The sequence below is a fragment of the Oryzias latipes genome, chromosome 19 (genome assembly GCF_053564925.1).
Source record: "Oryzias latipes strain Hd-rR chromosome 19, Olatipes_Hd-rR_3.1".
NCBI classification, from domain to species: Eukaryota; Metazoa; Chordata; class Actinopteri; order Beloniformes; family Adrianichthyidae; genus Oryzias; species Oryzias latipes.
In genome coordinates, this window is record NC_136255.1 from 15128458 (window position 1) to 15200546 (window position 72089).

Consider the following 72089-nt stretch of genomic DNA (forward strand, 5'->3'; position numbering starts at 1 on the left):
CTGATCTGCTGGGAGCACCTGACAGCATGGCTGCAACTGAGCGGACAGAACAGAGGACTTTTTTTTTTGTTTTTGCCTGCGGCACCAAATGAAGGCTGGGCTGTGACTGAAAGCAAGAAAAGGAGATCATCAAGGGGTGCAGCTACCAAAGCAGAAATCGTCACATGCAGAAAATGTGGAGATCTGAACAAAATGAGCGACTTCAACTACCTTGAGATTCTAAATACTGTTTCAGGTGATTTTCTCTTTTGATTGTATGATCCCTAACAGAATGACTGACTTATATAATGATTTTTTTCAAATAGAAATATCCACTTTAATCAGAAAGGGTATTATTTTGGTGTTATCCAGTAGTTTTAGAGGCACTTCTGGGGTCAAGGACAGCAAAGCACCAATTTGTTTCAGTCTAACGCAAAGCTTTCGTAAGCACAGACTGTTAACTGAAGACGAAACTAAAGGTAAATAAAAAACAAATGAGGAAGGAAAAGATAGCAAAACAGGAGGAGTATTTATTTGAAAAAGCAACCCTCACCTGAGGATGCAGGCTCAGTCCTGCAGTCTCAGGAATCCTTCATCCAGAAAACAATAAGTCTGTGGAGACTTATAACATTTGCAGCACTGACTCACACTTCAAAGCCCTGCTTTCCAGGGATTATTTATACATCGACAGTCCCAGTTAGACAGATCATAGCTGCAAAAAAATGAGAAATAAAAAAATAATGGCGAAGCCTTTTCATATTTTCATGACACAAAAGGTGTAAAGGGAAATCTGCAACCTATTTACAGGTGCAGACATTTCCGAAGCAGCTGCTTGCAGACAAACAACAGATGAGGGGATGGCGGTTAAAAACTCCTTTACATCCTCAGAGAAATTTTTTTTTTCCATTTCTAACTGCAAAACATTTCATCATGAACTTCCGAAGTTGAATGTGATGTCTTTAGTCGTCTTGTTTTGTCTTATTCCCACCCTGAAACCCAAGCTTGTGATATCATAGTTAAACCACAGCTATGAAAGATCCCCATTCCTGGATTAAAAATGAAATAGATAGTAGTTTTATTGCTTCCCTGAATTTAAACTGACAACAACACAAAGAAGATAATCAAATTGCAAGTGTTTTCTTCTTGATACAAACTTTGCTTCCTGTCCCCTAAGGAACACGTTTGCCTTCAGTTTTTATTTTTAAATACACTCCAGAAAAAATGCAAATTAGTATTCGATTCAAGAGTTTTTCTGCTCCTGCAGCCGGGAATAATTGGATGACAGACACCACGCTGATAACTACAGGCAGACGGGAGCAAGAACCAACACACAGACGCACTGCAGGCTCACTTGGGTAATATTTTATTTACTCATTAATCTTCAAAACTATTTTTCATAATAAATTCTCACTTTATGTTCATCAAAGAACAGTAACAATAAAAATAAAAGAAAATACTGTAGAAAAAGTGTACATATAGAAAATAAACATGGTTAATGGAATCCCATTGGTTGACACGGCTCTTCTTTTTTTTTGTTTAGGATGGCAATACAACAGATAGAGGGAAAAGAAAGCTGAAGACATGGAGGAACAGAGAGGAGGCAGAAGTAGATTTGGATTGAGAGAAAAAGAGAAAAAGACACCAACAAGACCAGTTAGAAAGGACAGAATGTGGAAAGTTAATTTTAACTGAAGTCTCACAGTCCTTTTCATGCCTCTCCTTACACTGGTTCATACTGCACGGATCCGCCTGTTCGCTTACATTGCTGGAAGAACTGTAGGGGCTTGTCATGGCACTCTTTGTGTTATTAATTTATGGGGGAACACGTAGTATCATGAGGTTTAGAGGACTCACACGCTCGCAGGAGTTTGCCAAGAAAGAAAACACACAACCCTGTCATGACAGAAAAATTGAGCAATCAGTCACCCATCGTGGACAGCATGGCTGCTAAGAGAAAAAGGGAAGAGCTGTTACAATTAAAGCAACTCAAATTGTAATATAGGCCATGGCATCCATAGTTATCAGTAACACATTTACTTCTCTGCTTTTGATTCATTGCCTCAACTGTTTTATTATTTTTTAATTTCTTTTACTATAAAACGGGGTTGTTAGAGCAGGTACAGTGGGAGTGGCGTTAAAGACATCAGGGTAGAAAACAGGACTTGGCAGTCCTGTGGGGTAGTGGAACCCATCCAGGTGTCACATTTCAACATGCAACACCGTCCGCCCGCCCCCCCCACAGACAAACAGATCTGGTCTGAGTGGAACACGCCACCACTCCACGGCACAGCTCGGACACGCAGGCATGCAGCACACTCCAGATGGTCACATTTTTGCCAAAAAAAAATAAAAAGAATTCTTTCATCCATTTAAATATTCCTTAAAAACCATTTGTAGTGGGAGAACTTCAAAGCCGACGTGGTCGTTTTATGATGGCGTGTCATGGTGTGACCTCAGGAGTTTTCAATGCGGTATAAATCACACGGAGTAAGATAAGTCACGTGCAATAAGACCCCTTCCCTCCCCCCATCCCTAGAGTCTATACTGCCCAAATGTTCTTCATAATTCATCAGCATCTTCATCGTAACGAGTATCATATTGAACATTTTCACCTTCTTGTACAGTCTTCAGAGTCAGTTATGAAGTTAGTGGGAGTCTGTAGCGTTACAGGTAAATCTTCATCTGCGTGTGGTGTCCATTTTGTATGCAAGTGTGACACTGCAGTCGTGCAAGACTGGTGTCTGTAGGTAGCATCTGAAGTCTCAAGTATCTTGTCCGGGAGAATATCTCTCAGGTTCCGTTGATTCCATCTTGTCATTTACATTTTGCCGTAAAAACATCGGCACTGCAGCATCAATCCACTATATGAATGGGCAATAGCCCTGCCTCTTCCTCTAAACTAGCTGTTTTTGTGGTTCCTCCTGAAGCTTGGTGGGGGGGTGGGGGGTTGGACGAACTGTGCTTGTTTCCTCCGCATCTGCTGTGCTTCATTGAGTCCCGTCTGCTAACAAGGATAAAGGCCAAGAAGCTTGGAAGAGACACTTAAGTGCTTGTCTTAGTGCTTTTACATCATCTTTCTTCTGGTACACTGCTTCACTCCAAACACAGTCTGCCATGTGCTTTCCTTAAAGTCCTACATGGCCTTCTCTCCGTCCGAGCAGAGGTCCTGCTTCGGAAGAGAAGTGTCTGGCGGTTTTTGTTGTTGTTTTGTTTTGATTTGGCTGGCCCCAAGTTGGTGGGAAGTGATCTGGTGCTTTCTAAGTCATTGGGAATGGTGTTGCTTGTAAAACGAGGCTCTCTTGAGAGGCTCTGCTCATTGGTAAATACTGTACAGTGAGGGGTTGTGCCCCCAGACCAGTTTTTCTGTATGTTTGTGCTTAAATGAAGATCTGTGGGCATGATTGTGTGTGTCTATTCTCGCCAGAATGTGTGCAGGTATGATATTTCAAGAGTAAACATTAATAGTAGTATGTCTGTGTGTGTGTAAGTGTAGTTTTGCTTTTTGATTTTTTTGAGAATATATCTATTTATGTACATATATGGGTATATAGAAAAGTGTATGTGTCTTGAAAGTCTTCCAGCTCAGACATAATATTCCTTGTCTTTGTTCTTCTTGTTCTTAGAGATCTTGGTGATGCCCAAAGGCTTGTCCTTAGCACTGCCGTTGGGCTGTGTGGCTGAGTTGCTGATGTAGTTGCGGCTCTCGTCCACGCGGTAGGAGCCTTCGTCGCGGTTGCGATACTTGTACATGGCGTAGAGGAGGATGAGGATGCAGAGGGCGGCTGCTGCAACAATGCCCACCACCATCCCTGTGGTGCTGCTGCTCTCCCGCACCCCTGGAGATGGATCTCCAAATATAGGAACCTCTGGCAGAGGAGAGCGTGCTATGAAAAAGTATGGGTGAGAACAATGCAAAGTATTATGAACTGTAATCCAAATACAGGCAGCAACAAGGTCCATTCATAGTGCTTTCTTATTTTGTTTTTCAAAAAAGTGCAGCTTAAGCCATGTATTTAACGGGTATGTTCACGAAGGCCCTGAACGTGGGTTCTTCAAAGCACTTTTAGCATATGGTGTTGACACTGGACTGTCGCTACTCAATATTAGCGCATGTGCAAAATGTTGAAGCCTGCAAATCTTTCTCCAGCCTTTTTCTTGAACAGCTCTACTCTGATATATGAAAGACTTATAAAATTATAAAATTCCAGCCGGGCAGAGCGTGCATTCAATGGCTGCGTGTTTTGTACAAAGGGCCTTAAAACTGACTTAAAAACTTGCGTAGTGAGACGTTAATGCAAGAGTTTTAAATGGGAAAGTCAAAAACGCCAACATACCAGCGTTTACAAAGACTTTTCATTGGAAGTGGTCGCTCGAATGCACGTTTCCGAGCCCGGAGAAGGTTTAAAATTATTTCATAATATCCTATTTGATTAACGTGATAAAAGGAATATTCTTTTCAATGGTTTGACATGACATACAAGGAATTCACATCTTAATTCCAGTAAAGCAAGGAGGAGGTCAGTGGAATGAAAGGATTTGAAGTGTTACCATCAGATATGAGTGAGGAAAGCAGATAAAAGAAAAGGAGCAGGTGGGGGGAGGGAAGAAGCAGAGAAAGAAGATGGAGATGGGAGGTGGTTTCTGGAGGCAGAGAGCACAGTGAAAATAAAAAATTCATAGCGGTGAGTGACCAAACGGTAAAAAAAGAAACCTGAGTGACAGTGAGCACAGAGAGGACTTCAGAAATAAGCAGAAGAGAAGGGCAAATTCACCTGAACTGGGATCACAGGGGTCAATGTCTTCATCGTCGCTTGGACACTCGGCTGACGCCACCAGCAGGTCGTCCGCAGACTATGAACAGAGCAAATTAGGATAAATAAATCATGTGAGTGCTCGTGTTAACACAGGCGCTACCTGCATTTCACAGTTCTTCATTTTTTAACAGTTTTTTAACAGAAGATGCACAGTTGTCACCCACTTGTTTTTTTGTTTTTTTACTTTCCCGCAAACACTTAGGCCCCCCAGCATTTGTCAGGTGGCCAATAACAAGAAAAGATGGAAGGGGGGAGAGAAAGAGAGAGACAATGAATCCGTTTAAATCCGCAGGGGACCACCAGTTATCATCTTCCATTCTTTTAACCCTCCCCCCTTTGTTTCTCCTTATGGCTGTTCGGTTTGTCTACTTCCTTTGCTTTTCCTGTGTAGTCCTCCTCATTTGAAAGTATTTGAAACCCAGGGATGCACCTGACCAGGTTGAAACTAACTTCATTTAAAAAAACATACCGGGTGAGGATGCACAAACTGAACAAAACCGTCACTCATCAGACATTCGTGTTGAACCTGAAAAGCTGCTTTCCCAAATACATCAACCAACTTATACCTGAACAACAGCTCTATCTCTGTGCCTGGCTTCCTCTCAATGGAACAGGAGCCCTTTTTCCTCTCCATCCTTGCTCCTCCTGTTGCCATGGTAACTCTAAGTTCAGGCTTTTAAAAAATGATGGGGAATAAAAAAAAGGGAGTGTTCAGCCTCAGTGGGGACCTGTGTATTGATTTGCTGTTCTAGCCAGAGTGTGGAGAGAGAATAGGGAGTTGGTGAAAGATAGATGGATGGATAAAAGGAATTTTGAGGAGTCAGTTGGGAAGACAGAGAGAGAAAAGAAGACAAGACGAGAGGAAGACTTCAAAGAGCTGCTGTCTTTACTTAACACCACACAAATGTGCGCGCATATTCATGAACTACTGTTAAACATCTATGTTCCTGAGGTTGTGGCCATGAGAGATTTGAATGAGTGCACATGAGCGCAGGTTTGGGCGCTCAGTGCTGGCACTAAATTAAAAATTGGATTGTGATGCATTGTAGTGGATGAAAGTAACTCATTGAATAAAGGAGAACAGAAGGCAGCTGCAGAGCTACCAAAACAGGAGATCTCCAAAGGAAGATTACACACAAACTGGAGACACGAAGATTGAATCCAATCATATCACTAAGTGGCTGGTGGGGCTTGTGGTTAGCAATTACAGAAACATAAAAATCAATCAAAAACTGCTTCCTTGACATGTGCGTTTCCTGTTACATGAACTGAACAGGGGAAAAGGAAGTAGTTTATTCAGCTGTTCATCAAAGCCTTCACCAGCCTTGTAAGGTGTGGCACTGGTCCTGACAAGTCTTCTGTGGTTTAGGTTGTGAAACATATTTTAGGTCATCGATGCTTGACTCTGCAGCTCCTTTCCAATCAGTTCTGCCCACTGGGCTGTCAAATGCTGCTAGGCTGAACTCAGTCTCTGGAATCTAGCCAGCCAATAAAACCTGTGTGCCTTTGCCAGGACCTGAATAGCACATGAACCAATCACCAGCCAGAAACTCATCACCCATGACATCTGTCACTGATCAACGTCCAGCCGCCGTGCTCAACCCGTTCAGGAAACACACCCATTTAAATATCTATTTGGTGAAAATAAAAGCAGAAGAATGGATTATAGAAGGTCCCTCCTCTGGTTTGTGACATCACTTCATCAGCTGACCTCCCAATTCAAAGTGGAAGCACAAGTATTGATTTGGCTATTATGCAGGACACGGTGAAGTTTAACTAGAGGCATGCAATAGCGGAAAACTTGATAAACGAGCCGCCTAGGAGCAAAAACATGAATTCTTACTTCAACTAAGCCTCCTTTTCTTATTCTCTTTTTGTCTTATCCTTTCATTGTCTGTCACAGAACACGCTGACATAACAACGGAGGTGGCAGGATGAGAACAGTAAAGGAAGAGAGGGATGCGAAACAAATAAGACAGAAAGAAAAGAGGACAGTATCTGCATGCTAAAAGAGCAAAATCTCTACCTGAGCAGCCGAACAGTGCCAACGACCATCCAAGCCTCCCTGACTGCCTACTTCACACATAGTACCTGCTCTAGGTGCTCACACACTCTCCTGCAGAAGATTCAGTAGTTTTCCCGCTGTTTTACACAGCTGAAAATGACACACAAACTCTGGAGGAGTTAAGAACGCTCCATTGATCTATTCAACAAATCTGCAGACACATCGCCGATTCAGGTTCAAGTTGGAAGGCTGATGAAGAGATCCTGCCGAGAGAGAAGAGGAGCTAGCTCCACTACTGCAGATGGTGAGATAGACTCATACAACGCCTGCATTAACAGCCTATCACTGGAGCTCAACCATAGACAGAGAGGAAGGGAGGGCCTGAGGATGGGAGGAGGGGGGCAATGAGTAAATATGGAAAGATATGGAGGCAGAGGGAGACAGGGAAAGTGAGAGGAGAGGAGAAATGAAATTACATTAAAAAAAAGGAAGCATGAAGGGAGAGGATCTCTGCAAGATGGATAGAAAAACGCAAGGTGGAGACAAAGAGGGCAAAGCAGGTTGAAAGAAAATAAAATGAGGGAGGGGATAAAAAGTGTTGTGTTTTTGTGAAAGTGTGTCTGTGATAGCCGATTGGGCACTTCTCAGAGATTTGTTTTTTTTTCCCATCAGTCTTTGCGTCAAACAAAGAAGACACAAACACGGACGAAGATGTGCACAAAGGCGCACAGACAGACACCGAACATCAAATCCAAACTCGCTCTCTGTGACTCAGAGCGCCCCTCTAGCATAAACACGCTGCCTCTCTTCTCCTAGCTGGTGCTCAGCTGACATGCATTATTAATCCCTTCCACTTTTTCAGCACAATGCACAAATCAACTCACTGTGGACTTCAGAAGGCAGCGCTCAAAAATTGTTCTCTGTACAAAGCGCTCATGGTACAGGTAAACCCAAGGGGTGACTTAGGCAGATCCCCCTTTCTCCCCCCTCAAAGCTCGAGGTGTTTTGCTTTCAACCGCGCGATTATTTTGGCTTGTAACACATTTTCTGCCCCGCCTGTGATGCAATGTGCCGCAAAGCTGTTGTGCTAAAGCCACCTGAGTCTTTGTATGTGCGATCTGTACGTTTCTTTACACTTTACGTGTGTCCTGGTTAAGGCCATGTTGGTTGCCAGGCAACCCAAGGCACCCTCGGCGGAGAAGCAATGGATTCTTTTTTAAACAAGTACAACACAGAGATGCAGAGTTCTGGAGGTAAAAAAAACCGAGTGACTTAAACACAAGTACCAACACACTTTTCAATATTCTGAGCATGCAGCCAGTCTGACCCAGATTTCATACAGTGGTACTGATGCACATATACTTGTCAGACTTCAGCATCTGTACATCAATTTAGTTGAGCGTTTCATCCAACCCCCGCAGACATGGACAGGAAGAAAAAGAAAGGTGAGGTGTGAAATCTGCCTCTTTGACAGTCATTTCAATCTGCAGTGCAATCCATCTAGCTCATATATCCATTATTGATGCCTGAGGGGGATCTCACAGCCATCCGTGTTTCATAATTTATGTCTAAAACAGCTGGTGGTTTTATACACAGAGGAAACAAGCCTCTGTGGGAGCCTGGACAAGTGAGAGAAAGTAAGCTGCAGGTTGTGGGGTTCACTATTTCCATGGCAATTCTTATCATGAAGAACACAAATATATATATATATGTATGTTCACAAAAAAAACTGCAGCACACCCTGACACCCACAAAGAGCCTGTCATCGTTTCTTCAGTCATCTGAATGGATCAAAAAAGTCTGTGCTGTACCTGCTGAACATGCCCTACTGAAAATAAAATCAACTCAAAGTCCCCATAAATAACAATTATGTGTTTCACTTGTCCCTTCTGCCGCTATTGTTCCATTTGCATCTGTTTACTGAACCCATAATACAGAAAAGCTATTACATCCTCCATTAGCACACGCATTTATCGTCTTGCAATTCTGCAGGGAGGGACCACTTACTTGAGATTTTTTGCCATCTAATCCGTTTAAGTAAATGTGGTGTAACAGAAAGCGACGAGAGCCCTCCATCCATTAAATATCCATACTGTTTTCTTTTATTAAAAAGCTCCAACATTCAAACCTATGGAGACCTTGTTGCAAAAATACATAAAAGAAGAAAACGTTGCTTTCATTCCTGAGAGTAAACGCTAAGCCTTGCTTGCAAACACATGCTGGAGTTTATTTTACAGCTGCAAATTATTTATCCATACTTTTTGTTTTCTTATATGCTTTGATTTTTAAAATGTTTTAAAATATTTGTATGGAAATATGTTGAGACATGAAAAACAACACATTTTTTGTAACGTTTACATGACTTTTGTGTTACTAAAATGCTCATTCTCTTGTTATTTACCTTTACTACTTGTTTAGCTGTTATAGGCAAAACATTTTCCACTTATTCGTGGTTGTTTCATCCATAACGGGAGAGGTTCTATATCATTTTGTGTTAAGTTAAGATTACCAGTAGCCTTTCAGAAAGCACAGGTTGATCAAATAAAAAAACACACACATGGGTTAAACTCCGTGTAAATCCCTCCAACTGATTCTGGCAGGTCCTCACTTGGGAAAACACTTAGGCTATTTTCGAATTCCCTCCCTATTCCCTAGATATTAAAACACAATATAGTGTGGGACTAGAATTTTAAAAGCCATTCAGACACCATGCTCACTACTTTTTTTATACTGCAAATATGACATCACCCATTTGCACACTCCTCAGTGCACTCTGTAGAGAGTAGTGAAGGAATTTGGAAGCCATCTTAGTTAGTGATCTGTGTTCAGACTCTTTCTCTTAATCAGCCCATTCTGATTGGTAATCTAGAGGAAAATAACGCAGTGATTGTACACATTTTTATGGTTTCAACACTTAAAGGAAGTCCCACAAAAAGGTTGTGACTTGACTCTGACCTGTGGTGTGGCACCCTGCTTCTTGTTGGTGGCTGTCGTGGTTGTGATGTCACTTATCGAGGGGGCGGAGTCAGATCTGTTGCCTCCAGCTGCAGCGCTCGACTGCGGGGTAATGGAGGAGGAAGGAATGTCGCCGACCAGTCGCAAACTACCCTCCACTTTGATGTGTGGGTGTCCCTCAGCGGCCATTTTGAGGATACGGAGGCCGTTGTAATAAAGACCAGACATCTGTCCCTGGAACATGGATATGCCTCTCTCATCTCCACCAACGCGCACCGTCGTCTGGCTGTTGAAGATGGTCAGCTGCCGACCTACCAACACGCAAGCCAAAACCCACCGCAACATGTCGAGGAGAAAATTTGACAGACGACACACACACACACACACAAACCGGCAATCACATACGTGTGTACGTCCACACATAATAATTCTTGAGTGTTACACAATCCATCATCCCCCAAGGCATGGTGAGAGGATAGGATAGATTAAGCATGGCAGAGCGAGTCGAAACTGTGGAGAAACGTGGAGGAGATTGAGAGAGATAAGGGGTGAGGACAGTATAGAGGAGAGTGGGGGAAGATTTTGAAGAAGTCAAGAAGGAGGATGATGAGCCACAGAACAGAAGGAGGAGAAAAGGAAGCGGATAAGAAGAGTCATAAGGCCCCGAGAAGACAGGGCTGACAGATGGTTGCTATGGTGATGGCTGTGCGGCACAACATTGTATTTGAAAGAGCAACAGACAGGCAGACAGAGATCTAAAGAACTGTTGTCACAGCCCTATAAAGCATGCACAGTTTATAAGCTCTTGCACTGTTAAAGGGACTAGAGGCTAATTTATGTCTTTCAGCTGTAGTTTATGAGGAAATCTTTTACTTTTTTTTTCAAAAGGCATTATTCTAATAATTAATTTCAAATTTATATAATTCTTACATGTCATCATACTTTGCATGTACTTTAATTTGATAACAAATCTTATTTTCATCATATAATCTTTAGTAAATGCTTAACTGTTTACAATTTGACAATTATTTTCCAGTCTTAGTAAAAGCATCTTTTATCAGTAATTCTTTGCTATTTACTGACTTATTCACATTTAAATTTCTCCATCGTCCCTTTAACCTGATATTATAAAATACACACTAACAAGATACGTTCACAGGCACTACAGTTTACACAGTATTACACACTACAGCTGCCCAACTTTTAAATACTTAGTTATGGATTTAGATTTTTAGATGTTAGTTGATGGTGCACAAGAGTATAATCAACTGCCTTGAAATTGTAATTTTAAGCTGAAAGTTTTAAGGAATTTTAATCAGGGTTTTTACCTTTGTCGAGTAGCCATTCGTCAACTACTCGACCAAGCCGATAGGGGATTCGCTGTCTGGCGATGGCCAGGCGCTCGTTATCATTGTTGCCTTTAATTTAGAGATGAAAACACAGTAGTAATTACGCACATACAGGAGCTGGATACAAAAAGAAAAAGCAATGAAAAGAAAGTAATGGTCCATTCAATATTTGCAAGGAACTGGGTCAGCTTGAACTTCCCTGGAAAACAGAGCTGAGATCACTAAGTCTCCAGTGAGCGGACTCTTACTCTCTGTTCATTGGCTTTAATTTAAAGAAACATTTCAGGGGTTAACATTTGAAAGAGCACAGTAATGTTACAGCTGCCACATAAAGCCTATATAACTGGCTAAGTTTAGAGCTACATACAGGAAGAACCCTCACACACACCTCACAACAGCTAGCATTTAGCATTTTAGCTACCTAAAATCTCACTGTTAAAGGCTGGCACCTAATATTTACCACTTTAAAGATAAAAAAAGCAAACAATTATAAAATCCAAAACTATATTCAACAACATACAATTTTTCTTATTTTTTTCTCTCTAGTTAAGCATTTATCTCAAAATATGACAAGTTTTTTAAAATTATTATTTGTCCAAAATGCACCAGCTGTTATTATTTCTTTTATGAGGAGAAAACAAACACTGACACCTAAAGTTACTATTTACATAAGTTACCTTTAACACTATTTAAAAGGCCTATCATGACACAGCTGTCTAGTACACATGCTATTGCAGTGGCTATCTTATTTTATTTATTTAAAAGCCATGTTTCTTGTCAGATCACACATATTTCATTTCAAACACATCAACATGAAACAAAGCTTCAACTCTATATTTCAGTCTGGAAAATAGACATTTAAAGGAAGACTGATGTGGCTCATCAATTAGTAGGAAGAGGTGGGTTGCTTTGAACTGGGGTGCAGTTAAATCTGCTAAGGGGACAAGCAGTGCTCTGCTGGGGCAGTGGGCGGGGCAGGGCCTACCTGAGGGGAAACGCTCTATGACCTGCAGGTCATCCAGCTGGAGGGTTGCATTGCCACCACTGCGGGTGAAACGAACTATGTGGTATCTCCCGTCGTTGACAAACCTGGAGCTCTCTTCTATGTTGATATCATCAGTTCCAACATTAAACACCACTCTAATGTTGCCATTATCCTGAAGAGAAGATAACAGAAGTGTTTTGTCAGATTTTGAGTTAAAAAGGTATGTTTGAGGTCCTTTAGGATAATTACAATGAGCACGAGTTTTTATGGAAAGTCTTCGCTGGGAATACTTGAATGTTTTTCTCAAAACATAAAATGCTGCTTAACCAATGAAGTTTAGGCTCAAGGTTTACCTTTATCTATTTAATTCTTCACAGCACCTTTAACCCTTGTGCTATCTTAGATGACCCCACCCTTACATTGACGTGTTCTCCCTACCATGACAAAGGTGGATAAAGGTGGAAAGATTTCAGGTAATCCATGGACACCAGTGAATATCACAAATCATTAAAGAAAAAAAGTTCAGCGCACTGTCTAGTGGGTCTAGATGACCCAACTCCCAACATTAAAGTGCCTAGGATAGCACAAGGGCTACAGACCCACCCCATTGAAAATGCTGTTTTTGGTGTTTTTAACATGTTCCTGTGGCTTTTTTTGATGATCAAGGACAAATACAAAGAAAACTATGCTCTGAATTGCATTTTGGAATATTTCTTTATTTAAATTGTGAGTCAGGAGCAGGTACAAAAATGTTGTTGGCAAAAGATTGTGGCATTGATGTAGAAGCTTCCACGGCTCCATTCTAATTAATTAAACAACTAGATCCATATATGGCTTTGTTTCCTTGTCCGGGCTGATATCTGGCTCAAATCTGTATGAATACCTCCAATATTGCTAGCCATTTTTTGCACATAAACAAGGGGATGAGGGTAACTACAGAAACCATATCCTAGAAAATGACACACGTTTTTAGATTTAGGCTAACAGTGGGAAAATCCCAATTAAAAGACTACTGGGAATGCTTTTATAATAGATCTAAGGATGATTGGAGTGGGTCTTTAAGTTTTAAATAACGCCATTTGACACATGTACGTATTTTTGTCTTACTGTTCTTGGTTAGGATCTAATCATCCTATATATTCAGGAAAGTACTTAAAATTACCCCCCCCCCCCAAAAAAAAAATAACAACAATTAACTATAAAACGAATATAATATTTTGAATTTGAATCCCGAAAAAAAATCAGGAACGAGGATGATAATTACCTGACAGAATAATTGCAAATTATTCTGGCCCAACGGCCATTGCCTGCTAATAATCCGAGAGTGTCTGCGTCATGTATGACTGCAAACACATTAAGGGTTTATGGGAGCCCTTTAGGAAGCTGTGGATTAATAAGGAAAGCAATCACCCAGAAAATACAAATGCACCACTGAGTAGAGTTTGGTTATGTTTCAACATAATGGCCTCATGAGTAAAATAAACCACTCGACACTGCTGCCAAAGTAAAGGGCTGAGAGAGAACTGCAATGAGGGCTTGATATTAACTGATATATTTGTGGGGCAACAGTATTTTGGGGCAATTGAACCTTGTTGTGTGATGCACTTGGTGAAATTGTTTATCTGAAGAAGTAATGACTAATGATTTAGCAATATTTGTAATAAATAATGTCTGCAGACTTGTATTTGTGTACTCAAGGGGCAGCACACAAAGAAATTCTTTGTCTTATTGTCTAGATGTGACTGTCTACTTACTATCTGCAGCTGTAGGTAGTCTCCCAGACCAGAAGAACTATCTACTCGCAGCAGAATGGCATGTTTCTGTTGGGTGCTGAAGCCCAGAGCCAGCCGGTCTGCTCTGGTGCTGGGACGTTCATTAGGGGGCCATGTGTAAATCACCAGTCCTCCGCCACGGCCAAAGATGTAGGTAGTACCACCTTGGTCACGCAGATTATAACAAAGGCAAAATCATAAGCTTAAAAACACATTCAAGATCACAATTTTACCTCAGAAAAAACAAAACATTAGAATAAGCTTAATTATAGTGTCCTATAATTCAGATTGTTCCTTGTATACGTCTTTTAAAATCCAGTTTGGCACATATCACTTCAGTAGGTGGCTGAAGTTACTCATATCATGAAAAACTCACATGGCTCTCTATCATTTGGTTACATTAACCCATTGAAGCCTGAATTTATTTCCAAATCATTTATGTTTTTCCTTTCATGTATATGCTAAATTTAGGTAATTTTGGAGCCAAAGTGGTCTGATGCATATTTGCATCAATAGGTGTCAAGAGCTTGAGACAATTTGTATGTGACTTTAACCTGAGGTAAAATTGAAATGATTGTATAGCAGAGACTTCAACAGCCTATTGGGATGGTAGTGTTGTTTTATTTCAGAAATAGTTGACAGTGCCCCCGAGTGGTGGATAATTACACACAATAAAGGTTATGATGCTTAAAACCAAACGTCCAAGAAACATGTTCAAAAATCTGTCTGTGATTTAAACAGATCGCAGAATTTTCCAAATAAAAAATTACCAGGCAGAACTTTAAAAACATCTCTTTTAATTTCATTTAGTTGGGAGAACTCACCGTAATTGCATAGAGGTCCAGCATAAGAGGTCATGCTGCAGTCGCAGGTGAAGCCCTCCCATTGTTGCAAACAAACTCCCCGATTTGCGCAGGAGTCTTCCTGACATGTGGTGCTGGGACCTGCAGTAACAGACACGATGAGGTGATGAAAGGTGGCAAAAGTTGAAAGAAAAGAAAAACAGTGTCCTCTCTTTCTTTTTGGTTTTTGGTTTTGTCGACAGCCTATTTTGTTGACAACATTCACGCAGGAAAGTGAGGCAGTCTTAGAACCAGATTTTCTTGAAACACCTTCAAGTTTAAAAGCTACAGAGATGCTGCACTATCTATAGTAGAAACTGAAACTAACTTATTTGAGTGAAAATAGCTAAATGTGGAGAGCATGCAGGCGTTGAGGTTAAATAAATCCGCCAAGGACAGGAGGAACAGCTTTACATAAGAGGTAAAGTTTTGTTTAAAGGCCTTTAACCCAATACTCTCTCTATTGGTCTGGCACCTTTTTCCGCCTCGTGCTAAAACCAGACAGGAGAACGTCAAAGATCTAAACTTAGTTCTCCTTGGCTGTGCCTGTAACATGAGGCATGGAAGAAAAGGTGTAAAATGATTCAGCAGTGGAGTATTGAAGTTTAGTTTGGGAGTCAGTGGGAAGGGTTGGAGAGCATGCAGCTAAGCATGCTGGGTGGTGGGATGGTGGTCAGTTCAAGTCAGTTGTAGCTACTGCGCCATCTCACACCAGCTAAATCCAATCTGGCCTTTGATTCTGGATCACTGGGATCCACACAACACTGGACACCACTGGGTAGTTTCAATACAGCTGCTCAGACACACACTCACTCCCACACATTTCTGCACCTTCAAGCATGTGTCTCACATGCTCACATATAATGATATACCTTTCAAGTCAGCTTTCATCAATGTAACTTTTGTCAGCAAACAAAAAAACAAACAAGCAAATTAAGTTAGATGGTTAGTTAATGCACACAGTTGCCTGTGAAGTGAGTAAAAAACAGTGTGGGGAATGCCTTAGGACAGGATGCTTAGAAAGAGTGTAAAATTGACACATAACAAACCAAGAGCTAGGTTAGTCAGGTATTAAACAGGGTGCGTGAGCTTTAAAACAAAAACTGGGAGAAAAAGGCAGCAGGGATTGTGGGATACAGAGGCGGAGGCAGGTGGGGACCACAAGTTTCGGGTATGTTTGCGCTTTACCTTCACATCCTCTTTCCACTTGCCCCACGGTTGCCAGGGCATCGGCCAAAAGGTCCGGCAGCCGACCGTTCAGATCAACCGTTGCTAGGCAACCCTGAAATCCCTCACGGGAGTGGACCAGCTTAGGCAAGTCTCGGAACATCTCTTTAGAAACACCCCCAATGTACAGATCACCTGTCAAATGAATAACACTCAATAACTGATCCAGTTTAGGACAAATCTTACATTTACATCAGTACAATGCAAAAACTGAATCTTAATGAAGTAAAAAAAAAAAACTTGTTTTAAGAAAAACTTTATTTTCTGTCTTGCAAGAAAATAATCCTAATTAAGTTTTTTTTTTATTTTTTTTTAGCAAAAATAATCTTAGTCTAAGACAACACATCTTAGTGACTAGAATTGTTTTCTTAAAATAGAAAAAAACACTTTTTTCCTAACCCATTGGTAGAATTTATTTTGCCTTTTCAAAGAAAAATGTTCAATTATTGAACATGTTGACTTCTTTCTAGAGGGCTTGTGTTTGCAGTGTAGCAGCCCAATATTAGTATATTTTAACTGGCTTGTGTTGCCACCTGTTATTTGCAAATGAACTGCCAGCCTTTTTTTGATAAATATGAAAAGAAAAGTAATTACTTTTATTGCAACCTATGAATGTGGACATTTTATTGTTTTATTCTTGTGAGTAACTATAAAATGGACATCACTCTCCATGCTTGTAATTGCTGATAGCACTGCAAGACAGTAAATTAAGCTGTGTGCAAAGAGTGTAATTACTGAGATTACAAGACCCTGGCTCTATCCAAATGCAGTAAAAGCTTCTTTTCATTTGCTGCCTGAGAAAAAACCTGGCATGGAATGCAAAACCAAAAATAGAACTTTTGTTTTTAGACACCTTTTTTCTTAAAAATAGCAGGTGTTAATGTGGAATTTTAAACACAAGTTATGATACGCCTTCCCTTTTAGGGTGATGAAACATTGATAAAAAACTAAAATAGCATTAGCAAAGAAGCATTTAAAAAAAATAAATTCAAATTAAATGTTAGCACTAATGCTCTGTGCTATGAAAGAGCAGAATATAAATACCACAAAAAAGTAAAAAAAAGTTATCCTTGGACACAGAGGATTTTGGTTTAAGAAATGTTTTTGAAGGTAAAGATGTTTTTTTTTTAATATTAATATACAGTGCAAGACGGAGCAATGCAACTTCAATTAACCTCAGGAACGAAGGGAGGAATCGGAGTACCAGAGGTAAATTGCTTGAAAGACGTTCAGGAGAGAAGAAGGTAACAACTTAAAAGAAGCCGGTCTCTTGAGGGATTTTTAAAAACTCTTTTAACTGATACTGAGTTCTTTATTTTCTTTTTACTATAGCTTAGCCTACAGATGCAGAATCAGAGAGCTGTTGGTCTACATTAAAAATCATTGAAATCACTAACTGAGCTATTAAACATGGAAACCTTTTCTTTATTTAAGCAAAATGGGTAAAGAAATGTATATATTATTGATAAATAATGTCAAAATTGTGTGTACCCTTTAGGTCAAGGTTCTTAGCACCCGTCGTAGTCTGTGTGGTGACTTTGGTGTCAATCTTGACTGTGTGAAGATTGTTGGTGTCCCGGGAAATGTGAACATTGTGCCAGTGGTTATCATTCAGAGGGCTGTTGGAGCTCCCTTTGATCAGATGTGCTCCATTTCCCAAGTCAGAAACGTAATGCAGGTAGCTGTGTCAAGGAAGAAGAAAAGAAGGGTGGAGGCAGTTAAATAGGCAAGAAATGGAAAAGCAAATTAATTAAGTACATTCTCAAGTACATCACAGGGTCACACTTCGGGACTTTATTTTCCTTCTTTCACTAGCTTGATAACAAGAGCAAATAAACAGCCAGTTGCCTGCAGAAATGCAATTTTTAAGGCCAACCTTTAGGTCAAAACTGTTTCTTTTTGCTGTTTAAATCCCATTACAGTGAAAAAACTGAGAAAGCATAGCGAGCACTTTCATTTTAATGAAATTTGGCTTCATTTGTATGTTATTTGTAGATACTGGTAAGATGTCGGAATGTCATAAACAGTCTAGGCAGAGAATTAAGCTGCTCACCCTTTAACCAGCTCTACAACTATGAAGTCATTTCCATCTCCCCTGTTGAAAAGAATGAGTCCGTCGGGAGATGTCGTTTTGAACTGTATGAAGAGATGCATGGAGTAGTAGGCCTGGAGCGTGGACAGCGTGACAAAGCTGGAGCGGGAGCGGAACGTGACAGGGTCGGACACAATGGTCTTATAACCAATGACGGCGTTGAGCTCGCAGTAGTCGATGTCGCCGTTCTTGCATAGGTCAATGTACGGCATGCCGTTGAGCGTCAGGCCTTGAAGGTGGCCAATGAAATTGGAGGGCACAGCGGGCATGAAGCGCTTCTCCGTCACGATTCCCGTCTCCACATTATGGAACTCCAGCTGGGTGTGGTCCCCTGCCATCTGACCTGGTGGTGTGGGTAAACCTCAGAGGTAAGAACTGAGGAAAGATTGTTTTGAGGTGCAGCTGTTGCTCAGGAAGCAAATTCTAATCAATTTTGTAAAAAAAAAAAAAAAAAAGCTTATTAAAAAAAAAATATATATATATATGGCTTTTTGTCACTTACATATATAGATGTCCTCCAAATAGAAAATGTTTTCAAAAATTAAAGTCAAATAATGTATTTGTCGTTTGATTAGCAAAAAAAGTTGTTTTGGTTACCTTCAACAGGCTGAAGATCGTCCACGGTGAGTTTGAGGTTCTTGCCACGCCGGACAACCCTCACTGTGTGCCACTCATTATCATTGAGGCCTGACCCAGCAAAGATGGTCTCAGGGCCTTTACCTACACATAGCCCAGATCACCATTAACATAGTGCAAAGAAGGGAAAAAAGACAGAGTTGCTGAGAGAAGACAAGAAAGCCTAAAGAAGAAGGTGAAGAAGAGGAAGGCGAGGATGAATCAAACTCCAAGGACAGAGAGAAAATGGAAGTTGGAGGCTGAAGGGAGAGGAAGCATCCATACACCTCTGTGTCAACTCACACAGATGGAGAAGTCTCTTTTTAGATATTCCAGATTGATATGTGATGTGACACAGACAGACACAAAAATTAACATAAATGAATGCCTAAAATGAGTCACAACAGGCCCACTCTGAGACGGTCCATCTGTGGGCTGATCACGTCAACATGTCGAGCACCTACCCACACTACCTACTAGGGTGCAAACTCCCGACTACTAAACTTTCCCTTAAAACCTTTAAACTCCACATATGTAATGTTGTAATGTTTTTCCGCTGACTGCAGTGCTGCAGGGATCCTCACGGTGGCAGTAGACACACAAAAGAGCGCTGTAATGCTGTCCAAGGTGCTGATATGCAGCAGAATGAGGAGCGGCGATGTCTTTGCATGATGCCTCCCTCTTTGCCCATCTACTACTTTATATCTTCCCATACTTGACTGCACACATTTGACAGACTGACAGTCTCCTTGCTCTTACTCCTTACAAGCTCCACTCCAACCTTGAACGTGACATTCAACACCACCTCCCAGCACACGTCCGCACAAACAAACATCAACTCTTTTCCGTCTCCAAAGTGCTTTCGATGTGAGGAGTGTGACTGTGTCTGCTTACAGTGACCTATAGGAGGTAATGAGTGGGGGAGGTGAGAAGTAAACTGACCCGAGGAGATTCTGCAGCGGAAAATGTCAAGCGTGTCCACATCAATCACAGAAGCACACAGGCAGGATCGCACCGAAACACACACACGCAGGTAAAGAGGTAGAAGGAAGATGCTGTGGCGCAAGATTAATTTAGCAAAGATGAGAAGTCAATCAAACTGGACATGGCAGAACGGAATGACCTGCAAAGCTGAAAGAGCGTTGTGTGTTAAGAGAGAACAAGCTTCCCCTGAGGAGACTCAGCTGTGCTCTGGGCATGAGCATCTCATCCTGTTACCATGGATCACTGCTTAGCACCAAAAAGGGAGGGAATATGTGCATGCATCAATGTGTGTCCGTTTGCACACGTAACTGAATACTCAAAGAATGTGAAAATCAGATGCTGATCTGTCTCAGCCTTGCAGACGGACAAAGGAGCACCTGTTTTGGGGGCTCAGACAGTAGCGAGTCAGGTTGCACACTCGTCTGGATACTGGGCCAAAGATAGAAGACATCTTAAACAAGAAGACACGAGGGGCCTGCTCGCTGCAGAGGAAACACAGATCAAACCAAATAACACAAGCTAGTGAGGATTACGAAAGCAAAATAATGAAAACAAAATCGCAAATGTGATTCATATTTAATTAGCTCCAAACAACAAATGGTTTTTCTGAGGAATAAGCCTCAAATCTCTGAAATGCCAAGGCTTTTATTCCACTGCTGAGTGGACTGTTTCTTTGGCGCCTGGCTGTTAAATAGACATTTTCCTCCCCTTTGAATACGATATGTATAATTTATTGTATACACAGTGCGCTAGAAAAGTGGCTGCCTACTGAAATGTTCATTGAGACAACTGGTCTAAAATTGGCCAGCAGACATGCGAAATAGCAATGGCGCTGTGTGGCTAGTAGGGTTTCTATGGCAACTGCAGTCGTCCATTTCACCACCTCTTCGTCGTCACGGAGTATTCACCTCTCTTTATCTCACTCTCTCCTGTTTTTCTGCCATCATGACAGAGCGAAACTCCCTGTGATGGAATTATACTTCACTCTCACCCAAACCAACCCAAAATGCCCCATATAAGACACCGCCTGAAAGTCTTTCATGCGGGGCTTAGACAAGAACAATGAGCAATCAACGAAAACAAGCCGGCTTGCTGGATGAGGGTGCGACAATGCGAGATAGAGGGATGACACGTCTTTTGTCTCTGCCATGAGAAAGTCATTTGCTTGCAGCTCCAAACTGCATTCATCTACCTGCTAACTTGCCTCGCCTCTTTATCTCTCCCTTCTCACACAGTTTCACTGGTACACCTCCTACTCAGATTCCCTCCTTCCTTTCCCTTTCTTTCATTTTCCCCTCCTTCAAGCTCCCCATCGTCGCCCTCTCTTCCCCTCCCTTCCTTCTTTGCTAAAATGGCTGGCTCGAAAAACCCTGGCCCTCAGCAAAAAACACCCTCGGCTCTCCTGCGGTGCAGCTCAGCACTCAAAGGTGAATCTCCCCCGTTCAGCACAAATATATATACATAGATCTGGTTGGAGATGCGGTGATAATTTGAATTAGCGACGAGGACAAGGCAGATGTGAACGTTGAAAACAGATGTTAAAAGCAATCACCATACATACAGAGAAAGAGGGGGGGGTAGTTTAGGTGAGATGGAGGATCACTTACTGGCGGTACAGTTTATCCTGATACAGTCTGGAGGGAGAGCAGAGCAGAGGGTTAATGCTGCACACACAAACATGCCCTCCACGCCCTGGGGACACACACATCGACACACCGCGCACATATTGCAAGGACACAAGCACTGCTGAGAAAACACACTGCTTTGTCAAAGCATAAGGCTCATGTGTTTTCTCATGACAGTGTGCAACAAATGTGATTTATTTCCAATTGGGGCATATCCAGGGGGGAAAAAAATGGAATTTTGTCCCAAAATGAGCAGTTTTGTTGCTGTGGCCTGAGCGACGCTTCCAGTCACCAGGTTAAAATATCTGGTGACTGAGATGTGTCAAGGTGTTTAATGACACCAAACACATTCTAGTCGCTCACCCAGCCCAATTGTTTGACCCACAATGCCTTGGTGTGTCGTGCGGCGTCAACCACGGAAAGAGCGTGGATGCAGACAACCAGAGACCAACACATGCACCCCTGTGTACAAACGTGTACTGTGAATGTAGTTGAACTCTAATGCAACTGGGTAGAAATATTTCACAGCTAAAAAAAAAACAAAAAAAAGGGCTGCAGCTACCTGAGTAATAAACCATCTGTGTGTTTTCACAAACTGTGAGTTTGTTACATTGATTCCTTAAAGATGTTGGGGATGCACCGGTCTGCTGGGAGTAAGCAAAGAATGCAGCTTGTTGCTTTACCCTCTGTTCAGTGGGAAAACTTCAGTTGTGTGCGTTTATGTGTTAATAAATGCGCTCTCAATACGCCACACAAACACTGAAAAGCAACTACTGAAGTCAGTAAAATGCTATAGACTGACTTTAAACTCAGAAGAATCACCTGAGGGATGAAATTTTTACTCATATTAACCTTAAATAGAAGGAGAGGTTATGAAAAAACACTTGAAATTGTTTTTTTTTCCACCTGATTCTTCCAACAGGCATTCAAAATATTGTTTGACATTCACAGCTTCGTGTGCATGAGCGTACCTAAGTTGACAGTGAGTCGAACGCGGGCACCATCCAGCTCCAGACGAAGGGTATCTGCCGAGTTACGGGATGTGGTTGCCATGAGAACGCCATAGGCCCGCTGGGAGCGAAAGCGTAGCGAGACGTCCTCCGCCTCAGTGTGCATCGCCACAGGCAGCTGCACCTTCATAAACTTGCTGCTGTCGTAAGAGAGGATGGTCGCGTCTGCACAAGAAGCGCAGGGAGAGACAGATGATAAGGAAATGCCAGCAGATAGGAGCATGCAGGAGAAAATGTTTAACAAAAGATACTTGACAGGGAGAAAAATCTATTATGGAAGAAGGAGAAAAGGTATTTTGACAATAGATGAATCAGATTTAGTCGACTGGAACCCTTGGTTTCTTGTTATGGCATGTTTAGACTCAATACATAAAAAAATGACTTTTCACTCCGGAATTTTTATCCAAGTTCGCCTTGAAGGAGCCAAAAAAAGCGAAAGCTGTTGGTTGGTTATTGGGCTAAATCAGGATGCCTGATGGTGAGTTTGTTAGCCACTGTCATTGACATCCTAGACCCTGAAGTCATAATGTAACAAGCCCAGGTGATTCCACTTTAATGCCTTTGCATATTCATTTACATATTCATAAACCTATTCTCTTCTTCCTGCTGGGGCCAATCTCTGACACCTAAACTGTTTACCTCAGAGAACTCTGCTTTTATTGGCCAATTACATACACAGCTTAACACTCTCTCCATGCCTTTGTGTCTTTTTTTCCCATTTCACCCCCCCCCCCCGCCCTTTTTTTCCCCTTATATCTCCGCACACAAGACATGCTTGATTTTTGCTCGCCCCTGTTTCTGTGGGAGACGGCTGAAGCCGAGGCAAATACAAGAGAACAGGAAGGGAGGAAGGCGTCATGAATACTGATGAGCTGAGGAGGAGGGAAAAAAGAGCGGTAGTGTGTTTGCGTGTGTGTGTGTGTGTGCTTGTCAGAATAAGTGAGTAAATTTAAGTGTGAACAGAGGAGGGTTTAGTAAAGTGAGACAGGGGAAGAGAAAATAAGGACAGAGTATGAACGGGAGACACAGTGAGGGGGGGTGAGACAGCAAAGCTCTTGGCTAAAATGCAAATGAACCCTCATTAATTTGAGGGAAAAAAAGAAAAAAAAGGTGGTTGGCCTGTTAAGTCACAGATAACACAACCAGCAGTCATGCATAGAAATGCTGAGGCGTACACATGTGATTTGAGATGAGAGAAAGCTGACTGCCTTTTCCCTAACCACAGCACCTGGCTCACCATCAGGCATCTATTCGATGTCGAGTTGGTGAGAGGAAAAGTATGCAGGCCTATTTATGTCAGGAAATGGAAAACGCAAATGGGGTTACGCTAGCTGTGTCACAAAATGTTAGAAGCCTGTAGCCTTCCCTAAACAGGTGATGAAACCAGAACAGGTTCTGTTTTTTTTTCTCCCTTTTAGTGAATGAATCCACAAAAGCCTCAGAAGCGATGCATTTAGCCTGTCTAGTTTGTAACAACATTTTTCTGGTAATTAGACTCAAGCTGAAAATACACACAACAGTCTGGAGGTAATTCAAAATTAGTTTCAAAGGTGACATAGAAATAGTCTTTATCCACCTTTACTAAGAGTGGAAACAGGGATCGAATTGGTAACAGCCATGACAGCCTGTTGCCAAGTATAAGGCAGCTCTTTTTTATTTATGCACTCATTCAACTCACAACCCAAGGGAAGTTTTTTAGTGCTGGAAATAAAGACGTTTTGCCTTCACTTGCTTTGAAAACAATCTAGGAATTCAGCTTCAAAATACTTTTAGCTGTTTTTCTGCTAAATTTCCACATAGACAGTCAAACAGATGCTCCTTTGTGTTCAGATGAGGTTGACTGAATACATTTTATGATTTCAATTAATTTGAATGGGATTGTGTCTATTGTAATTGATTATTTTTTTGCTTTTATATTTATTCCTGAATCAACATCCCACCTGCTCATTTTCCTATTGTGAAACACTTGATGATTTTAATCTGAAAAAAATGGTTTTTTTTCCTACATTTTTTTCTGTTTTGTTGCTGCATGCTGTTTTTTCAAAAATAGTCAAATAACTTTTAGATTTTAAAAGCCCAGAAGAAAATTTTTCTTGGGTTCTCCAGGGTTAAAATAAAAAATGGCCCCATTACTTACAACATGAATTCAGCAACAGTAATTTGAAGCATTTACTGCAAAAATACTGTAGCTCACAAATTTCTACTGGAAATTCATTTTACAAAAAATGAATCACACATCAAATGATTTTTTCACGCACAACCTAAAAAGTTGGACAAAAGGTTTTCACTCAACTAGAGATTAAAACCAAAGACTTTTCATTTTTTTAAAACAAGGAAGTTTTACATCAAAATCAAACTGTTTCTTTTTCACTTTAAAATAAAAATGAGTTAATTGATGACTCATATTCTTAGCAACGACTAGCTTTTTTAAACCTAACATTTAACTCAAGCACAAATGTTAAATACTAAACACATAGCTGACATTAAAATGTTGCTCAACAAACTGACTGCAATGTCCAGAATCCTTCTGGTCTCATTTACTGTTTATTCAAACAGTTTAAGAACAAATAATTAGATCGTAGAAACTAATGCCTCATAATTGACACGAAGAGTTAAATTCTAAACTCTAAACAGAAAACCACAAAATATTAACCATATGGATTCATGACAGGCCATTAGTTGGCACACACCTTCTAATATCATTACTCAAGAGGATTATTAAAAGAAGCATTTGGCCTCAAAATAGAAATTTAAGCAAATAAATAGCCCATGGAATATATAAAAATGACAAAAACCTGTAAATGTTTGGGGCAAGAATGTCCTAAAAATTATTTTTTTAAGGCCTCAAAAATAGTTATGTTTTAAAATGTAATATATATATATATATATATATATATATAAATATATATATATATATATATATATATATATATATATGAGGTACATGCTGAGTATTGCATTAGTATATTTTAAAAAAGGCTGGATGGACCTAAAAAAGTGTGAAGGAAAATAAAAAAAAAACGATGTAGGAGTTGGAGCATAACAATTCCGTTTGATCGTAAAAAAAGAAAGGATAGGGAACAAAGGGAGAGCGAGAAAGCAGGGGAGGAAAAAAAGGGATGGGGAAAACCGCAGGTAGAAGGCGTAAACACGGCCAATCATTCTGTCCATCTGCTTCTCCATCTGTGCTTTCTTTAATCCACTGTACCACCAGTTATTGACCCCTCAATGCACACAGAGAAGGGAGAAGAAAGATAGAGACCGAAAAGAGAGAAAAATGAGTGCATAATGCTGAAATTTTGTTCTCTGAATCCATTTTCCGATCAACACCAATGCAAGTATGCAGCGCATACCTGCTGTTACAAGATAGTACAATCATCACTTGAGATGCATCAGAAGTTGAGGCAAACAACGTTTTCCTCTCTTGTCTGACTCCATCTCTGTTCTTTCGGCGGGCCCGTATCAATCCCTCCGCCAATCTTTTCTATTTGCTTCTCTCCCTGGATCTGAGATCATACCTTTTTCTCAGCTCTCTCTTCCACTGTCGGCTTTTCTATTCCCATCTCCCGTCCCTCCTCCTCGCCTCACCTGCTGTCATATGGTGGTTCCAGCCCAGTGAATTTACCCTCCTCCATCACGGCTCCTGCTCCCTGCTTTCTGCACATTTCCTCTCTCATCGATTCTCAGTCACTACATTCATAGAAGTCCAATATTCCTGTCTGCAGCTATGCTTCCTCCCACCTCCTTCACCTTTGTTCCTCTTCCTCTTTCCCTGCTTGCATTTTACTCTGACACAAATATTGAGTGATTCAGAATAAAAAAGGATGGAAAAGCATGTATTATTGTTGTTGTTGCTTGCAATTTCTGCTAAAATATGTCTTTATTTTCACCTTTTTAAAACATTTCCTACCCACTGACCCCTTTTATTCCCAGAATTCCATTGTCATCCCATCCTACCTTTACATAACATATCTAGCATGAAGTTTTATGAGCGTACTTTCAGCCCATTAGTACTGTCATGATGTCGTAATCTGTTACGATGGGGCTGTTTAAGAATGAAAATCATAAATCATGGCTGTAATGAATAAAGATTTTTATGACTCACTATAAATGGCAGTTCTAATTTAGTTTTAGGAGGGATTTCTGACTTTAAAACTTCTGATTTTCCAGCCCACATCATCCGTCATCTGTCAGTCATTCATTCGGTTTGACACAGTGTTCTCAAGACAAAAAGCCAAGATAATGAGAAGGCTGTCATTATGACAATATTTCACTTCATGACGTTTTTGAAATTTTCATGAAAAGCTGTTGATTTGTGGCTGTTTTTAGTCAGCTTACTCATGACTGTTGTGAAAATGATTCACCATATATTCTGTTTATCTTGAAATACAGTCTGGTAAAAGTCAATTGCCAGGCTTATTTTTATCCCTTTTGAGTCATTCTCTGTTATGCTTACCTCTCTCACAGGACCGGCCCAGGTAGCCCGTCCCGGAGCAGTCGCAGACGTACCGGTTCCAGCCCTCTCTGCAGATGCCATTGTGCTGGCAGGGGTTAGACAGGCACTGTTTTGACTGGTCTTTGGAGCACGAAGGCTTCACGCCCACCGCTCTCTGAGACTCAGCCAGCCGCCGGATGTCTTTGCTCTGCCCGTCCACAAACAGGTCTCTGATACAGCCTACGTAACCGTAGTTTAGCAGAGCCGTCCAAACCTGAATGAGAAATTGTCAGCGTTGAGTTGTGACTGTCAAGCTCCACGCATGTGCCTGCTGATATTTCCCTTAAAATCAGCACGCTACAGCAAGTCAGCATTTTTTCCAGTAACACGGCTGAAGCAGAAGACGAAAACACCACACAGACATAATATTTTTCCTTTATGCCGTCTCCAACTTCTTGCTATTCATGATGAAGAGCAGGTAGTCAATCAGTGAAACTGTAAATGCAATGACCGCACTCACTGCAAATGCAATTACAGTTCAGGCTCCTCAATTATTGAATGATTTCTGCAGTGCAGCAGTGTGTGGTGATGGAACGACGGACAACACACCTTTTACAGTCATGTGAAGACATTAGGCCACTGACATTAAATAATCAGATCTGTCTTAAAAAATGTTCATATATCAATGTCCAACCTTATTTTGGAAAATTTCTAAAAAAAAAAGAATGTGATTTATTGAAAATCTAACTAACTAAAGCATAACTAATAGTACTTAGTACTTAGTTATATAGTACTCACAGAAAAAAGTCGTGAAAAAAAAAATCATATTTTAATAGAGGTAAAAGTTTAGACCTCCTGCCTCCTATTAGCTATCTTTGCTTCTTTGGCTGAAATCCCGTCACTGAAAAACTTTTTTGTGGCATCTACCAGTCCCTTAAATGTGTCCTAAGTATGAAGTGTAAGTTTTTACATTACATTTTTTTATATCACTTGGGTTAGTCAGTGATGTTCAAATTTATATTAAATGTGTTTGTAAATGTGGAAAATATAAATATATTTTATGTCTTATATAAAATATTTATATTTTATACATATTAAAAAAAGCAGCAGCTGTTTTCAGTTTTTTTATAGCTTATGATTTGCTCTGGGACACTTTGCAACATTTTTGTTTGTTGTATTAATTAAAATCATAATTTCAAAAACAATGATTTGGATTTTTTTTTCAAATCCAATTTTAGTTTATATACATCACAACGCTTGCATTATGGCACTAAGTTCTTCATCCTAAATATAATTGTAACATTTCTCTTCGTGCACGTGCTGCAGCGAGTATGCTAGTAGTATCAGTACTGAGATCGACTGTAATTATAATCCCATGAAAACATATTGCCCTGATATAATAGCTTTACCTATACGCTTTTTCACAGCCAAAACTGACATTGATAAATTTGTATTATTTACTTTTTGGTGACCTCAATTAGTTTCAGGTGTAATTTATCTGAAAAAAGTCAGTAAAACATTTTTGCTAGAATATAAGAAAAGAAAACATTGGATCAACCAATAGGAAACGTTTTTGGAAAATTACCCCAATTGATTACCTATAATTTCCCTAACACATTAGCCAAACAAGCATAAAAATCTGACCACAAAGACAGACACACAAACCTCAGTGGGGAAGATGAGTCCAGCACGGTCTTCGGGTAGTCCTCCTAAGTACAGGGCGTCATCCAGGTCCAGGATCTCACTGTCTCCCGGGGCCGTGTAAGCTGTTCTCACACTATTCACGGAGATGGTTCCTGAATACATCGAAATAACCTCAGTAATGATTATGACCTTCGCTTTGAATGTTCTCATCAAAATCCTCCACGTCTCCACTACTATTATAACTGCCATCATCATGTTCGCCCCGCGTTCCGTTCTCTTCATTGTCATCACCACCACACTTCACTGTTATAATCAGAGCCAATTGAAATCCAAAGCCACACAGGCCTTTGTCATCAGGCTGAAGCTCATCACTAAGCTTGGCACTAATTTTTTTGGCAAAACGGGGGGAAAAAAATTAATAATAACCTTTAGGAATACTTTATTTTAGGTTTTCTGAGTCAGAGATTTATGTTTTCTGGCTTTCATAAAATCTAGCCCCCATAGGAAAGAATAACTCATAATGTAAATAGGTTAATCAGAGTACTTTTGCCCAGGAGAGTCGGCTTTGAGTCCTTCCAGCACTGCCCCGTTTTTTTTAGCTGCATGTGAAATCTCTGCATGTGTTCTTGCTAGACTAATCACATATGGACAGGGCTGAAAGAAAAGAAAAATAAACGCAATACTTTCAATCTCTTCTTTCATCATTTCTTCTCTTTTTTTCTGACCTTTATGGATTTCCGCCATCTCCAGCAGGTTTTAAAGTGCTACGTCTAAAAAAACTGTCACCAGTGAATCATTAATATGTTTATTTTTAGACATTTGCTTGGGTACGGTAAACAAACAAGACCCCTGTTAAGAGGACTGCTGCTGAAGACATCCAAACTACACAGCACATGACCGATTACCAGTCTAATCAAAAACGATTATTTTTTACCTGAACTATAAGACTTCCTTATGACAGTGAGACTAATGTAAAAAAACAAAACCCACTTTAAAATGAAGATGGAGGAATTTGCAATAAATCAATCATCATTCAGATAATCATATGGTCTTAATAAGAGAAATAATAGTTAAGAAGCCTTTGGTTTACCTGAACGCCCGTCTCTCTGAAAGTCAACATGATACCATTCTCCATCGTTGACTTTTCTGTCAATGGCTTTGGTCTTTGTCGTTCCAGAACCCATGTCCAGCAGCAGGTACAGGTGTCCGTCCAGCATCTCAATAGCAAAAAAATCCACCTGTATGTTTAGAAAATGTAGCATCAGTAAAGAAAGGTATGGCTATGGTGTAACCACAAAGAGTTTGGTGAAATACTGGGTCAGTTCTTTAGCATTCATAGATAGTTAATGAGTCTATCCTACGAGTCTGTTTGTAGACTTAGAGAAAAGCTACTATCATATAGTTCATGGTGTCCTTAGGGAGAAATATGGACTACATTATCTTTTTAAATGGCCTTGTAAAACCAGAATATGGGTCGATGTTAAAGTGTATCAAGTCTGACCAACTTACAGTCAGTTAACTGTCAGTTCTGCCCTTTGTCATTTGGGATGGGAATCCCTCCAAATGCTCAAATGCCCCTTAAAGTTGGTCCAGTTTTCTGCCTCATGTGTAGTTTGATTTCTTGTTTAAGAGAACCAAGGAAACTGGATCATGAGACTGACTAACAGGGGCAGTCTACACAGTGACACAGATGCTTTACTGGTCTGCCTTGATAAAAAGAGGACGTAGCCAAAGGCCTCAAAGTTTGACTAAAAAGTAAAAAGTATGATCCCCATATGCAGGGCTACTTAAGTAAGCATGGGGCTGAGTATTGGCAAAAATGAGGGTCCCATGTAAATTCCTTAACTCTGACACTCAATATGGGGAAAAATATAAAACTCAAGACGGAAATGAATGAATCTAGACGCTATAGGGACTCATTCAATCAGCCACCTAAATTGTAGGCTGATTCTTTTCCAGCCAGTGATTGGGGGAGCACTTAGGAACAAGCAGACAAACCCACATGGGGCCCATTCTTGAAGCTGATAGTTAAACCCATTTGGCCCAAATGCCGGATGGTTAAGAAAGACTGAAAGAAGTTACTCTTATAAAAAAATAAAGGTATTTGGAATAATGTTAACTAACTATTTAAAAAAATATATGTAAAAAAATGGCATGTAGGTTTTCTTTTTTTCCCCCCAGCTGATTTGACAAAAACACACTTTGAACAGAGCTTCTCCAAAAGCATTTAGTGAGCACCCACAAACGATACAGTTATTACTTTGTTGCAAACAAAATATTAGGTTTTACCTTGACAGTAGGAGGCGTTCTTGGATCCTTGCGTTGCAGTTGCCGAGGTTTCCCGTGACTGAACAGCATGAGCCCATTGGGCTCTGTTGTCCTGAAGTCAAAGGATATGGACCCTGCCTTCTTTGCAGTCCACTTGCTTAGTGCCACAAAAGACTCTGGGGTGTCAAAGGTCACTGGGTCCAGCGTTGCTACACTTTCACACTTAAAGGACACCACGCCAGTCACCTTGGTAAAATGCAGGGGAGCAAAAACTGTTTAGGAGCTACAGCAGTTAAAGGTTTGACCAAATAAATGTAGTTTACTGTCATACAATGGTTGTCTTGCAGTTGAGCTTAGTGACGTATTTATGTAAAGTTAAAGATTTTCCTTCAATCAAATAGTAAGAAAAGTGACTTTTTAAAACACCAAACTATTTAGACTCCTTTTGCACAACACATTTGCATAACAACTTTTAAAGTTTAAAGTTGCTATGAATAATGGAATTTCATTGTTTTGCTGAAGCCATTGAAATTAGTCAACCCCTTTTTTGAGCCAAAACTAAACCGTGAAGAGTATAAAAAAGGAATTAAATATTAAATATCAATTAAAAGACCCTTATCGTCTTAGTCTTTTAGGCTATGACACAAAAATGTTGTGGTGTGTGGCAGCTGGGCATACCTTCATCTTTGGGTCTCCCTGTTTAGCCAGTCTAGAGAGCTCTAACCGCACATCATTGTTCTTGTAAACCACCTTAAAGGGAGAAAAATGGGGAAAAAACATCACTAACCCTGAATTCCTTTTAATAAAACAAGCATTTAACTTTTTAATGTGTGAAAAATGATGCACAGAAGAAGTAAAATAACCATTCAGGAAGTTGAATGTAAATTTTTTTTATGTGTAGAATAAAAAATACAAATACATCAATTTACAAAAAGGTTTAGTCAATCCAAGGCTTTACATTAAAACTGCAGAACTCTACACGATTAATGTTATTTCTTATATTTTTCATCCGAGATCATGTTTTTTTTATCTGAAATGTCAGGCCTGACTTTAAAGTCTTTTGCATGAATGTAAACATTTTTTATCATTCATGCTTTTTAAACATCTGATAGATGCAGATAAATATATAAATAAATAAATATAACCAAGCAGCTAAATAGAGGCTGCGCCTGGTTTAACAATCACTCTATCCTTCTGTGAACTGAGAGCATCAGATGCTTTTTGAAACATAGGGTTTCCATCCCTGCTTTCATTTTCCGTTGGTCTCTGGGATTTGTTTTGTGCGGTCAGCATTGAAGGTGACTCGCAAAGACAGTGGCTACATTAAAGTGCTGTTAGCATTTCCCCCACGAACGTGCCCACAAAACGTTGAATGCAAAAAAAAGAAACAAACGCTGATCGTTTATGCATGTGATTTCCCTACATTCATCCTAATTTGCTCACATGGATTATCATATCATATTAAATATGTAAATGTGTCAGTAGAGGGATCACTTTGACTGTGGCAGCCTTGTTTAAAACGCCATCATTCTTAATGAACTAACACAGGGCGCATTCAGCGCTGACACAGAAAGCTCCCTGTTTGGCATATCATCTGTCAGCTTGCTTGTTTATGCCTCTATGTGAGTCTGAGTGAAATGGAAGCACAGACAGGATCCCCATTTGATGAGTGCCAGGGTATATAGTTTTATCGAGCGCATTAAGTAGTGTGTGTCTGATCATTTGAAGAGTCTGCAATTTATTGGGACATTTTATGCAAAGTTGCAAACACATTCATGCAGGTTGAGATTGTGACTAAGTGTACAAAGTTGTGCATTAGTGTGTTGTCATGTGTGTGTCCTGTGAATTTTGCCATTGCAACATTGTGGCCCATTTCAAGCAGAGCGGATGGATGGAGTATCTCTGTGGCATAACTAATTAGCATGTTAGTGCTTAGTGCTGTATCTACTCCCTCAACGACACTCATCACTGATTCCGTCTGATGCTGGAGAGGATGTGTGTGTGTCTGGGACTGTTTGTATGAGTCTGCCAAATGGAAGCATTTCTCTGTGTGAGTTTGTGCATGTGCGTTACAAGTAACTCTGTGTGGAAACGCTTGCACGATGCTTGACAAAAGAGAGTAAAAGACAGAAAGCTTTGCACAAAAAAAATAATCTAAAGAGCAATAACTTTGTTCCCAAATATAAATAAGTGCACTATGTGAAAGTATGTTTGGCAATAGCCAAATATAAATAAACGTCTCACCTTGCAGTGAGAAGGCCATGGTTTGAATCCCGGTTGGGTTCTTTATGTGTTCTCCTGTGCATGCGTAGGTTTAATCTGGGAACTTACACTCCTTCTCACAGTCCATAAACATGCTTTAAAGGTTAACTGATGTCTCTAAACTCCCCCTAGGATTGCATGTGAGTGTGTTTTGTTGTGTGGCCCTGTGACGGACTAGCGATCTGTCCAGGGTGTACCCAGCCTTTTTATCCAGCAGCAGCTGGGATAGGCTCCAGCAACCCCATGACCCTGAAAGGGATTCAGCGTGTCTTGAAGATGGATGGGTGGCTGGAAATCAACCTTTGGCAAAGGGACTACATGTGTAAAATGCATCATTGTGTGCCTGTTCCATCCATCCATCCATCCATCCATCCATCCATCCATCCATCCATCCATCCATCCATCCATCCATCCATCCATCCATCCATCCATCCATCCATCCATCCATCCATTCATCCATAGATTGATAGACCGGTGTTTCAAGCATTTTCTCACCTCTTTGAGACAGCCCATAAAGTTATTGCTGACAGGAGATCCAGGGAGGTCGGCAGTGCTGGGGCTCCCCCCCACATAGAAGGAGTCGTCCGAACCCAGCATCGTGTAGTCTTCCTGAGTGTAGCCTGTTGTGGTCAGGATGCCGTCCACAGAGATGGTCACCTACTCAACAAAGCACAGGGAAAGGACACGCTGTATACTAAGCGCTAGCTTGGCGCTGACCAGCCAAATTAGCCCCCCGTAGGTTTGGTGAGCAGTATGTATGCAGTCTTGTTGGGAGAGATGGTTTGGGAATTAGATAGATGTGCTGCTGTTGGGACTTTTTTGGTGAAGTTGGCTCAGTGCTGATATTGAAGCATCATCGAATGCTGCTAAACTTTGACTCTTCTCCTAGTAGTTTGACTTAAAAATGGCTTCTTTACTGCAAAAAAATCCCTATCATTCATTCTACCCACAGTTTTTGACGCAATTAGCAGTCCCATCTACCACCCGGGTCTTCTGGGAGTCAGACATACAGTATAATCTGCCAATACAGAGCAAAAATAAAAAAAAATCTGGCGAATGGGGATTCAATTTTGGGTTTAGGCTGCACTGATAGCTGGAAAATCCCACGCTGTGAGAAGATATTACTAAATGAATAAAACTGACTAAAAAAAGCAACTCTGCTTCTGCTGCTTTCCATTAAAAGTTTATTACAATATTTTTATGTTTTACACTGTAAATTGATTTAAAGTGATTTACTCCCTCACAGAAAAACAACAGTTTTTAGTTTGCCCTTACTTGGGGCTTTTAAAGACCCACTCCTAGCATCTTTTGGAAAGTTCTCAGTATTTTTTTAATTCTAATTATGCTGTTTTTAGCCCATTTAAAAAAACAAACTTTGTCATTTTCTACGACATAGCTTCTGCAGGGCAGCAGTAGTTCATCAGAAATTCACCTCTGAGTTGTGGGCGGAACTGTTGGCGCAGTGTAAGCCTGCCTCTACTTCCCCTCATCCATCTGTTTACAGCTATGCAGCCCCTCACACCCCAACCTAACATCACCAGTGCACCAAACATGGCGAGCAATATTGGTGCTATCCAGCTGTAGAGTTTTAAACCTTAATGCATCGGAATGGAGCGGAGCAAGGAGCTTGTGGCCCGCCGATTGTAGCTTCTCTGACAAACTTTTTTTAAACAGAATTTTTGCTGCTCTGCTTCAGATTCACATGATTTTAATAAAGGAATACTTAGAAATGCAATTTTAATCTCAGGTTAATGCCACAGGAACATGTTAAAACACAAAAAACACAATTTTAATCAGAGTGGGTCTTTGACTGCAGCTCCAATCATGTCCTGTAAGTTACAGCTTGCGGAGTCACTTTAATTTTAAGAAGCAAATTAGTAACCATATCTGATCAGTTATTAAAAGCTACTAGCACATTACTTTCACTCTATAAATGCAATTCTCTGTTACTGGCACTACTCAGTAATTTTGGGCAATCCTGCCCAGTCAGGTGTTAGTAAGTATGCAGGCATTCGTGCTTTTAAGTAGGTGTTAGTACTATGCTATTGCACTGCTTCCAGCCAAAATATTGTCACTTGTGTCAGGGCAAGCCGTGTTTGGATCTTAAGGATCGGGTTAATGATGCGAATGCGGTTAGTAGTCGGTATGATGTTTTTTTGAGTTGTTAGGGTGATTTGTAATGGAGGTGTTAGGGGGTTTGTTGGATCAGCGAGTCCAAATGAGATGACACACAGCCGAGCAAACCGATATTGATGCGCACGCACAGGTTGTTAGATTTGATGCAGCTCACTCCTCGCATACACACACATACACACACGCACGCACACAAATACACTAACATGCGTCCTGGTCCTCTCTCTGCATGCAACATCGGCAAAGAGGACGCAGATAAAGAAAGGACAACAAAAGAATAGAATGACTCAGAGACACCATGGAAAACATGCAGTGGCAGAGTGTGGGACGAGACAAAAGAAAAAAAACATAAACGAAGGAAAAGAGGAGCCTCTCTATCCAACGGACCAATCAGAAGGGGGAGGGGTTTCTGACTCACGCCATGCACAGAAAGTTGGGATTCGCCATTTGCGTGCAGGTGAGGGATCTGTGCACGCCTAAATGTCATTAAGAGTGATGTTGTGACAAACGAAAAGAGTAGGAGGAAGGAAGGAAGGAAGGAAGGAAGGAAGGAAGGAAGGAAGGAAGGAAGGAAGGAAGGAAGGAAGGAAGAAAGGAAGGAAGGAAGAAAGGAAGTAAGGAAGGAAGAAAGGAAGGAAGGGGGGGTTAAATTAAAGAAAGTGGTTGGCAAGAAGAGGGGGGATAAGGGGCTCTTTAAGCGTAAAGAATTACCAACCGCATTTATCCTTTTATTGGTTTAGTTTTGATGTCTATGATTCAAAAGGAAATAGACAAACCCAGACTAAGAAACAATTAGAATTATTTCTACCGAACAATGGAGTTTGTTTACCGTAGCGTGTCCAATGCCTGAGTGCTTTGTAGAAGAGGGGGAGAAATAAAAAGCAAAAAACTGTGAACAGAACAACTTTGGGAAGGAAAAAAAAAAGGCCTCAGGTGATTTTTTTGTAGGTTGTTTGGAGTGGTTTCGCTAGGAGAAGGGCACAGGTTAGGTTAGTAGAATGAATCATTCCATGAATGGTGGTTAGTTTCACTAGCAGGTTAGTAAAGTTAGTAGTCAAGTTAGTAGTACAGACAGGCAAACGGCAGAGGCAGAGCACAAAAAGGTTTACAAGCACCTGACTGCTTGTGATCCTCGATGTTTGCTGGTTCACTCTTTCTGATTCATGCACACATTGGAGTGAAAAAGCACTCACCTAGAGCTGAAAGCAGAGCTGTGCTGGGGGTAAACTCACTGCAAACTAAGACCAAAACCTCACTAACACATTATTTCTAGAGATCAACAGACTGACATTAGCAGTTTTCTTTTTCTACATTAGATATATCTTATGGTTATTTCCTAAACAGGCAAACTGTTACATTAATGGGAAAACTCTGTCGGGATTCATTTTAGTTTTTTTTCCTTCTTGCCTCTGGTTTTCCACTAGAGAGCCAGTGGCATGAAATTCAAGGGGAGACAAACATCATTTGGAACCTACTCCCAGAAAATTTGGCTGCCACAAAATAGTCAACAACATTAATTAGAGCCATGAGAAACATTTACTTAGATTCTAATTTATATACATATCAATATATATATGGATATAAAAAGTTTCTGTTCCTTGCTCTGCTATTTTCTTTAAGTCACTGAGTCTTCCACCTGCTGTGGTCTGGTTACTTTTCTGACAACTTCATCACATTTTTTGAAAAATACAAACAGAGCAAGTCAAAAGCCTAATAATAAAGAAACATAGAGAAAGGAAGGAAAAGAAATATTAAAGATATTAAAAAGGGTAAAATTAGTCAATTAATCAGTGTGCTTGAGAGTAGCTGTCATGCAAAACAGTTTTAAAGATTTGCAGATGTTAATAGTATTTAGAGCTTTTTTATTTGTTGAGGTGGAAATTACTTTTAGTGAATGTCCTAGTGGAAATCAGGAAAGACAGAAATCAACAATGAAATTTTGTCAGAAATTTTAGGTAAACACGACCAAAACAAGGGAGCATATGTTTCAGGTTGCTCCTGGCATAAAAGATGATAAATTTAAAATAACATTTGGATAAATATTTTTTGTGGGGAAACTGTATTGATTAAATCAAAATGAAACCTGTTTGACTTTATTTGTTGAAAAGAATCTATGCAACAAACTTGTGACACGTGACAAAGTTTGAACAATAAAATGTGTCTGATGGAACACAAATAAGGGCATCCTGAAACAAAGCTCTCATCTTTGGGTTCCAGTTCTTTGTTAGCAAACATTACCAAGAGAAGGCTGTAACACACTGTGGTCTGGTTACCTGTCTCAGGTTGCGGGTGACTCTGACATCATGCCAGTCGTTGTCGTTGAACTTGCCATTGACGGGCTCCACTAAGGCCTCGAACGCCCCAGAACCGAGGTTAATGACAAGCGACACGGCACCATTTTTGAGTGCCAAGTTTACGTAGTCGGCTGACTTGCCCGTGTGCAGCATTAGACCGTTGCGCTGCAACGTCTTGAAGGAAAGTGTGATTTCATCGCTGCTCGACTGGATGGGGTTGGGTGACAAGTCATAACAGAAGTACTCAGAGCCCTTGAAAGTTGCAACGTACTCCTCGCGAGCTAAAAAATTAAGGAAGAGATGGAAAAGAGGAAGAAAACCATTACATCTATGTTTACTGTGATCTAGTAGTTAGCAATAATTTTTTGACCCATTGGTGTGACATTTTGAGTGTAAAACTAGGTTCAGACCGGGCAACTGTCGCACATTCAGCTCATGGTGTTCACACTGGACTGTCGCTACCTGATCCTAGTGCATGTACGCCACACTACAGTTGGAAGAGGCTTAGATGTCGAAGCAAATCTCAAATATCAGCGCTATTCCAATATACGAAGGACTTGATGTCACATAATTCCAGAAGTGCACAAAGTGTAATTATTAGTTCTTCCTTCATGTCCAGTGTTCCCGTCTGAGTCCCTAATTGGTCAAACTTTAACCTGTCGTAACCGTCAATGCGCATTCAATGGCCACACGTTTTGAACCTGGAAAGAGTCGTAGACACCTGTGTAGCGACGTGTGAGCGCAAGCGTTTTGAACTTACACATAGACTTTTTATTGGAAGTTGTTACTTAAACATGCATTGCCGAAGCTACATGCACTCCGGGCATGTGTTGCTCATTCAAGAACGCGCTATACACGATTTCATGAACGTGCTTCTGGCATATGGTGTTCTTGTTCTTTTTCTACTGTTTACTAGCGCCTGTACCAACAGTTGGAAGTGGCTTCGTGCGAAACATCAAGGCGGTGCAAATTTCGCAAATCTTGCTCCAGGCTTTTTCTTTCAAAGCTCTATTTCGATATATGAAAGACTTAGTGTCATATAATTCCAGGCGGGAACAAGCCACAATTATTAATTTATCCTTCATGATCAATATTTAAACGGTTGGCACTTCCATGAATTAAAAGTGACGACATCTATTTGTCACTACCAACTCGCATCCCTGACTGGTCAAAGTGTAACTTGGTTTAATTTTCAATGGACGTGCATTTTCTATAGAGCCTGAAAATGGCTGTGGAACCTAGCGTGGTGATGCATGGACTTGAGAATTTTGAAGGGAGAAGCCTGAGCATATGTACGTGTTTACATAGACTTTTCATTGGAAGTGCCCACTTGTGCATGCGTTGCCGATGGTGATACAAATGAGCATAAAAGTCACAGCCGTCGCTTTACTAGTGCACGTGCGTGGGTTCGTTTTGATGAAATTGCCACTCATACCCACAACACATTGCGTGTTGGTCACATGATATGTAGAAGTCTATTTCTAATAATTCAAATATAGCTTTCTCTGGCTTAATACTGTTGTGCAGAACATATTGTTATTGTCAAGCAAGGCTTCACTGATGCCAACACTCCCTCCATGCCTCTAATCATTCCATAAAGTTGTGCGTAAACAAGCTTTGATCATTCATGTGGGTTTGAGATTAAACAGAGTGGATGTGAGAGACACAGTAACTGAGTGTGCAGCATTCCAAGCTCGCTTCAAAAACCTGCCATCCACTCTTTTGAGAGAACAGCTGTGCTGGCAGCCCAAAGTGATGTGGACTTGTTTGACAACACGGCTCATTCCACGATGTTTTTAAAAAACCCAGAACACAGGTGTAAGGATGTATATGCAGGAGCAGAACAGGAAAGAAGGGATTTAAGGAAGGTGGTAAAAGCAGATGAAGGGAAAAAGGAAAACGGCAGCATGTAAGTGTCATGGAAACCAAAAGCCTGCAGGAATATGCTATCAGAATTAAGAGTAACAGGCAGACAGCCAATAGCAACTTACCTTGCAGACCTCTTGTGACCCCCAAGGACACTAGACCAAGGTTTTGTAATCCATCATCCTTAAACTCACATTTCCTTATCAGCTCTCTCACACCGGCTCACATATCAGGGCATTGCTGCACCAGCAAGGGAACAAATATGCACTCACACAATTGCGTGGAAACAGCATCATACCATTGCACTACCACAAACAAGCAGGGTGGACGTTATCTGTCTCCTTCACCAACACAAGCCAAAGCCCTTTTCTTCTGCCTCTACTCTTGTGTCCTTTTCACCATGATCTCTATATCGCTCACACCTCCCTCCTGGCCTTACGCCACCTTTCCTCTCCACACATGTCATTGGCCTCTTTTTCCCTCCACAGTGAAACCTCGAGCACAACCACCATCTTGCAGTTTGGAACAATGAAGACGACAGAGACCCATTTAGCAAGCACTTGGTGAGAACTGGAGAAAAAAAACAACACTTGGAGCAGGGGAGGAAAAAGACTGTCACATAATGAAAAGACTGAAGTGTAATAGGTTATTAAGGTAGTAAGAGGCGGAGAGAGGAGTGTTGAAATGGAATTGGCCGCACTTGAGTGAATAAAACACATGCAGCATAATGAGAAGGAAAAAGTGAAAATGTTTCACTATTCCAAAGGGCAATTGTGGCAAATTGTCTTTCTTTGCCTCTGTCGCACGAAAAAAATCTAAAGTGTGAATGTCAGTGTGCGAGTGAGAAACAACACGTTATTTGCCAGCATGTGTGCGAGCCCCCCCCCCCCCCCCCCCCCCCCCCCCCAGTGTGTAATTCCTTTCCTCCCGGCATGTTAATTAAGAGTGTGTGTGAGTGGCTCATAAAGAAAATGGCAACTTTGCATCTAGGCGTTTAAAAGTATACATACACACAAACAATTATTTGCTTTTATTTTATGCGTGAGTGAAATGTGTGTGGGAGTGGGTGGGTGCTGGTCTCTGTAAATATTGGTGTATTGCTGTCAGAAAAGCTATTACCAACTCAGGGCCTGGGGCTAGTCTTTACTGAGAGGAGCGAGAGCGAGGAGGGGAGGGAGGCAAACCCCAATGCACGCGGCGGGCACACATGGACGGGAAACTTTAACGCAATCGCACATGTTTGCTGACACGCACGCAGACAGATGTAGATGAGAAGGAAGGGGGCAGGTTGTTCTGAACACACACAGCCGTCGAGCGGCATTCAGGCGGTAATTTACAGAGGTGCCATTAGGTTTCAGTGTGGCGCTCCACTATTCTGTTGCTAATTTACAGACACGCCATTAGATCAGACAGGGGCACATAAAGCATCTCTGCATCGATCAAGGAGCTGTGGCCCCCGAAAACACACAGGTGCACAACCAAACGAAAGACACAAATGAACAATATAAAACACAAAGAAGTGTGGGGCTTGGATTCCATCACTGTTCCTACGCACCTGAAACACACAAAAAACGTGTTTGCTCTCAAGCGGCAGGTTTAAGTGGATCTGCTGTAGCTCAGATTAATGTAGTGAGTCAGTATTAGCTCAGAGTAAACACTGAGGCAGACACTGACATACACACCACATGTCACACTTCATCCCGCAGAAAGCACTGTCGATCAACGCGAGGGAGTGAGGAACGAGGAAACAGTGCGTAAGAAGGGGGAACCGGCCAAATGAAAGGAATTAGAAAGCCAAAAGAAAGAGGAGAAATTACTAAAACATACCTATTTCAAGCTCTATTACCTTGTACATTAAATGACTTGCACTCTGCTGTGTAGTACGGTAAGTTTAACCATGTTAATAGTTTCAAGTGATTTGTAGTTCCATGGAAAATCTGACTGCAGGGCCTTTTCTTTTTTTATGGTCAGCCTCTTGCACAGACCTTAATCTAAAAACTACTACCTAATCATATTGAGTTAAGCAAATAAAAGAGAGAAGAGAAAAATCCCTGCTTGTCAATTCCCCAGGAGACGTTGCAAAAAAGCATTTTTAGCCGATTCTTATCATCTTTCTTGGCTATTTGCTGTTGCTTATTCTTTTAATAAAATACTTGGCTTACATCAAAAATAACCAATTAGCTTATGGTGTTTTGAAGTATTAATTTAAGGCTTCATAAATAAATTAAAAAAAATTCAAAGACAACCATAAGAAGTTTAAAGAAAAATTAAGTTTGGTTTGTTTTTTAGTCTAATGCATAATACACTACATCCATTTTAGCTCTCTGCTTCAGTCTGTTTAACATTAATGAAGTATAACCTTCATCTGGTCTAACATATATTTCTCATTAAGACACACTGAGAGAGTAAATAAAAGATTTCAGCAGCAAACAAGCTGCTGAATTTATGTAATTATAGCTTACACCTCAACATGCTTATTTTCTAAATGACACCCTATGTGTAGGACATTCTTACATATATATCACAAAAAAGTCACAAATAAGCTATTTTTCAAACTGCATTTTTCCCTCTGCTCCTAATTCAGAGCAATGCGAAAAAAGAAACGTAGAAATACAATACTAAGCTTAATTTTCCAAATATCTGTCCTCCATAATCAGAAAAATGTCACATGAAAATGTTAATGACACCAAAAACGTGATTTTCATCAGAGTGAGTCTTTATATCATTACTAGCAATGCATTACAAGTCACTTGTTTTGATCATTTTTTTCTTTAATTTATTGAGCAGAATTTTTTTAAGATTATAATAAAAACCATGTCTTTGCAGGCTTTTTGTTTTTAAGACATAGCAGTAAACAGTATTTTAATTATTTTCTGCAGCAATTTGCTCAAACGGAATGGAATTGTCTTGAGAGCATTTATCATGTCTATTTAATATATATAAATACATTTTGCCGACTTTATTTTCACGAATGAGGACAAGCAGTAAGGAACACTAGAAGAAAACATGAAAAGTTAATATTTTTATTTTGACATAGACTGAAAATTGTTGAAATTGAATGTTGTTTTTTTGCAATTATACAAAGTAAAGTGTGTAATCTTGAATTAACTGTTACATGAAAGAAGCTTTGCTAATCTGTATTTACTTCAACAAAAACTCGTCTTCAAAAAGGCAAAATTTTGTTTTATACAACATTTGTAGACACTAAGGAGGCTTCTTTTCCAAGGTTGGCAAAGTGCCGAGTCCGCCTGTAATTTTGCAAGGACTTCACACGGCTAATGCAGATTACTATCCAGGAAACATAGCTACAGGCCATAATTACAGCTTCCACAAACAGTGGAATAAAAGTAATGTCATTTTCATGAGAATGGCTTTTTCCCAAGAAAATGACACGGAGGGAAATGTGGATATTATTCTAAAAGGAAGGCCGAAAAGAATCAGGACAAGACATCAAAGAAGGAACATGGGGAACCTGCATAAAAACGATTTGAGTTATGGAGGCTATAAGGGGAATAGATACAGATGTAAAGATGATTGGCATTAGCCCTTGAAGGCTGTCATTAAACTGCCACTCTAATGAATAAAGCAATCTGTTGGGAGGCAGGACAGAGATGGAATAACTGATCTGATGCTTGCTGCATCAGGGACCAGCTGCATCTGCACCACCAATGATCAAACACACTTCACATGGATTTTTTGGTGAGTTTCCACACATATGGCGGTGTGTGTGTCATTTGAGGCGCTGTCTCATCCCGTGGGTCTCCTCCTCAACATCTCACATACTAATTTATCATTTCCATGACAACCCTGCATTAAAAGGGGGCTCCAGCAAATGTTTGCATGGGTGTCTTAAGGGGAGAAAGAGGGAGACAGGAAGGGAGATTGAAAAGGAGCGGAAGAGAGAGAACTAGTGATTGAGTGAACAGTACATTATCATGGACAGCTGTACTGAATCAAAATGGCGGATGGAGGGTGGGTGCACATCAGGGGAACCTTCATTATACAGCACCTGATGGAGGGAGCAGGATGAAAAGATGCAAAAAAAAAGGGAACGGCGCACAGGGAAATTTGAAAGCAAATAAAATAAGAAAAGTGTGGGAGGAGACATGTATTGGAAGACAAAATGGAAGAAAGGAGGGAAAGGAACAAAGAAGGATGAGGCGAGGAAAGGCCATGGCCAAGGGGCCGTGATAGTTGGCTGGGAAAAGGACGGGAGCAAGAAAAATGCTGGTGTGTCTAAATCCTAGAGTAGCAAGCCTCAATCATGGCAGTCCTGTCATTCCAGAGATAGTACACTGCAATTCCCCAGCACCTCGTTTTTAGCCCACCATGCAGTTCTGCTATCAGCTCCTCTCAGCCTGCACACACACATCCACCCACACACACACACACATAAGACATCCCTCCTTAATAACAGACAGGTGGATTAACTAAATACTCATACAGATGTAGACGACCACTGCTGTAAATAGCTTTGAAACCGATTGGGTTATCACATCACAGCCAAGGGAGCAATACTGTAGAGGAGGATATTACTGTCACAACAGTGGTGACGGATTGGCTGCCTGAACCGTAGATCTCGTATTTCTTTTTTGTTGTTGTTGCTACGAGTGTTGGAATGAAGGCATTCATGCTGAATGTGGAAAGATGTGGCAAAATTCAGGAGGAGGATCTGGTGAAACCAAATATAGAACTGGGGTTTTAACAGAGATGGGATAAAAACAGAAAGCAGCAATATCAATGCTGCTTTAATTATTTCAAACAAGCATGAGTTTAAATAATGACAAATGTAGATATAACTTACATTTCTAAAAAAGCGTAAGTATACCATCCAAAAAAAAATGGATGGTATACATTTTTATCAGATGTTTGATTTTTTTTTAAATGGGTCAAATCCTAATCATTAAATAGTGTGTTAGTGACGCTTATATTTTTAATTACTATTGATGCTGATTTACAATATACTATTTAATCCAGAACACCACTTAATTTAGCATGACCTTGTAGAAAAAAACAAAACAAAATATTTTTTAGAATATTCTTTAAAAGCAGCAGCTAAAACATGCGTAATAAAGAAGAAGAAAAATCATATACAGTGCAGACCAAAGGTTTGGACACACCTTCTCATTAAAATGAATGGGAAGGTGTGTCCAAACTTTTGGTCTGTACTGTATAAGTCGCACCCTCAGCCAACCTATTCAAAAAACTGTTAATTATACTCCGAAAAACACAGTAATTGAAAATAATACCAGGCACAAAAGGGTTAATTTAAATTAATCAGAAATAAAGAAAATATTTCTGAAATAACTGTAACTGAATATTCATTCGAAAACCCTATGTTCACTTAAGCTTTTAATCTGTAAGGGTAATATTTAACAGTGCATAGCAGTAACTCCCCATTTAATAAGCAAAGAATGTCAACAAAGCATATTTTCTGCTTAGCAAAAACTTAACCCCTTTCTGCCTGAATGACTTTCCAGCTACAAAAAAAAAAAAAAAGATTCCCCTATTGCTTTTGTGTTCATGTGGAAGCTAAATGAAAGTAATTTTGGAGCTGAAGTGGTTCATTGCATATTTGCATCAATAGGTGTCAAGGGGCTAAAGTGCAGAGTTAGTCTTTCAAAGAAATTTCTTCGTGACACAGATGATACTTTGTCATACTTTTTTTGTTATTTTTTTATACCCTTTTTTGTTCCTTTTATCTGCACGTCTCTCTTTCTCTTGGTCTCCGTCTGTATAGCTCGATTTTGACTTTCTGTCTGGTACCCAGGGAAACCGGCTTGTTTCCATGACGATGTCTTTGGGCGGAACAGTGCATTTGTCTTAAGCTGGATAAGATCGGAGTTGGTTTCATCCCGTTTAGACATGCAGAAACCCACACATACACGCACGGGCACACATAAAATCAAATAAATGCACCCATATATCATGCAAAAATACAGAGCAAAGTTCCAAAAGACAGATAAAACATCCATATTGAAAAAATTTGCATTTTGGTAAGATAGTCATATTAACATAGATAAATGTGTGCATTCATGTGTTCATGCTGAAAGATCTCACACCCTAGAAACATATCCAATGACTCGTACTGTAGCTTTTTAAAAAATAAAGGTATAAGAAACTCTTCTTTTTTAAGTTTGTGGTTATTTTGAATCATAAAAAATGAGGCAATGGGAGTGTTCGTGTACAAAAATCATCTAAGTGTGTCTCTCTTGTATTTGTTCCTGTTTTGGCAAATACTAAAGAAATTAACCTCAAATGCCAGATGGGGTACTGGAGTGAAACGCCAATTGGGTTGTTACTCCCAGCAACTGCCAATAAACAAAGGAAATTTCTAGAGCAGGTAAGAGACAATTAGAGCACTAGACTTTCTTGTTCATTCCAAAACGGGAGTGCATGGGCACTTGTGTATAAACATGTGTGTGCAATGCCACAGTCTGATGAGGCATCCGCATCTATAATGACTACCATTTTGGGCTGTGCAGACTGGTGAGCCCAAGGAGAGATGCAGCGCTCCTGCTGAGAAACACTGCAGTCTTATCTCCTGCCTTGTCTCCATGCGCGTCGCCGACCTTCTCTTACCACCTCTCTTTTCCCACTTTCCTATCTTTCTTCACCATCACTTTTCTACACTCCTTATTCTCCTCCCAACCTCCATCACAGACTCACAGTCCTCCTCTGCTTTATCTTGCTTTTTCATCCTCAGGAAACAGGAAGTTCATTTGATGTCTTTATTTTTAGACGATTACGGGGTGCATCTGCTTCCCTGTTAGTAACTGCTAGAAGTGCAGTTTGTATGCTTGCAAAAAGGATGGGATTTTGCAAGCAATTACAAGTAAAAGTATGCATTACACTGAAATTACGGCACTAGTCCAATTTTGACTTTGTGCATGGACATTAAGCATTAATGAGTGCTCTGATGCAATAGGAAGTGGTCACAGAGAGAGCTGGCTAAATTGGTTACATTAGATAGGAGAACATAGCTAGAGTTTAGTCATTTTGCATTGCAAACTTTCATGCAATTGCATTTCTCATAGCCAAACTAAAAGCACTTTTTTTTATCTTCATAAAATCTTAAGACTCGACCATCGGGAGAAAAATTGATGGCAGTCAGTGAGTTCGGCAGCCAGTCAACACACTAGCCTCTTAACACCAAACGTCTTCTCTCTGTCTCAAGTTGGACTCTGCTCACTTGCCAGTCCTGCAACAGTGTGTAAGCTTGACAAGAAACAGACTAACAGGGACTTATTGGTGCCTGAGAAATATATTGAATTCCCAATCATGTAAACTGTCTTGCTGTTTGGTAACAGAACCATTATGTGCTTTTTTTTAAATATATGTTTTCGTACCATGAAAAAAAAACACCTCACTTTTCTTTGGGAAGGACTGCCAGCAAAAATATTTTCTGTTTGATCTCAGTACTTAAAAAAAAAAGCTTTACCAACGTTGTTTTTTTATTTACACAATTGAAAAATTGCCAATGCAGTAGGAAAGAATAGTCTTAACAAGAATTCTTATTTCAGGAAAATAAATTCTAGTCACATGGACATGTTTTCTAAAACCAAGATTATTCTTCTATTGAAAAACTTCATAAGACTGTTTTCTACTGGTTGTGAAGCCTCTGTACTTATGTTTTTCTTTCAGTTCTGTTTTTGGCTTGAAGCTAATTTTCCTGTTTGCATTCACCTGGTTATGGGTAATTGCTTCACAGCTGCTCTCCATTAATCGTCACCACTATCAGTATTTAGTCACTTTGGTTTCCTTTGCTCATTACATTTTTTCTTTGTTTACTTTCATCTTATCCCCCCTCAGCAGCGCTTGTGTTAGATTTGCTTACAATTATTCTGCATTGATGTCCATCAAAATTAAGACAAGCTGCTTGTTTTTCCAAGATTCCTATTTTAGTAATCAGATCAATCATTATCTGCTTTTTAAAAATGTTTTCATTGATTAAGTAGAGAAAACTGGAGATACACGTAGTGATGCAGCCTTTTTTTGCTATGCTAATAATAAAATAAACATTTATAAATGTTGCCATCTTAAAAAGCATGTTTATACAAACCATAAAAACTTGTGTGTTTTACTTTCTAGTCTTGCTAGGACCATATATGGTGGTAAGGAAGAGGTGGGATACATGCTGTACTTTGTTGGTATTGACTGGTTCCTCTTGTCTTGGCGTCTGTTACCACTCCCAACCTAACATATGGTTGAGTCAGCATGACGCTCGTCTGATGTGAGTTTTTATCAGTGCTTGTGGGATCAGCTACATCATAGCATATGCGCAAGAGAAAGTAAAGGGTGTGCTTATAGCTGGATTTTGAGTGGAACACCAATAAATGCATTTTTTGCCACAAGACAATGTGTTAAAAAATGAGGCACTTTTGATTGCCGACGCTTTATGAGTCACAAATGATGACTCGCAATCCACCTCCCCTCGACATGCACTCACAAAACACACACACACCAACCTACAGACACACACTTTGCTCCCTCTTCTGATTTTATCCACTGACCGTGAAGAATATGTGCAGGCAGCCTTACTCATGCATATTTACACTGAACACACACTAACTCACCTACTCAGCAGGCAATCTCTAAAGGTTATTGTGTATGTCTGTTTGTCCGTCCGTTCACGTACCCGCGTCTTTAAAGGTCACTTGAAGCAGCGCTGGCCACTTGCCTAAGCTGCGCCAAGATTGTTGGACTGATATGGAGAACACTTGGACATGCAGACAAACAACCATTATTAAGGGAACATCCTGCCCCAAAGCCAAAAAAGAAATTATTAATATAAGCAGGCATGGCAGTAAATTATCCCCAAGAAGCACTCTGTAGTTCCATTCATGGCAGGCCATCACTCGTGCTGCCAGAACCCTGATTCTCAGACTTTGTCTCTTTTTGGCCAAGAACAGGGAAGAAAAGAGCAAAATCTACTTGATTTTGAGCACATTTTCTATCCAGATTATCACTGCTCAATACTTTTCACAAAGACAGAAAAAAAAAATCAATTTTCCCCTCTTTCCTTTGGCTGCTCAATCCTTATGAAAATCCAATTTGGTTCCTTCTTTTCTGTCTTACTTCCACCATTTGCACACTATACCCACTCCAAGTGATTAGTGATCTGTGGGTACCATTTTCAGGGAGAATGATAACTGTATTTCACGGAGGAGGGGAAAGGTCTGATGGGCTGATGTCCCTTGGAGAACAGGCTGGTCGAGGAGGGCAGACAGGAAGGCTGCTGTTGCTTTGGAGATACAGCAAGAGAAGACGACTCACTTCACGCCTCCCTCGCTTCCTCTTTGCTTCATTCATTTCTTTAGCAAAGGCACAGTTTTTCTCTCTTCACTTTTTTCACAGTGCAGGCAGATATATGCACCCACACATGCATGCGCACACATCAGCCCCCTCAAAGAAACTCATTCGAGCTTTAAAGGCTCCTCAAAAAAATAAAAAAAAACTCTTCACGCTGAGCTAACCTAAGCTTGGCTTTGCCTGCACCATTTGACAGCCTTTGCATCATATGTGGAACAAGAACACACTCATAAAACCACACATAGCTATTAATGTGTAATGAAATACACTCCAAACTCTGGGGGGGAAAAAGTTACACTTTCCAGCCAATCATCATTACATAGGGCTTACAGTAGGGGGGAACCAACAAAACAAATACATTAAATATTTTCTAAACATATGTTAATGCACATCAGTTGTTAAATAGATGATTTAAGAAGCTTCTCTGAGGGTAGATTAGGCTCTAATGTTGTCAGTGCCACCTTGGTGTTTGACTGCAGGCAATTTAAAGCAAAAATCAACCAACAGATACATTTCATCGAGCGATCCAAAGCAGCAAAAACATGCATTGGTATGACTTGGATCTTTCATAGAGATACAATTTGTGCACGCTGAAATGAGCGGCTGAGCACCTGCACCAAATAAAACATTTCACCCAATGAAAGGCAGCGCCATCCCAACAGGAGACAGCCATAAACCATGTCGTCTCTCATCCAATCAGAAGGCACAATGCCAAGTCACTTTCAGCCCCTTCTTCATGTGTGCCAATCAGTGTATTCATCAGCGTCACGCAGAGCCAACCGACCGAGCAGCACCTACCTTTAGAATTTCAAAAGCCGGGAGCTTCTACTCATTTGCACGCATGCAGACACACACAAGCATGCAGCAAAATCTTACCTTACCAAAAATGGCACATTCCTTCCCGCTCTATTCCCAAAAATTTCATAAACAGCTCTGAACATTTTATTTAACAAGGACTAATCAACACTTTCATTTTAAGCCCTAATACCCCCATAGTCAATAGGGAAAGTAAAATCAAGGAGGTGTCTTTGGGATTTCCTAAAATCACGGTTCGAAAAAAGAAGAAGAAAAGGAATGAGGAAAAGAGGAGACAGGGGCCACTATAAGTTTTATCAATGAAAACTTTTTTTAAAGTAGCTTATTTTTACATCTTTTTATTTCCAAAACACCAAACCTTTAAAGGTGTAAATCTCTGACACAACACATCTACTTGGAATGACATGAGCTTGCCAACATGTGATCAGGAGCCATGTGGGCACCAGCAGACATGCATGAAGCAGATCAGCAGCCATGGAGGTGTAGGGATGAGCTCTGCACTGCAGTGACAAACTGCCACAATCAAAGATTAAACCCGCTTGGAACAGGGAAACATGCATGCTTCCAATCGGGTCATGCATACACAACCACACTAGCCCCTCGCATTTTACACCCCTATAAATGTCAATTCACACTGATGAAGAAATGTGGAATGAGGCAGAGGAGGAAAAAAAAATCAAACCATCCTTGTTGTCACTCAGTCACGTGACCCTATGACCTTTAGCTCCATTACCACGACCTGGATTGGTGTCAAGTCGATTCCAGCCAAGTAGCATCGAGTGGCAACCATTAATACCCCCTTCCTGGGGTTTTCCACATTAACATCAAAATCATTGCATTTACATACAGTAAATATGAGAGCTTCCTTAAAGAATGCTTATATGTTCTAATCCATATTAAATATTAACTTCATAACTGAAATATTCCACTTTATCCTCCAATGAAAGCTACATTTTTGATCAAACTCGATCAAAATGGTCACTAATAACCAGCATGATTTGATAAAAATATAACTGACCTTAGCTCAAGCCTACAGAGACAACTGCCCAGGGTGTTGATGAGGTGAGGGGGAGGGGATACGGGGAGCTTTGATCGTGGGGGTGTGAGGAAAAATTAAAGGGTGATGGCAAAGCAGAGGACAACAGGAAGTGAGATAAGATGAGGCCATACCTTGGTCGCCAATCATCAGGTGTGCCAGACCTTAAAGGAAGACAAGAGCACAGTCAGCACAGCAAAGGATCATGGGGTGTGAGATGTGTGTTTGTGGTGTCTGTCAGTGACATGCTTCTGGAGGCTAAAGTTGCTAAGTAATTTTGTGTGCATGTAAAAATATAGATAAAAATTTAGGAACTTTTGTGGAGGAAGCTTACGTATACTAGGCACCGATCCTACGCACAGACACGCTCACAGACTTCTGCACAGTCATGAAGGAGACTGTTTTCTGAGCTGTTTTTTTATGTTTCTCTGTCTGCGTAACCTTGAGGCAAGAGCTACTTCAGATGATTGTGCAAGCGATGCAGTACTTACCAGATGTCAGCAACCAACCCTTTATGTACTCCCAGAAAACCTGTTTAGCCTGGATAAACTTTTACTGCTCTGACTACCTACTGCTGACCGATTTCCTTAATAGAAGGTAATGACAGTGATAGGAGAATAAGAGAAGAATGGAGCAGAAATGGAGAGAATTTGAGATAGATAGATAGATAGATAGATAGATAGATAGATAGATAGATAGATAGATAGATAGATAGATAGATAGATAGATAGATAGATAGATAGATAGATAGATAGATAGATAGATAGATAGATAGATAGATAGATAGATAGATAGATAGATAGATAGATAGATAGATAGATAGATAGATAGATAGATAGATAGAAAGAATGACTACCTACCTGGCGTGTAGCTGTGCTCTGGAGGGGTGTTGCAGCCAGGTGAAGAGAGAGAAAGACAGACATTCATTAACATGCATGCTCAGCCCACCATGGCTACTTACTGTACATGCACACCCGTCCTGGGTTTCTGTGGTAGCATACATGCAAGTCAACACAAACATCACGATGGGTACCATGCTGAACTGGTAGCCAAAACTGAAGTTTGTCTGGACATTTATGCACACAGCCACATTTAAGAAAAGCCCATTTTCTCTCTACTCCACTTGTGTTCCAAGACAGTTACCTATGCAAACATCCACACGTGGTAGAAGGGAAGGGTGGAGGGACTTGGTATGCATTCCTACCTGTAGATTTGGATTCGAGAGCCATTTACCCCAAAACTTACCTTGTAGCTGTTTTCTTTCCCCAGAGCACCCCGACAGATAGCATGCAACACACAGACACACGCGGGCATACACATGCCCTCTCACAAGCTCTCTCTCACTCCCACTGCCTTCCACATACACACACACTGACATTGACTATGGCAGTAATTATGATGTGAAATAGCAGGGTAAACATGTAGGGATGGATTAGCAGTGCAGCAGGACGAAGAGGCATGCATGATTCAGAACTGGGTTTCTGTGTACTTGTGTGCGTACAGATGTGTGTGTAGTGGCCTCTGTATGTCGATGTGTGCTCAAATCGGTGTGTTCCCTTGCCACTTGCCCTTGTGCATGTAGCATGGCAGAAACAGGAGGAGCCATTAGCATGCTAACAGCAATTTGCCCTCAAGGACAATGCAAGCCAGCCAGGCCTAACGAGCCAGGTTGATTCTGCCCTCGCTGCAAGCCAAAATGCCTCAGATGGTTGCATTTATTCACAGACCTGCCTAAATTGTGTCCTTTTATGCCGTCTTATCTCTGGCTATTTATAATTACCAAGTTTTTGCAACACAACAGCCATAACTCATTTATTCTGCAAGCCTGTAAAACACATTTCTTGCAGTTTTCTTGGGAGAAATTATTTTTCGTTCTCAGATGGTTTCTAAGCCGGTCAAAGATCAACACAAACAAGACTACAAAAACTAGGAAGCCCTGAACATAATAACTGCAAACAAATTGAGAAATAATCTATACCATTGTCTACACTTTCTTCTATCATGTAGAAGTTTCCTGTTCCAACTTTCTTCATTGGTACACACTGGACAGGTTTTTGGTCCATCACAGAGCCATGTGCGGAAAGTGGCACTATTTCATCTAAACGTCTCTGTCACATGTTGCCAATATTCCTTTTTTACAGAGTCAAATTGTAAATCTTTATCACACAAATATATTGAGGGTTATTTTTAGTTACACCAAAAAGGGACATCTTTTGTTCATTTTAACTAGCAGTAATGCCGGCTTATGCCTTAGTCACATGTACCCATACAGGGGTTGACCCTTTTGGGTGCTGCAGGTTTTTTGGCTTTGTCTTGGCTTTGAGGCTCATAGAAAGGACACAAGGTGTGTCTTGCAGTTCGCTTGAGACCCGTACGTCCATATTAAGGAGTGTCACAAAAATGGAACGTATCATTTTCGTGTCTTAAGTGTATCGAGAAATATTCACAAGAGAACTGTAAGTTGCAGGCACTTCTGATGCACAGCTGATGCTGTCATATGTTGCCCATATGCCACACTCTAGTCCAGGGTGTCTACAGATTTTGCAGATTGCACGTACAAAAAAAAAGAAACAAACAACCCGAGTCTACTGTTTCTTGCGCTATACATGTGATTTAATTTGAAACCCACGATTCCCATTGTGCCAAGTTTGAATGTCGTTCAATTTGCTTCACAAGGATTTCCACTAACCGGTTTTAACTACCATGAGTAATCCCTATTTCAAGGCATTTCTCAATAAATTTGCATTTCCATTTTCCTGAACTGACGAGCTTGAGCTAATTAGCTAGCTGAGGTTAAACGATTCATGACCAGTTCACGACCTTATGACACAACAAATCCTGGAAATGTTGTTTATTACTGACAGGAAGTCAAAGCTTTATAAGGCCTTATTTTAGTTCAGTTAAATTTTAGACATTTTTAAGACCATTGATGGGTTTTAAAGATCTGCGGCCACCCTGTAGAAGTAAGGTGCAAGCACTGGCTCCTTATTAACCAGGCACAAATGCTGTACGCACAAGGTGTTCAGGTAAGGAGTGACCACTTACCACTTGAACAGCACTAATAGAACACATGCAGTTCCTAAGATTTGTGGGGGTGAAATATTAAAAATCCAGACACTGTGCCTGCATTTCACCTACTTCATCCTTTTAGTAGAAAAAAATCTACATTAACCATTTTGCTGTACAGGCTCACCATGTTGTCTACGATTTTAATCTGTAAGAACCCATGGTGACATCAATGTAACAGAAAAATATCAGAAATGTGTTTAGTGGTCCAATTGGTTCGGGGTGTATTCTACATTATTTTTATTTATTTATTTATTTTTTTTACAGGAAATATGGATCTGGATTTTCATGGGATAAAATTTTCTTTGGGCCACTTGCGTGCCCCATGCGGATTTGCCCATTCTATCCACTCATAAGGGGAGTTGTGACTAAGGTATTAAACTTAAATATTTACAATTGGACTTATTTCCCACTCTAACTTTTGGTAAACCATTTTTTATTTAATGTCAATGGTTTTTTAGACCTTTCTACACTTTTTTCCCTTCTAGCCACTTTATATCTTCTCTTTCATTCCAAACAAATTTAGACTTCTTTTGGCCAACTCTAAATTGGTGATTGTTTTTGATGGTGATCCAAAAAATAGCCTGTGGATTATGTGGTGAAAAATATGTCATTGATGGGAGACCAGAATGAATAGCAGTATATGAGGGTAGTAATTACAACTAAGAACTCCAAACTACTTGAAACCACCCATAAAAATACATTATATACTCATATTTCAGTTCGTAGACCTCTGTATATCTATATCTGTACGAACTAAATAAAGAAAACAAGGAATATGATTCGGATGGATCCAACTATAGAAATGTCATGACCCCACGGCGAAGCGATTTGTGCAGAGATCGTTTTGCTTTCAGAAGAAAAGCACACTGATTTCTGTTTCCTTCAAGTAAATTACTGTAATTCCCCTTTCCTGCAAGTAAATTAAAATGACATGAACTGTTTTTTCAAAGAGGTTATTAAGCTACTTCTATTTATCATCATTTTCAACCAAAAACAAAGAATCTCTACAAGATAACACAACTTTTAAAAATGTGAATAGGTTCTCAAAAAATAAGCCAACTTTGCCGCTCTCCTTTACAACAAACAACACGTGTCATTATTAAAAGTCTGTAACTATTTGGAAAGGAAAAAATATATTTTGTATAATTTATTTTTTTACACAGAAACGTGTCATACTGCTCAATCTGTACACATCCTCTAGCGGACCTCTCAAGAGTCGTGTGAATATTACCAGCTACTTCTGTACGGAGCATAAAATAACTTCTGCAGACTTGTTTCACATCAACACATCTCTATGAATAGAAAACTCCCGCTTCTAAGAAAAAAAGCTAGTTCTTATTGAGTGACAAGTACCAGTGCAAAGTAGGCCGTGCATCTGGTGCGAGCATGTATGCAGAATATATCCGCAGCTTACATTTAGTCTGCAGAGCAACACTGCTGTTAGATGACTGAGTGAAGATCTGGTTGATCACTGCAGAGCCTGCACAATTTATTGATTCATTCCTCCGTGCGCACGTATATTTACGTTGTGTGGGTTTGTGCGTTTAACCCCATGTCTGCGCTTCCCACTTTGGAGAAAACCGGGTTAGTCTGACCTAGTTCACAAGAACTGTAATTTTCAGCACGACAATATGGCTCTGCTGACAGCTTCACCTGCCACCTCCTAAACGCTCAGAGGCAAGAAGTCAACTGCAAAGAATTGTGGCAGTGAGTTTAACACTTAACAGTCTGTCATCAATTGCTTCACTATTAACTTGATTATGATAGTCAGTCAACTTACTGTTTATTTCTAGGTTGAGCAGCTAATTAACAAATTGCTGCTTCAATTGTTGACTCTTTTGAAAAAGATTGATTTTTTTTTACCTGAATGCACCAATGAGCATCTCCCAACTCCTTAGTAGAGATCAATGTGTTTTGCATCTAATAACTGCACAAACACACTACTATAGTAGATAATCATTGTAGATGTCATGCCTTGAGAGCTGAAAACAAACCCCAGGTGACTAAAAATATGTTTGATATGAAGAGGAGAGACTGAGAAATACTGAGAAAAAAAATTCCTGTTACGTTACTGTGGTAACCTAAGACATCCCACCATCCACTGAATGCTACGGTGCAGTCCAGTGGGAGCCTAAATAGATGTAATATGCGGTCATTGGTGCTGAGTGGAGCGGAAGGTTGAGATGTCTGTGCAGCAAGGCCACTCTTCCATTTTTTGGAGATGCATTAATGGCACCAAATAAGAAATCGTTCGCTGAGCCTTGTCTGGAAGGTGAGCTTGGTGTACAGTAGCTTGGAAAGCTATTGATTAACAGTGCAAACTGGCTCTGAATGAACTCAAGCAAATCTCACAGCACACACACACACGCATGATTTGGCAGGAGGAAATTACAGCATTTGCATCCTTGGCCATTGCAAAGCAGCAACGTTCATTAAGCAGCTGTTTTGCTTTTGTAATGACCATCATTACACTGCCCTGTATATTGGCACTTGTACTGATCAAGGGCTTGTTTGCGTGTTAAAAAATTTGGTACCGTTCAGGACTTTAACCGTAAAATATAATTTATCTTTTTCCATTAACACAATAAAAGTTATTCAAAGTCTTAATGACTGATAAGACATTATCTTTTCTATATGCAGAAAAGCTAAGACAAAAAACAAGCAAGCAGTCATTCACAAACATAGCAACCTATGAAGCTTTTAAAAGGATTAGAAACAGATGAACACACCATTGCAACAGATTGGTTAAAAACTCCCTATGATCAGTGCATGATCATTACAAACAAGATGACAAGTATTGGAAAAAAAACAACCTCCATCTCAATCCCTTACTAATAGGGCACAAGCCAAAATCTAACTGTATATGATTGTTTGCTTAACACAAAAACTGAGTCTTTTAGAGCTTGATGAATCAGTCAAGTCTTTACAAAGTTTTACTATTATTTTTAAATAATAAGGATATGCAGGATCTGGAGCTTCCAAACCTAAATGGGGCTCTAAACAGCTGCTGTCAAGGTCTCAGCTTTTGCTACAGCCACTACACTTCCATGGAGGATGCTTATTTTTGGGTTCTGAATGAACACGGTAACCTAGTAGCCATTTGAAGGCTAGAAATCAATATCAGACATGATCAGTTTCATGTCCTGCAGTGTTTGGGAAGTCTGCTGAGCCATACACGCCAACTCAATGTACTTTGGAAGGTGTGAATGAAAAATGTGTGTTGTCCATTAAAGTATCTGGTGTTGAGAATTTGAGGTCAAGGTTGAGCAAAATGGAGTTAGGAGACACATATGTGCATGTGTGTGCATATCTGAAGGATGAGATGTTTATGATGGGTCAGCATGATCTGAGCCTTACCTTCGCTGCAGTCGTTGCCTTGGTAGCCGGTATCGGAGCAGTCGCAGACAGCCTGGTCATTGATGACACTGCACACCCCTCCGTTCTGGCACTGGTGGTCAGGTCCACAACCAGCTGTCACTGAGACGCCCTCTGAGCTGTCCAGTGTCACTAGCGAACCATTGATGCTCACTGCTGTGATCCACCCACGGAAGGCGGGGTGTTCCCGCACTGTGGGTGAGGTGAGGCGCAGGGGCGAAGAGTGTAGGTCTGGTGACACCCCACCCATGTATGTGTGACTGAAAACTGTCATGTCTCTTCTCTTACTCTTCACCTCTGCCCATCCCTCCAGTCGCCCATCCACCTCCAACGAGGTGTTCCTCCAGTCCCGCTTGACACGCACCGCATGCCATCGTCCATCGCTCACCGCCACGCCTGACTGAAGCTCGGCTGGCTCGGCACAGAAAATGGAGAAGCGCAGGCGAAGGTGGCCGTGGAGAAGCAGCAGCTCCAGGAAGTCGCAGAAACCCTCATCATCCAGATAGAGCAGCAAGCCCTCCTGGCTGTGAGTCCGCAGGCTGAAACTCAGCACACTCTCGCAGCAGGCGTTCCACACGGGAAACCGCCCCCACTGGTTGGATACACCCCCGAACTCCAGGATTTCCCCTTGGGCCTGGCCCCCTACACTGCACAGGCACAGCCCTAGGAAGAGCAGGGGGGCTGCCGCCCAAACGCAAACCGCCATTACACTCATACACACACTCACTCTCGCACTCACACACACGGGAGAAGACTGACGCTAGTGCTGGGGGGTTTCCTCTAACCAACAGCTCATGGTGCAAACTGGAGGGCACTTCATGAAGCACTTTCTAGGTGTCTCTTGTAAACCTTTGGTCTTCACTGTGTCTTTTAAGGTGGGAACTCCAAAGGGGGAGTGGGTTAGACAGCAACACCCTGTGTCCTCTTAGCACATATCTCACGTCTTCTTTTGCCTTTTCCCAGCGTTTGTATGGTCTGTGGGATGTTCAACGCCTCCTCTCCGATCAGTCTTTCATTCCTCCCTTTAGACATGAGACTCCAGGTGTGAGTATGTTTGTTTATGGCTGTGAGTCAAATTTGGGACAAATACGATATGAACTCCATCTTTGTGCCCTAGATAGGGCTTTATTCCCCATGCAAGCAACTCCCCACGGAGAGTGTGAGCATGTGTGTGTGTGGAGCTCACACACGGGTAATGGAGAGAAATGACACCGTCATAGCAGTATTTTCTCCCCCTTTCTCCCTGTTGTAGTAGGTCAAGACAGAATGTGTGTGTGGGCAATTATCTATGTGTGTATGGCTGCTTGTGTGAGATGTATATCTCACAGCCACGTCATCGTTGTCTTTAGAGACCTGCAGAGAGAACAGAAATGGCACAATCAACCGAGGTTCAGATGCACACAGATATCCCATGAAAACAAGAATGCAAAAATTGTAAAACACACACACAGGTATATTCTATGCACACTTAGACATCCAATTAGGCATTAATCAGAACTATAAGCTTTTAAATGTCAGTGTAGAGGTGTATTTAAACTTCCTCACAGCCCACACACCAGTAATATGTAGGGATATGACGATTAATCAATCGATTAATCAATTTGTACTCCTACGATCCAACCATATTAATCTGAGACTAGTTGTTAATCGATATTGGAAAATCGTGTTTGATTTGAGGCACTGTAGATTTATTTATTCTCAAAAAGTGACCATCCCAGCATGTGATGGCAGCAAAAAATGAGTAAGCCATCATTACAGTCCAATGTGTGGAAACACTTTGAATTTTGCAAAGACATATGACCGTGTGGCCGAATGTTCTAATAATGTTCCCTATATGTAAAAAAAACAAAGCAACAGCAGTGGGCTGAACTTTATGAAACTAAAATGTGAATTGATTTGCCATTAATTCTTGTTGACTTGTTTGTTTGTACACATATTTCATTTATACTTGATTATCTTGCACAAAAAAAATGCAAGAAATCTGGAAAACTTCACCTGCACCGTTCAGTTTTTATTTCTGAGTCACACTGATTGATTTTTTTGGCTAAAGATGTTCTGGATTAATTTTTAGGTCACTGAATCAGATCGTGCAGAATTGTTGTTAAATAAATCCTTACACATCCTTTGACTAATAAGTCAAGTCAAGCACACACACACACACGCACGCACGCACCCGCACAAACACGCACACAAACACACACGCACAAACCGCACCTCATTATTAATGCCGCAGGAGATTTTTTAGACTTGCCTTAACTGGATAAAGTAATTTCTTCAATGCTACCAGACTCACCGAGCATTCAACGGCACAATTCAGCCACTGCTGCGTTTTTGTTGAATTCCCCTCAGACCTAAAAGGGTCGCCAGAATTTGTTTTGGCTCCACCACAAAGAACAGGAGCAGCTCCGCGCGCTCTGCTGCGGATGACTCAAACCGTTTCGCTTTTGAATTAACTGATACACATACTCTGTCTTAGAAAAAAAAAGACAGAAAAAAAATCATATTGTCACAAAAAACTGAAATTCCAGTCCCAGAGCCAGAGCAATTGGCTTTCTTCTTTAGGTCTTTCAAAGGCGGCGACATCCCAGTTATTGATGGAGAGGGTGAATGAATGCGGTTGAATTATCGATTGTCGATTTGCGGCCATACCTCCTCCATTTTTTTCTCCCTACCACCCACTGCTAGACTGTACCAGAGGCTCCGACTCATCACCTCAAAAACACTCCAACCTATTGGCCCTTACTTTTTGGGCAACTCTTTATATTGACATTTACCTGTAACTCAAGGTGATTCGTGATTTATAAATAAAAAAGACTCACCCCATGCACATTTGGGTCCGTGGCAACAGCGCATCGATTTCCCTTCCCATTTGACGGGAATTTGGAGTGGGAGGAGGGAGGTGCTGCGCGCAAAGCAGGTCCGGACGGAGATTATTACAGCCTCGCCTGGAGACAACCCCGATGCTGTGTTTCTCTATAGCTCCGATCCCTTCTCCTCCTGCCCCTAACTCCCTCTGTCTATCTCCGTGTCTCTCTGTCCTCTCTCTCTTTTCCTGAGGAGGAAAAGGTGCAGTGTGATGCTCTCGCGGCAGACCAGCCAGAGTCACGTGGTTGCGCCACAGAGAAAGAGAGGCAGAGAAAGTGTGAATTTGAATGCGTGTGCGCGTTGGAGAGAGGAGGAAGAGCCGCGGGCGGGGCAGCGCGCCGCTGCAGCACCTTGGACAGCGCTCACTCACGGCAAACACGAAACAAACATCATCTCCCCCAGGCAGACATGAGACGGGAGAACCGGGGAAGATCAGAAAGATGAGCACAGACCTTATTTGTCCCACTCTACCGTTTGTCAGGAGCGCGGTGATTAGAGATTTCCAGACTAAATGTGATTTAAAGAGGGTAAACCCTAACAGGGACTGCAACAACATTTGACTTAACAAAACAGAAGAAAAAAATGAAAATCTGCAACAAAACAAAACACCAGACTAATTTTTGGAAGTAATTAAAGTCGTAAAAACCTGTCTAATTCAGGGGTCAACAATCTTTGACCCATAAGAACCCATGGTGACAGTGTAACAGAAAAGTTATCAGAAATGTATTTTGTGGTTCCACTTGTTATTCACTAATTTTTAAGAAAGAAAAGGCTCTGAGTTCTAATGGGTTAAAGTCCCACTCGGATCATCTTTTGAACGATTAGAAAATCATTGCCAGTGCTCTTTTCAATTCTGCACTTTTTAGAAAAAAATAAACAAAACTGTCATTTCAGACTTAGTTTCTGCAGAGTGGTCAGAACTTATCAAGATTTCGTCTCTGAGTTGTGGGTGGGACTGTTACTGCAGAGTAAGCCCGCCCTCACTTTCCACCATTCTTAGTTTACGCTCTCTATCCTTACAGCCCCTCTATTACCCAACCTAATATGACCGGTTCAAAAAAAATGGCGAGCAATATTGGAGCTATCCAGCTGTAAAGTTTAAAACCAGATGTCAACTCAGACGAGGAAAACAAAGATGTACTTAATCTATTTGTCTGCAAGTGGATGCATCAAAATGGAGCGGAGCAGGGAGCTTGTGGCCCGCAGTATCTCCTACGTCACTGCTACAAGCCTTTTTTTTTTAATCTGCCTGTGATTCATAAATATTTGAATAAAGAAATACTAAAAAAAGGTATTTTGAACCTAATTTTAATTTCTCCATCATGAAAATAATGCTACAAGAACATGTTAAAAACACAAAAAATTCAATTTTTCATTGCATGTTTTCATTCATCAACAAACAATTGGTCCCACCTCAATGTTTAAAAAAATACACTTTGTTTTCTTGGCCATCAAGACATTCATTAAAATGTAGCTTTTAAATTTTTTTTTTAATTAATGAATTATAGCGATAAAAAATAAAATAAATATAATCATACATTTTTCTATATATAGTATGGCTATTTCACCTTCTTTTACTTTTGCAGCATAGCAAATTCCTTTCAAAATAAAACACAGCCTGCTGTGTCAAATAAGAACCTCCTGCTGCAACTGATTTTTGTGTTTAAAAATGCCAAGAAGTCAAGTCAAACATGACATTTTCTGTCATTATGACTTTGGTGCACTTTCATTTTAATTCTCCTTTAACTATGAGATATAAATGTAATAACACTGGTGTCAAATCAAAATTTTTTTTTTTGTTGAGAATCATACATGTAAACGCAACTTTAAAGTTTATTTGCCTCTGAACAGCAACTATGCTGTTGTGCAGCAGTAGATCATATATGCTTTAAGCGTGTTCTAATGATAAACCACTCAGACAATAGATACAATATTTTACCATCATTTTGATCCATTTTCTGACACGAATGACAACTTCGCTAAAACAAAATAACCAAAACTACAAATCCATTGTAAATTGTTAGCATCAAAAGCCAAAGAGCAACAAGAGCCGCATGTGATTTCAGAGCCACCATGCAGACCTCAGGTCTAGTTAAAAACAAATTTTGCTCAAAGTAAACAACCAAACATTGTTTTAAAAGAATTTTTGCTTTATTTGACCAGAAAAGGTAAAAAGAAATGAAATTTCAAATACAGTATTCCTAAAATCTCATATAAAGAACAACCAGCACAGTGGATAGCAGGAAGATGGCTAAAGCACAAAAACACTTAGGTTTAAAAAATACTTTGAGGAAGGTTTCATTTGCCAGTAAATAAAGAGGAAAGTGGTCAAAGAGTTTCATTTAATGTTCTCACTAATGATAAAAAAGAAAGAAGCAAATTGTCTTCCCATGTCCATTTATTAATAACTTCCACAGTTCATGTCGTCACAGATATGATTGTTGTCCTCTCCAAATATGAGTCACAGACGTGGTTTAAAATGGTTCCAAGATCTGTGGACACAGCAGTTGTTTCAGGGATTAGTTAAATAGAGACATGATTTGAAGCTAAATAACAGAATATTAAAATAAAGACATTATTCATTTTAGTATGATGACTGATATGACTGTAAAAATGCATACGGTTTGAATTCATGCTCCCTGCTTTAGAAAGTAAGTGATGAAGGCTCCAATTATTTCATAAACCTTTGAAGATGGCTTTTGAAGACCTGTAGTTTGATCCTTGATGCTCTTATTATTTTGTGTTATTCATCTTACAAGAGAGTGGAGCTGAGAAGTAAAAGGCTGAAAGCAACATGGAGGTTAGATCCTTCCAGAAGGTTTTGAAATGCAGAAATAACCACAACCTAAACACAAATTCAACCTAAAATGCGCATCCATGTCCTCAGAAAGAGTATTTTAGTTTTACAAGTTTATTTTTCTTTGGGTCCATAATGCAGAAAAATAATGTTCAATGAGAGCTTTTGCAGGATAGAGGGAGAAACTTGTCATCTTGAGTCTTTCATGGTCCAGGAAGGTCTGAAAACCAAAGCATCAGACAGAAGATCAGCAATGATGATTCTCCTTTTCTTCATCTCCTTTACTTGGAGATTCTAATTAATACTTTCATCAATGATTCATTGCATCATCTGCTGTTTCTTACTGAACAAATTTTAAATTAAAGGTTTATTGCTTTTACAAAAAGCCTTCATGTTTTACACAGACATGGTCCCTTTTTTAAATACATTTGTGTAAAGTTCAACTCCTCCAAGTTATCATCAGCAATGTGCAATTACCAGGTTCAAGGATGAACAGCTCAGTAAATAGTTTTTTTCTTTTCTTTTAAACAGACACCATAGGCACTGAGAGCCTATGGAGAGTACCCATTTCACACATCTCTGACCTGTTTTGTCTGTCAAAAAGAAAAAAAATGACAAAATAAGAACTGGTAGACAAAAAGAACATGGTCGATGAACAGCTCTTTTATATTCCTCTGGTCTCTGAGATAAAGGCTTCCTTTAACTAAAGTCCAAGGGAATAGTTGTTAACGAAAAAGACATGGATTATTGGAAATGGCCGGTGAAAGGAGACTCTAAGAGGGAACTTTGTCGATTTTGGTTCATTTTGCACAATCCTGTCAATTGACAGATGATAATGAAACTTCTGGTTTTTAGTCAGGTGATCTACCCTGTCCATGTCATTACCAGGAATGGTGTGAAAAGTCTGTTCTGAAATGCGAACATGTTAAGACTCCACATTGTCTTTGCTCTTATTCTACTTAGATTTGAGGGTTTTTAAGGGTTGCAGATCAGACAAATACTCTTTCTCCTTCTAAATTTTCGCGGTGTCAATGTTTTCTCTCAAAAAAGTCTCAAAAAGGGTTACAATTTTTGCTGTTGGCTTTTGGCGTTAACCACTTCACAACTGTGCAGACCTTAGTAGTGATTGCACATCAATTTTGGTATGGCTTCTTGTCTCCAGTTTGAACAAAAGTTAGTTATAGTCTAACTTTAAGTTAGAAAAAAACTTCAAAGTGCAACACATCTTTTCTTGTAGAAAACCTTCTTAAAGTAACAAAATATACACATAAGATATTATTATTAATTTGATAGTTGGGTGGTTCAATTTAAAAGCAATCAAGCTTCTTGAGACATTTAGACTTTAAGCCCTTCATAGCTGAATTTATTTCCATCCATCCATCCATCCATCCATCCATCCATCCATCCATCCATCCATCCATCCATCCATCCATCCATCCATCCATCCATCCATCCATCCATCCATCCATCCATCCATCCATCCATCCATCCTTTTATTTATTGTCAGAACTCCCCAAATCTCTTTCAGGGTCAAGGAATTGGTGGAGCCAGCCCAATTACCGATTGCCAAGGCGGGGTGCACCCTAAACATGGCCAATCATTCACACACATGAAGACTTAGGGAAAATTTAGAGAGATCAGAGAACCTATGAAGCATGCTTTTGGACTGTGGGAAGAAGCCAGAGTTCCTGCTAAAAACCCACAGATGCACGGGAAGAACATACAAACTCCACACAGAAAGGTCCCAGCCAGGATTTGAACCAGGAACTTCTCACTTAGGCAAGAGTGCTAACCACTGCCCCCCAAATGTACTTCTAATTCTTTAGTGTTTCTTATTTCATTTTAAGGTAATGCTGAATTAAGGTAGGGCCCTGGATTGAATGGTATGTTGCAAATCAGAGACATACGACGTGAAGTGGTTAAAATTCCTAGAACTGATCATCACTTTTGACATGCTCTTACTTTTAGCCACTCATGTGTCCTCTACTCCACCAAAAAGTAATACCATTGCCTGCAGCTGCGTCAAACCCAGCTCCCAGTGCTCTCACTGGACTCCCTGTGCCAGCTGCTGCCCTTTTTCTAGAATCTGTACACTTTAGACGCACTAGAGCAGGGGTGTCAAACTCATTTTCACCGAGGGCCACATCAGTAGGCGGCAGTCCTCAAAGGGCCAAATATAACTTATACATGTAACTAAATGTAATGTTAAATAAACCATTATTTATTTATTATAACTTTTTAAAGTCACAATTACAGTTTTTTAGAAAACACATGTTTGCTTGTTACTTTAGCATTAATCCTTTTAAATTTTGTCCGCTTTTTAAAACCCACATAACTCCATTAATGAAGGATCAAATTTTCCAAGTGACTAAAGAAAAATAACATAAAACAGCTCCAAAGAACATGTATTACACGTGTAACATTTTGTCTGCATACACACATAAGACCTGCAGACATTGAATAATTGCAGCAACTACACATAAAAACTATTTAATCAACCATAGACATTTTTTATTTAAAAAAATTAAAAACTTTTAAGCTCCAGCGGGCCACATACAATGCCACATTTGGCACATGAGTTTGACACATGTTTACTAGAGCATGACTCCTCCCACTTTCACTTTGCCCAACTGCTTTTACTTGGCAACGCCTCATCCTGAGCTCTGAAAATGTGCATGAGATTGTCAAAATGTATGTTTAAAGCAGAAAGCGTTACATCATTCAATATGCCCTTTCAACATCTGAGAAGAGAAACAGCAGCCATCCATTGTCTTTGTTTGACAGTTGTCATCCTTACCTGTGTCTTCTTTCAGAAGATGCTGGAATGTAAAAACTACATGATCCTACAAAATACAACATGATATTCAGTCAGACGTCTGTTAGTAAGACAGCTCATATGGTCAGACCACAGCATATCGGCACAACCGCACAGCTGGAACATGAAGACTCCAATTGATTTGAGCAACAGATATTAAACCAGAAAGGGCTGGCCGCAGAAACATTTGCTAGGAGACAGATAGGAGATCTGAGTACACAGTCGTGCACGTGTCTCAGTGTGAGTTACATGCATGTTAGAAGGGAAGAGAAGACTGGGTGGAGGAGACGTTTCTATGGAAACTATCTTAACATCAGCACATGGTTTTTCCACTGGGTTGACCACCACATTACCACATCTTCCTCACACTCTACCACATATCTTGTTTTGCCTCCAGTTTTTCCCAAAGCTAAATACCTGAATGAAGAATGTAAAATAGAAAAAAAAAACTCTCATGCAATGACCTTTAAGACTAAATTGCATCAGGAAATAGTAACATTTCACAAACCCTGTACATAACAATACAGCTGACTTTCAGAGCAGTGAACTGTACAGTGTATATACAATTTAAATGCATCTGTTCATTGCAGCTTTTACTTTTTAAATAACTTTTTTTGGGTCAAATTCTTAACAGATGATGTAAAATGTGGTTCACCCTGCTTTTGTCTTTCCAGCTTTTTTAATGTCCCTTTGATGCAAAAAAAATACAACTCATGTCAAGTTTTTTTTGACAAAATTGAGCAAAGTCCTACACCAGGAATAACCAAAAAAAAAACCTCAAATGTTCCACTAATGTCAGGAGTGGGATAATCATTTGTTCAAATGTTGCTTTCACCCCTCACTTTTTTTTTTCTTCAAATGGAAACAACAATATGGGTTAAAAAGATTTTATAGGTTATAAAGTGATCTTAAAATGCATTGTTTAATTTGTTGGTAAGTGCATGTTTTATGAAAAAGTATGGCTTGCCAGGCTAACCATTGCTCTGGAGCTCCCATTTCTCCACCTGAGCCCGCTGGAGCGGAGGCTGCTGCTCGTCACCCAGCTGCAATCACGAGGAGACTCGCTGGGAGATCCGCTGGGAGACCCGGACCTGTGCAGCAGCCAGTGCTCATTGTGTACTCCGTTGTCCGGCATGTCCGGGTTGGCAGGTGCCACACACTCTCGCTCTCTGGAGCAGTTGTGAATGACATTAAAAACTCTACCCACTAACTCTCTGTTAAACACCCCTCTGCGTATACAGTACATTCATCAGCATGCTGACACCAACAACCTGAAACTACAGCAATCTGAGACTCTGAAAAATGACTTCTTTAACTTGATTCCTACCATCCAACTTTTAAACATAAACTGTGTCATATCTGGACCACTACTTGCACACCGTTATGGAGACATCATGTTCTCACGCATCCAGCAGCTTCACATTTGGTTAAAAACATATTGTCATTGCATGAGCATTCCATAAATTGATAATTTCACAACCAAACAAAAGACCATACCTCCTCAAAGCAGAAGGTTTACATTCATGATATATCATTCTCTCCCATTCAGACTCATATACCAGTCCGCATCACCAATAGATATTCAAATCATTTCCATTTACATTCACATACCTTATATGTTAGATGTCGCACAATTCACCCAGCAGTCACAAAACCTATCTCATGCTCACATCAGATTTTACCTACAACTATAAAGACGGCTCTTTTGAATGTCAAATCAATTTAAAATACTTCTTTTGTCATTACTAATCTGTTTTAGACCATTATTTAACCTGTATGTTTTTAACTAAAACCTGGTTTGGTGCTGTTGCACCAGCAACTCTCACTGAGGCTTCTACACCTAATTTTAACTTTTTATTTTTAATCAGTGGAGGAAAGAAAGGAGGGGGTACTGCATCGATTGCTCACAACAAAAATAACATCTGAAAATATTTTACTCAGCAAATACTGTTCATTTGAGCATTATGCTTTTCTTTTTGGTGACCCACCTGTTTTAAATGTCACAGAATTGGTTAAATTTTTATGATATCTTCACATTAGGTACAATAAGATTTTAATAACTTGTGATTTTAATTTACATGTTGACCAAAATGATGACACCTTTGCCTGTGAGTTTGAAATACTCTGAGCAGAATGGATTTTCAGCAACATGTGACACAACCAACTCACAACAGAGGACAAACCCTGGAGCTTGTCATTAGCTACGGCCTGTCCACCAGGATGTCCCCTGTTGTTGACTAGGCCATATCAGACCATTACTGTGTGTTTTTAATGTCACCAGTGTAATCCAGAAGGAAGCCTCGGAGAGAAATGTGAGCAAACAGTATAAAACTCCTAAACAAACTCCTGCTCAGATTTCAACTGCACCCTGTGATTGTATTGTTGATCATTTTAATAATAGACTTAAGTCTTCCATAGATGCAGTGGCTTCATTCAAGACAAAAACATTAAGAATCACTCCTAAAAGTCCATGCAAGACTGATGACATTAAGCGTCTGAATAACTGCAGGAGAGCAGAGGGGAGATACAAGAAGATGAAATTAACTAATTTTATCCCACACATTGAAAGTGTTGTTAAGACTGGATCTTATTATCTTAAAAACATTGTCAGAGTCTGCCCATTCCTCTCTCTTGCCAGCACAGAGGTGCTGATGTATGCTTTTATTTTTAGTCGTTTAGATTACTATAATGCCTTGCTCTCTGGTTTACCCAATAAGTCTCTTTCAAACTTACAACTATTGCAGAACTCTGCGGTACGAGTCCTGACAAGGACCATGGGGGTGGGAACACATTACACCCATTTTAAAAATTGGCTCCCTGTTCGTTTCAGATTGATTTTAAGATTCTGTTAGTGGTTTTTACATTTTTTAATGGTCTTGGGCTTTCTGGTTGAAATGATATTCTTTTAAATTATGAGCCCTTGCGGAACCTGAGGTTGTCCTGGACTGGACTTTTAGTTGTTCCAAAGGTGAGGACCAAAACTTATGGTGAGGCTTCATTCTGCCATTACGGTTTTCACCTCTGGAACAGACTGTCGGAGAGCCTCAGGGCAGCAGAGACTGTAGAAGTTTTTCTGAAGAGGCTCCAGACCCACTTTTTAAATTTCGCTTTTAGTTGATCTTACCTGCTTATTTATTCTATTAATTTGAATACATTTTTTAATGCATTTAATCTTATTCTCAATTTTATGTTTGAAAAAAATAAACTTTATGTATTTAATTTCAGCATCTCAAGATTTTAGCCCAAGTGTTTCTTGTGGGGATGTTTTCTACCAGGACTTGCCGGCTTGGTTGGTGGTTGGTGCCGCGGTTGTTGCCTCATGCTGGGGCGGCTGGAGTTTAACACTGCAGCCTCACAGCTTATGTCACAATACAGGCAGACAGCTGGCTCCAACGGCAGCTGGTTTATTAGCTCAGCTAAAAGTCCACAAAGCTAAATCAGGGTCAGGCACGCAGGGGTCAATAACGAGCATCAGAAACATCCCAAAAATCAGAAAGCAAGAGTAGTCAGGATCCAGGCGAGATTCAGCGCAGGTGGCAGGCAAACAGAGTCGGAGTCAGCGACTAAACAGGGTCAGGAAATCAGAAGATCATGTCTGGCTCTAAAGCTCAGTAATGCAGGCAGAGTGGCACAAACAATACTTTGCACTGAGTGAGGCTCAGTACAGTGCTTAAGTATACTGTGAGTGATTTCAATTGAAAGTCAGGTGTGTGGCATCCATAAACTGCGCTGGGGTTGGTGGGAGATGAAATGCATTCAGGACTCTGGAGACGGTTCCCACCAGTGACCAGAGGGGGAAACAGAGCTTTAACTTCTGACAGCTGTGAAGTTTGCTGTTTGCTGAGGTCAAAGCCATCCTAGACAAAGAGGGTTGAGTGTCTCTGTCTGGAAGCATCGCTTATGTTTTACTTTTCTTACAGCCATTGCTGTCCTTGTCTGGGTAGGCACTGTGGCGATGTTTCTATGGCCGAGTTGGCTCCTGGTATTAGGAAATTCCCAAATACTCTTTCCTCACAACATTGCCAAGCCTTTAAAGGTCTTTTAGAAGTCACTTTTATAAGTATCCATTGTGTGTTGGGTCATGTGTCGTATCTGTTAACAGAGGGGAGTGGGAAGAGTGAAGGGTGGGTTGGGTTTTTAATGTAATAATATGTACAATTTTTGTGTTATATGTTAAAGTTTTTCAAGTTGCGCAAGGCACGAGAAGTGTTTTTTTATAAATAAAGTTTGATTTGATTTGATTTTTAAACTGCAGTACCAAAGTTGGTGTTAAATGTCACCAAAACAAGATAAAAAAGCAAGAAATAAATCCCACCACATCAGCAAAATATATTAACAAATGAATGATAACTAAACTTTTTCAATTTAATGTATTTTTATTGTAATTTAATTAAAAAGCCCGAGTTCACAACCAAAAACAAAACAGAAAAATAAGAACCAAGTTGAGTTAAATATATCAAGATTGATATAATCAATTTCGGTCTAGATTATTCCATAAAGGCTACAATGTCAATTCATTTCTAATAGTCCAAACAAGTGACAAACAGACTAAAATGAGTCTGTGGAGAAGAAAGCCACCCTGTAAAATTTAGAAGAAACCTCCAGCAGAACCAGAGTTAGTCAGAGCGGGCGGCCAAGTGCTGTGACCGGTTTGGCTTTAGTACTACAGGAAAGAGAACATTTCAAAATATCTGAGATACAAGTTAAGAACTTAAAATATGACATATTTATTAATAAATAAGAAACATAGCTGGCAGGAAAAAAAGGCATACACAGAGGAATGTTAAGAAAACACCCAGTGCATCTATAAAAGATGTCCATCAGTTTATAGCAGTCATGGCTTGGGGTCACTCTTGGCAACGTAAACTATGAGCCTTATCTGAAGGGAACGTTTTAAGTCTAGCCTAAGCTAAAGGATAGAAAAGGTGTTGGTGCTCCAAAGTGCTTTGTTGAAACTGGTATTTGAAGTCAATTGTAGAGTGTCCAATTTCCACCAATTTTCATTAGAACTCTGGTTGCAGCTTTTTGGATCTGCTGGAGGTTTGTTCATTAGAACAGCCTGACATTTTGGAACTCCAGTGGTTTTGCCTTGAAGAAACAAATGCATTGGCTGTTTTATGTGTCACTTTAAAATAGGAAATCTCTTTTTTGATGTGTTACATAAATGATAGAAATATATTCATAGAAACTGCATTAATCCAATATCAGATGTCAATATAAATAAATTAATTAATGAAGGACTACTTGGTTTCTTACAGTAGGTCTGGAAACCAATTTCAGGGCACCCAGTCTGATTGTATTGTTGCACTGAGGAGACCAAAGCTTCTTTGGTCCAATACAACCACTATTGCTTAATTGAGTTTAGATAATTAGAAGCACTCTTGATCTTTAAATTTCATATACTTTTTTCATACCTAAACTTTTGTAAACTTGTAAGTTTTGTAAATAAATCCATAAATGTTGGACCACCCTTCTGCAAAAAGAAATGATAGAATGAAAAAAAGATAGATTAGATTGTGAATAAAGCACAAAGAATCCATGTGTTCGAGAAATACTGACAAACGTGATATTGAGATAATAGTGCTAATACATCCAGAGTTCCACTCATCTAAAGCATTATATGTAAAAAAAAAAAAGTGATGTCTAAAACAATTTTTTTTTCTTTTGTTTCCATATATTTTGATGTGGTACAAAGCAAATGCTCTTGCTCCTTAAAGTATCTATCCAGTCATCTTTTGATTTGTTTCAAAGCATTTTCATTTGTATTTCAATATGGATCATTTTTAGCCCAAATCAAAAAACCTATGTCGTTTTCTAGGACATAGTTTTTGCAGAGCACCAGGAGTTTGGGGGTGGAACTGCTGCCATGGAATAAGCCTTCAGACCGTACAGCAACCTAACATCAGCGATGATCAACATTGGACATATTTAGTCATACAGTTTTGAACCAGATGACAGCTCAGATGAGGAAAACTGAAGACATTAAGGAATCTATTATCTGCAAGTGGATGCATCAGAAAGAAGCAGAGCAGGAAAGTTGTGGCCCGCCGATGGTAGCACCAACATTATTGCTCCCCATTTTCTAACAGAATTTTTTTTTTGTCTTTACCTCACTCACTCGTATGTAAGTGTAAAAGCTGTACGTATGACAATAAAGCTCTTTTATTCTATTCTATTCTCACAACGATTTGAATAAAAAAACACTCAGAAATGCAATTTTGATGTTAATTTTATTTTTATTTTATTTACATTTTCTGATTATTGTTTTTTTATACAGTCCCGGTAAAGGTTGTGATTAATAATTTCCGAAGTGAGAGCAGTGAACTCCCTGTGACTTTTGTATCATCAAAAGACACACTTTAGGACAGGGGTCGGGAACCTTTTTGGCCAAGAGAGCCATAAACGCCACATATTTGGTTGAATGCTGTAAAGCATTCAACCCTTTGTTTTCCTGTTTCTCTTTATTTATTGGTTGAATGCTGTAAAGCATTCAACCCTTTGTTTTCCTGTTTCTCTTTATTTATTCTTTACGCCTATCTTCCGCCATTTTTCGCCGCTTAACTCGTTCTACAATTTTTAACCGATTTTAACCATTCAACTTTTAAAATGTTCAGCTCTTTCTGCTTATTTGTGCTATGACTTTTGGTTTTTCAAATCCTTTTACTTTTTAAGATATTCCAGGTTTTCCGGGAATTTTTGCTCCATTGAAATACATGGAGATTTTTTCGTGCAGAAGTTCACAGCTAAACTCCTTCTACAATTTTTCACCTATTTTAACTGTTTGACTATGAAAATGTTCAGCTCTTTCATCTTATTCTAGCAATGACATTTTGTCCTTCAAATCCGTG

The 72089-nt window shown here is 40.1% G+C and overlaps 1 protein-coding gene across 22 annotated transcripts; it reads right to left on the bottom strand.

Moving 5' to 3' along the window:
- Positions 1-1326: 1326 nt before the first annotated feature.
- nrxn1a (neurexin 1a) lies at positions 1327-59892 on the bottom strand. 22 transcript variants are annotated; one of them, XM_011488276.4, is made up of 25 exons: positions 59584-59892; positions 56747-58117; positions 51181-51198; positions 50455-50484; positions 37270-37571; positions 35826-35849; positions 33359-33520; positions 31280-31351; positions 30623-30847; positions 29424-29571; positions 28355-28485; positions 26711-26963; positions 22216-22419; positions 21227-21253; positions 18618-18740; positions 17982-18363; positions 17420-17610; positions 15890-16063; positions 14684-14803; positions 13842-14023; positions 12088-12259; positions 11082-11171; positions 9754-10064; positions 4752-4830; positions 1327-3863 (listed from the first exon to the last, which is right to left on the bottom strand). In XM_011488276.4, exons 2-25 carry the CDS (start codon positions 57477-57479, stop codon positions 3562-3564), a joined length of 4455 nt encoding a protein of 1484 aa, XP_011486578.1. In that variant the 5' UTR covers positions 57480-58117; positions 59584-59892; the 3' UTR covers positions 1327-3561. The 22 variants fall into 22 exon arrangements, with proteins under 22 accessions (XP_011486578.1, XP_011486579.1, XP_011486580.1 ...); XM_011488277.4 differs by lacking the exon at positions 51181-51198; XM_011488278.3 differs by lacking the exon at positions 35826-35849.
- Between the last annotated feature and the right edge of the window lie 12197 nt (positions 59893-72089).

Bases quoted from the DNA above. Each gene is read 5' to 3' on its own strand.
- nrxn1a (XM_011488276.4), bottom strand. From the start codon at position 57,479: ATGAGTGTAATGGCGGTTTGCGTTTGGGCGGCAGCCCCCCTGCTCTTC. The intron at 31,352-33,358 runs GTGAGAAAATGC...TCTCCCTTTAAG, and splicing joins TTATGGGCTGTCTCAAAGAG to GTGGTTTACAAGAACAATGA. The intron at 18,741-21,226 runs GTAAGTGATCCT...GGCTATGTGTAG, and splicing joins CAGGATAAACTGTACCGCCA to GTAAAGGCCCTGAGACCATC.